At 39.9% G+C, this 72089-nt stretch overlaps 4 protein-coding genes across 8 annotated transcripts; 2 read left to right on the top strand and 2 right to left on the bottom strand.

Moving 5' to 3' along the window:
* Positions 1-6395: 6395 nt before the first annotated feature.
* Positions 6396-33256, bottom strand: SLC17A4 (solute carrier family 17, member 4). 5 transcript variants are annotated; one of them, XM_012638686.1, is made up of 13 exons: positions 33235-33255; positions 31570-31632; positions 24754-24877; positions 17386-17591; positions 16558-16791; positions 16386-16473; positions 15854-15940; positions 13771-13889; positions 13487-13648; positions 11083-11215; positions 10854-11001; positions 9865-9955; positions 6396-8933 (listed from the first exon to the last, which is right to left on the bottom strand). In XM_012638686.1, the coding sequence occupies exons 3-13, from the start codon at positions 24842-24844 to the stop codon at positions 8799-8801; spliced, it is 1494 nt and encodes a 497-aa protein (XP_012494140.1). In that variant the 5' UTR covers positions 24845-24877; positions 31570-31632; positions 33235-33255; the 3' UTR covers positions 6396-8798. The 5 variants fall into 5 exon arrangements, with proteins under 5 accessions (XP_012494140.1, XP_012494141.1, XP_012494142.1 ...); XM_012638687.1 differs by lacking the exon at positions 31570-31632 and having other exon boundaries at positions 33235-33256; XM_012638688.1 differs by lacking the exons at positions 31570-31632; positions 33235-33255 and adding an exon at positions 26884-26908.
* An 8054-nt stretch (positions 33257-41310) lies between these two features.
* On the top strand, positions 41311-41694 carry LOC105805656 (histone H2B type 1-A). Its single transcript, XM_012638580.1, has one exon. The coding sequence runs from the start codon at positions 41311-41313 to the stop codon at positions 41692-41694; it is 384 nt and encodes a 127-aa protein (XP_012494034.1).
* Positions 41695-56355: 14661 nt separating this feature from the next.
* On the bottom strand, positions 56356-56739 carry LOC105805657 (histone H2B type 1-A-like). Its single transcript, XM_012638581.1, has one exon. It carries the CDS (start codon positions 56737-56739, stop codon positions 56356-56358), a length of 384 nt encoding a protein of 127 aa, XP_012494035.1.
* Positions 56740-57132: 393 nt separating this feature from the next.
* Positions 57133-57528, top strand: LOC105805706 (histone H2A type 1-A). Its single transcript, XM_012638641.1, has one exon. The coding sequence runs from the start codon at positions 57133-57135 to the stop codon at positions 57526-57528; it is 396 nt and encodes a 131-aa protein (XP_012494095.1).
* Positions 57529-72089: the final 14561 nt, after the last annotated feature.

Below are 72089 nucleotides of genomic sequence, written 5' to 3' on the forward strand. Positions count from 1 at the left end.
ATATTATATTGCAGGGAAATATTGCTTTTCTAGACCTTCAAGATACATAAACACTTTAGTGTCAGGCCACAACAGCAGAAGTAGAACCAGAAAGTTACAGGATCTGATGAAAAGTTTGAAGGAGCCTCATCACCCCAGCCAAACAAAAAGATATGCCTTTTTAAGGGCAGAAAGAAGAAGGGTTACATTCTCAACCTGAAACGAGGGAAATTAGGCAGTTTCAGGAAGGAAAGTGGCAGAAATAAAAACTGTTTAGAGAATAGCTGTTAAGGGAATAGATATTGGAGTAAAAAATCAAAACCTCTTACAGTTTTACTAAGAGAAAATCAATATTTTGACAAAACCTTGTTATTCTAACATGGAAGACCAAAATTTTTAAGTTCTGTATCAGTGTTTTTAACAGGAAAGTTCAATCTTTAGAAAAACCCATAAACAATTTCCTTCCAATTGTAGCCAACCTAATTACACAGAAAATTCCTTTTATAAACTTTCTTTTCAGTAACTTTTCATGACTGACTTAGACTATTTATGACATGCTGAGACTTTCTGCTTTGTCCTATACTTTCTATTTCTTAAATAACCATTTTACTCTAGGACAAAAATTTACCACAAGATTCTTTCTCATAAAAAATTATTCTCTTTTCTGTTCCATCTTTGTGTTAGTCCATTTTGCAATGCTATGAAGGAAATAATCTTAATGTGGATAACTTATAAAGAAAAGAGGTTTATTTGGCTCACAGTTTTGCAGACTGTGCAAGAAGCATCATGCCAGCATCTGCTTCTGGTGAGGGCTTCAGGAGCTTCCAATCAAGGCAGAAAGGGAAGGGGAACAGATGTGTCACATGATGAGAGAAGGATCAAGAAGGGCAAGATGCCAACCTCTTTTAAACCATCAGCTAACAAAGTGAGAGCTCACACATTATGAAGAGGGCACCAAACCATTCATGAGTGATCTACCCCCCCACCAACAGTGGGGATCAAATTTCAACATGAGGTTTTGGAGGCGCCAAACATGCAAATCATATCAACATTCCTTACCAGAAGTACATCCTACCCTCCTCATACACTTACATGTGGAACTTAATTACAATGTTAACTCTTAGCAATCTTAATTTTTAGTGAAAACCTAGGAAGTAAGCAATTTTTAACCATCAATATGTACCAACAATCCATGAATGTATATTTTACAATTTCCAGAAACACGGTCTTTCTAACAGAGAAACTCTTTAATACAGAACATGACATTTTTACTGACAGATTCAGTTTTTGTTCCTCTGAAATAAAAAGCGGAAAGCATATGAGCCTAAACTCACATTTAGCAACCAGTCTCAGCATTGTATCTTATCTAGCAGTGATCTAGATAGTCAATGAACATCTATCACTTAATTTAGCTTAGCAAAATTCTAAAGGTATAGTCACTAAAAAGATGTGATAAAGCTTCCCAAATAAACATAACGATTATCAAAAGTTCATTAACAAGCTTTTATCCCAACCATATCTACCTAGTCCATTCCTTCTCAAGTTATGCCTAGAAAATTTCATGAGACATCAGATAAATCCAGCCATCATCTCAAACTAAATTTTCTATCAACCAATTTTACATTACTGCATACCAGGCAAGTATCATAAAAGTAAGAACCTTAAAGTTAAATAAATGTATATTTTGTGGATAACTCAAAAGACACAGCCATTCCCATGACACAAACAATTTTAGACTAATCCCATTTGCCAGAAGATTACTAAATCACGTGAACTTGAAAAGTATTTGGGCTTATTTGCTTAACTTATGAGTACATATTTATTTATAAGCCAATTTAGTAACAGACAATATACAGATACGTATACACATGTACGCACAAAAATACAGCAGACAAATAAAGATCTTGTAACTTTAAAACTTTAGCCATGAGTTGGAGAAAACTCACCAGTTTAAAAGGACAGTTAGATACAAACTGCCTCTCTATAAATGGAAGAGGGTGAAATTTATCTGTTCTACATGGCTGAAGCCCTTACCAAATTTTAGAGAAAACAGTGTAACAAATTTATATACCAAGCACAGAGAGAATTCAAGCTTCTCCAAGAAGTCTAGATATGTTACAGGAATATCAAAAATGGATGTTAAGGTAACAAAATCACAGGAATTCATCAGAAGACTACACAAAAAACATACAGACAAGTCGAGAGAAAACTTAGAAGCCTTTTCAAACTTACCAGGTGAAAGAGTGAAAAAGGAGAAAGTGAAGGATAAAAGAGAGGTAGTGAGAAAGATGCAGAAGACAGGCAAAGCAGCAGGAAAGGGAAGCTAGTGGAGGAAAGTTCTTCCAGGGTTGTTTTTGTTTTTTTTGCAGCTTTAGTTTCAGTTTCACAAGCACTATTCTATTTCATTAAGGCAGTCACCTAATTTGGAATTGTTTTCTCTAAGGGAGGCAATGGTAGCACCTTGATTCCGTTTAGAATTTTCAAAGTGCCAAGTGAAAAAGGCTTCCCGTTGTCTCTGGTTTGGTATTCTTTTTATTCTAACTGTGCACACAGATAAGCAAATTTGGAATTTCAAAGAATCCTCATTTTGGCCAACAAAAGTTTAAGATTATCTTGGGTAATTTTTTTCGAGACACCTAGCCGATTACAACTTCCTGGACCATAATTTCTGCTCGTAAAGCCAGCTGGAATGCCAGAAGGTGGCTGATCAGGAGGAAAACTTAAAACGTGGGCTCCCCATTGCACTGACCTGACGAAAGTGTCGCTTTGCAGTGCCCTTAGCGTGAATGTCTCCACAAAACTCTGTAGACTGGCTGAGGGTGATGGGGAGGCCCACCCTTAAACCCAGGGCTGGCTCAAAAGGAACCCTCTGGGGTCCGGTGTCCGGGGTCCGGGATCCAGATAAAGGGAGCCAGCTGACACTGACAAGCCGCAGTCCCCCCAAACCCATGTGAAAAAGAAGTTTCCCCCTGGGGTCTCTGCATGGAGGGCACCTATGGGAAAGAAAGGAAGTCTCAGAAATCTCTAGCAAAGCTTGGGAGGTCTGAATTTGACAGGACTTACCCAAGTCCCTCACGCCCATGAGAAAACAAGTAAGCTCAAGGGGCTCTTGGAGGTGCCATGGCATCAGTTCATGAAGATAATAGGGTGAGAGTTGGAGGTCCACTCCAAATATCACTTTTGACACAAAAAAATATGATCAAAAGTTCTCTGAAAAAGGAACTTGGAGAAAATAGATTTTATTCCAGTGAAGAGTTTCCAAACTGCAGAGACACTGCCTCCACCCTAAAACAAAGGGGACTTCGGGAAAACAGATAGGCTCAGGTTTTATAGCAAAAGACCCCGCCTAGGTTCCCAATCTGTTCTGGTTATGCAAATGAAGGATTGAAACTTGCTTAGTTCTGATTGGTTAATACAGTTGATCCCTAATTGGTCAATACACCTGAGCTCTGATTGGCTGAGACAGGTGAGCTCTGAAAGTCGCAGTGATAAAAACGGTGAGGGTTTTCGAGGAGGTCAGAGTAAGTGTATGACTCCTAATCACTAAATGGCTACTTGGTTCTATTCTAAATCTAGGCCCTGTTAGCGCTTCAGTATCCATTTTGAAGGATTGGTTCTTTAGGTTTACATTTGTTCACAAAAGTATCCAGGAGACAGGTAAGCATACAAGTCAGGAACACAGTAGAGATGTCCAAGTAAGATAAACATTTTGGGATTATCAGCATGTAGTTGGGATTACCTAGGGAAAAAGTATGTGCACAAAAATACAGACCCAGTTACCATGCCAACATGGATAGACCAATCAGAGAAGGTGGAAACAAAAGATTAGAAAGTGGCCAGTAAAGTAGGAATTAAAACAGACAAAAGTGCGAGCCCTCCGGAAGCCTACGGCAGAACCTGTATGGTAAGGAGCACGTTCTGGCCAGTGTGAAATTCCTGAGTTATCAAATAAGATGTCAGGAAGTTGAACATTGGCTTTGGTAGCTGGTGCCCAGTGAGGGGTAATTCTGTAATTTCTACAGATCTCTCCACTTTCTCCATAGTGTATTGCTGTCATCACCATTGTTTGGGTCACAAATACTGTGTAGTACAGAAAAATGAGAATTTGTGAACTGAGTTGTTGTCAGAGTATCTGTTGTACTAGAATAAGGCTATTCAGTAGTTTATATAATGAAGATACAAAAACTTGTTAGAATTTATGTAAATTAAAAGGTATAAATATGTGCTCTTAAATTCTTTTAAATTTTTTATGTTGCATTGACATAAATGGATTTTATTATTGGTAGATTTAGGTGAATGTGTTTGGGTCTGTAAAGAGAAACAGACTATACTGTCCTGCTCTTGTTCCCTGAAGCCAGAGACAGAGAATGAAACCAAGTGAGTGATAGAAAAGGTTCCCTCCACCTGTTGCACCCAAGAGTGGACCTGGTCACTTCACAGGCCTGTGGCCTCTCCCTGGGACACAATCTCAGCCACATGGGTTGTGGACAAAGAAGAAACTCATGACTGTGATAGCAGTTCAACCTCCTGCAGGCATTTTAAATTGGCTGTGACAATAAATTAGGGTAGTCTGTGGCTGTCATCCAAGAGGTGTGAGCTCACACAGAGCTGGAAAGGAGAGAAAGCAGAATGGATGCATATAATTGTTTCCTTCTAGATAATTCATGGTCCCTTTTTAGTGTCTTTAGTTCATCTATATACTTTTATTGCATGGCTTAAGAAGGGATTCGGGTTTGTTATCCAAGTGCTTGAGCTTTACCAACATCTTTTTTAAAAAATATTTCACTTTTGCCCCTCTGGCCTTAGCAACTTTTAGTAAAATAAAAATCTATATATTTATGTCTATTGCTGGGCTTAATATTTAGTTTAATATGTGTTATTACTGGTAATTATTATATAATATATTCATTAATCTAAATTTTTAATTTATGTAAATATCAGGCAGGTAAAAAAATTGTATCATTTTTATTTTTGAAAGTATTATTTTCTTGTATCAGCTGGTATTCTTCTAGGAAAGTTTATAATCTGTAGGCCATTTTTAAAAAGACCTATTGCAGTATTTTTTAGAATTGCATTGACTTGCACTAAATCACTTTGGGAGAAATTGATAGTTGTATTAATAATAGTACAACCTTACTTAGAAGAGCATAATAAGACTGCCAGTGCTGAACTTGGTTCAGTTTTTCCTCAGTCAAGTACCATAATTTGCTTCCTGTATTTCCTGTGCAATTCTTATAAAACTTAAAGTTATGTTATATTCTCTGAATTTGAATTTGATTTTTTATTTACTGTATTTTCTTACAAGTTTGGGCAGGAATATTGGAAAGATATTGTTTGAATATACTTAGTCTTTAACTGAAAAATTACAACTAGCAATGCAATGTTGTATATATTTACATATATATATATCTTGTTAATAAAGTTTTGAATTGATTCTTGGGTTTTCAGGTAGATGATCCTCACCATCTGCAAATAATAAAAATTTTGTTTCTTCTCTTTTAATATTTATACACTCTTTTCTTCTTTTCTTTTCTTTGCCTCATTGCCCTAAATAAAATTTCCAGAGAAAACTTAAAATAATAAGTTAATATTAGGATTCCTTTATGCTTATGGCTTTAATTGTATAGCCTTTACACTTACTCTTAAATAATAAATTGGTTGTTAATTTAAAATAAGTATTTTATTATGTTGAAAAATTGCCTTTCTATTCTTTTTGAGTTTGAAAATCAAAAACCAAGAGTGGAAATTGAGTTTGTCAAATACTGTTTGTAGCTTCTATCGAGATGACTGCATATTTTTCTCCTCTGTGATTTATTAATATATTATACATTTTAATATTGAAAGCAGACTTCCAATACTGTTTGTAGCTTCTATCGAGATGACTGTATATTTTTCTCCTCTGTGATTTATTAATATATTATACATTTTAATATTGAAAGCAGACTTCCATTCCTGACATTAAAATTTTTTAGATCGAAGACAAAGTTAATATTATAAGGAGCCTAGAAAGAGTTTGATAAGGCAGCTGAGCATTATATTTATTTCTGAATTTCTTAGTATCAAAGATAAAATAGAAAATGCAATTTTTTAACTTAGCTCTTTGTCTAATAAAAATATATCAACAACATGGCTTTGAGGGAAGCAAAGCTTTCCTGGAGCTGAATTCTTTAAGTGAATAATGTAGACAGAACATAAACAGGACTATAAGAGCTCTCCACCATCTTCCGGACCCGTGGTTTTGAGCTTTGTTAACCTATTGGGATATTAGATCTGATGTTTACCAAATACCTAGATGGACTTTTATTAAAATCATAACCAAAGAATTGAATAAACGTGACTTAAAGAATGTAATCAAAGTACAATTCTCTTTTTATGTCCTACCTCTACTATTTGTTTTATTTGAAAAAAAATTTCAAGATACAGGAAAGTTGCAAGAATAGTACAAAGAGTTTTTTTTCCTTGATCATTTGAGCATAATTTGCTAGCAAGATGCTCCTCACCACCATCTCTCCCCATTCCATAGTACTTTAGAATGTGTTTCATTTTCTTAATAAGAAATCGATTTACAAAGAATGGGAATTTGGTAGCAATACAAAAAGTGTGCCTTGTTATTGTTGTGGATAAAATGTATTCTTATTAAGGACAGCAGCAATATCAAACTACCTGAATTCCAAACCCTATTCTTATGCATAGTGTTTTTTGTTCTGTTTTGATTTTAGTATACAGCTCTTTCACTTTTCCTTCATTCGAGACTAATCATCCTCCAGCTGACCATTAAATATTGGCGTTCTTTAAGGCTTATTCCCAGGTTTTCCCTTCTTACACCATATTGTCACCCTGGGCAGTTTCATTCATGCTAAAAATTTTAATCATCGCCTACATCTAGATGATTCCTAAATTTATAAATGGAGCCCAGATCTCACAAGTGAAATCCAGACCCGTATATCCATTTTCCTTCTTATCCTGCTATCTTTGTGAGAGGCATCCCGTTAATCTAGTAGCAACCAAAACCTGGACATCTTCCATCCTCTAACTTAGTAGTAAGTCTTGTCAGATTTATCCCATAAATGGCATAAACGATTCACCTCTCACCATGTCCACTCCCTCATGCCAGGGGCCATCACTCTCTCCTGGACTATTACCATGAACTCCTACTCCAACCTATTCCTGCATGTAGATTAACCTTTGAAATTTCCCACTAAAACACTTCCCATTGATCTTAAGATAAGGATCAATGCACTTCACTGGGCCCACAGTGCCCTGTATGTTCTTGACTTTATGCTTCTACAGCCTTCTCACAGACCACGCTTCTCTCATTCCCTCTATACTCTGACCACATTTGAATGCTCCCTCCTGCCACCAAACCTTGGCCTATGCTATTCTCTTCCCAGGACATTCTCCCCCTCAGCCTCTTTCAGATCCCAGCTCAGCTGACCCTTTGTAGTGGTGGCCCTCCCTCACCCCTGGATTAGTGTGCATGACCTTATCATTCACTCCCATGGCCCCATGGACCCCTCATTATTTCATTTCCTACAGTTGTCATTACATATTCATTTATGTAATACTTTGGTTAAAGTCATCTCCCTCCTGAGATGCTGAGCTCCTTGAAACTGTGTATAGTTTTGATTTCTGCCATGCCCCCAGGAATGTGTGCATTAATATTCATTTAGTGTTGGAATTGGGTTTGCTCTCTTTCAAGGTCCTGACACTGCCCATATGGGGACTTTAATGAAAGCACCACACACACCCTACACCCTCCAGGTGTTTGGAGTGGGGTCAAGCCAGCATGGGTCTTACATACATTTTTGGAAGACATTGTAGGTTAATGAGGTGAATATTGAATGAGGCCCACTGAATGGTGGGTGGTATTCCAACAGTCAGAGGGGCAGATGAAGGATATCCAGACAACATGAAAGCATGAAGAACTGTCGGAGGGGATGGAAGAGACACTGGACAATGTCCGTTTGCTAAGATGTATGAGATCTGCACAGATCCACAAAGTAGATGTGGGGCAGAGGTCAAGATGGCCAGAAAGAAAGCAGTTGTCAAAGAGCAGACTCTGGAGAGTGCCCAGGCAGTACAGGTATTACAGAAGTGGCTCTGATTCCAAAGCTGGCGTCCACAGACTGCAAGTTGTCTGGAAGAGTTGAAGTCTACTATGCCACCCTCATTAGTTACAGACATGTTTATTCCTGTTGTCATGATGGATTCACTCCTATTGTCCTGTCCTTCTCGGCATTTTTCTCCTAGGCATCCTGCCCACACCAGGCTTCAGAATGACGCTGTATCCTTCCTCACCTGATTTGAGAGCGACTTCACCTGCTTTGGCTCCTGGCTTAGGACTTTGGATTGTGTATATGAAGCTTTCCATTGTTTCAGACTTTCTTTTGACAGCAGGTCCTAGGGTTCATCTTCTGCATGTTTGGGCACAACTCCCTTCTGACTCTCAGTACTCACTCCTGTGGTTCTGGCTTCCTGTTTTGCTTTGGTGAGAAATTGTCCCCCAGACCCTGATGCTTTTACCAGGATAATAGTGGAAAGAGAGGAGATCAACTAGAAACCCCAATACACTTGTGCTTTTAGGAGCTCACAGTTAAATGACTGTCCTTTTTATCCCCAGCTATAAAATCTCCAGGCATGGTAAAAAAAAAAAAAAAAAAACCTTTAGTATTACCTAGCCAAGGTCTCTGAGAAGACACTGGAAACAAAGTCAATTCCAATTAAATGGCTAATCAGTCAAGCAGGCATGAAAGAGGAATGTCTGTGAGGGAAAACGATGAACAACTAAGCATCAGGTTCTAACACATCTCTCCATTTGCTCAGAGGCGGGTGAACGTCTGCTCTTTAGCCCAGTCCTGCAGGTCTGCACTGCCAAAGATGAGGTAGAAGGCCAGGCCCAATATGTTAATAGCAGCTGAAAGCAAGAAGGCATTTCTCCAGCCAAACTCTGAGTCCTGGAGGCAGGAAACAACAGGTTATTAACAGTCACCCAGTTATTATCCCCCATGGTTCAGAAATGCTTCTGTTCCAGGTCCTACTGCTCCCTCCGCCACCCCCCACATCGGCTGCAGCTTGTGTGGGCTTGCTGGCTGCTTCTGGAATATACCAGACCATGTCTGCCATAAGGCCAGTGCACTGGCCATCCCCTCAGCTGGAGCGTTCTCCCCCTCTCATTCCCATTTGGCTAACTCCTTCACTTACTTCCAGTCCTTGCTTAAACGTTACTTTTTCAGTGAGTCCTTCCTTGACCACCCTGTTAAAATTGAAATTCCACCTCCTTTTGTGTGCCCTATTCTCCTCTTTTCTTAGCATTTATCACCATTCAATATGCCCATATGTTTTACTTATTTCATTAGTTTTCTTTTGGTTCTTTCCTGCAATATGTTTCACAAGGGGAGGAACTTTTGTTTATTTTATTCTTAAGTGAATAAAATGGCACATGCTGATGTTCAATACTTACTTATTGAATGAATGACTGAATTAAAGAATGACAGGACAAACAAGGTCGGCTTGAGAATTTTCATTTTAAACAATTGTTTTCTGACAATATGTTAGTCAGTGCCTGGAAGGGATTCAAGGCTTCAAAAAAGAGAAGGGACTTGATTTCATAAAGAATGCCCTTTCTTTGTTATTCTCCATCCATTTTACCATCTTACTGGTGGAAAACCACAGGAAAGTTAAAGACTGATATTTATGTGAATGTCCTATACATCTTTCTTCATGTAAAGTCTATATCAATAAGATTCTTAGGAAATGCTCAAGTCTTCAGGTGAATTTGTTTATTTTGACTACTTTAAAAGCATCTTCTAGGATGCTACACAAATGTAAAAACACCATGCCTCTATGGTTTCTCTTGTGAATATTTATCAGAACATTTGACCCCACCTGACTGATGAAAAATCCAACAGTGGCAGGAGAAATGGCTCCAGCTGTGTATGCAAAGACTTGCATTAATCCCCTGAGAAAGCTGCTGTACCTGGGAGAGAGATAAAGAGAGGAGGGGAAACATTCCCATACAAACAAACGGTTAATCTCAGCTGGTCTGTTGCAACTCTGTGCTTATCTCTGTGTATGCCTGGAATTGTGTGACCCCTTGGTTAAACTTGAATAAACTACTGACTAATGATTTGTATAATCTTGTGCTGGGGTCTGAGACTTCCAAGGAGTAACCTGTACTAATTTGTCAACATTGTCTATACAAAATATACACCTTGATGGCTTGCACCTGGTTGATACTGGTTTTTTTTTTTGGAGGGGGGGTTGTTTCTGATATTGAGTCTGATTTTTGTAGCTTTGTTTTTGGGTACAAAAGACCCTGCCTTGGGTATAAAAGACCCCTAAAAGGATGAAATGTTGGCTCCCCTAAGACCAAGGTATCTCCCACGTATCTTGGTGGTTCATTATCTGAAGATGAAGTGCTCCCTATTGAGAGGGGCAGGACCCTGTGAGCTACGTTTGGAAGTGTCAGTGAACTCTGGTATTTACCTGTATCGGAAGTAAATATTTCTTCTGCAATTCTGTGTCCTTTCCCTTTATTAAAGGCTTACATGAGCATACGCTGTAGAATCTCATGAATCCTTTCAATGATCCAACCCTGTGCAACTGCTGCATTCCTCAACAGAGAGAGATCTGTGTGTGTGTCTCCCTCAGCTGAGCTGTGAGTGTGGCCACTGACTCTTCTTGTTCACATCGGAAAAAACTAAGTTCACAAGAGCTTTGGGTTTCTTCCAGGCATGATTTGGATGTAGGGCTGTTGCTGCCATTTCCTGTGACCTGTTATTGCACATGTCACATTTTACCTGTGTATCAGAGCAGGATTACAGCTACTGGACCTGAACTGACCTTATGTGAGGATAAGGCAAAGGGGTCCCTACCGAGGAGCAATATCCAAGAAGTTGATAAGGACTCCTGCTTCACAGAGGCTGGTCATGGAAGAGCATAGTACCAAGAAGGTCATGGTAATGCTGTGGCTGGATCTGACCCAGGGCAGGAACACGAGGATCACAGATGGGAAGAGAACCCCTAGGGTAGGAAAAACACAGAGTAAATAGGAGGCTTCCCTGAGTTTCCCACATTCACCCCTGTGTCCATCTCAGCCCTTACCAATGGCAGTGAAGAGTTTCCTGATGGTGATGAGTCTGAGGACTTTTCTGGAGAGGAGAAAGTCTGCCAGTAAACCTCCAAGGATCGTGCAGATAGAGCCAACAACAAACGGCAGGGCTGACAGTATCCCACTCTAAGGACCAGAGATGAGGTGAGGTGCATATGCCCTTACCACCCCCACCATGACACAGATTGACCCTGGACAGATTGTTCGTATCTTTGGCTTTCTCTATATACACATCACTTTTAATACAAATTTCATGTTACCAGAATGAACCAATATAATTTTAGTGCCAGGAGAAAATACGCATATAGCTCAGTTTGTCATAAAAAAAAAAAAAGAACTAATGTTCTCTTTATATATAAAGATCACCTGGAAATAGATATTAAAAAGACCAAAACAAAAAGAGACACAGGATATGAAAAATTTATAGAAAAAAAGAAAAATAAGTTCCTCCTAAACACATTAAAAGGTACCCAACTTCACTCATAATGAAAGAAACGCAAAATAAAACTGCAGTGAGATACGATTTTTTATGGATCAAATTGGCAAAAACTCAAAAATTTTTGACGTGCTCTGTGCTGACACTGTGGAGAATCAGATACTCACAAATGTTATTAATGCTCTCTGGAGGGTAATTTGACAATACATATAAAAGTTTATAGTGCATTTACCCTTTAACTCAGCAATCTCACATGCAGAGATTTATGCCACAGAAACAGTTGCACAAGTGTATGACAAATAAACGAGATTTTCACTGCAGCATTACTCAAAGTTTGGAAGCAACCCAAATATTGCTCAGTAATGTTCTCATGTACTGATATGAAAAGATCCCGATGGTATATTAAGTGACAAAAACCTAGTATATAAAGCAGAGCAGCATATACAGAGTGTAATGTTTTGTGTAAAAAAAAAAAGTTGGGAAAATAAGAATATACATGCATCTGTGCTTGCATTCTCCCAAAGAAATAATGGAAAAATAGATTGGTAATTTAAAGAATTGTCTATGGGAGACAACTGTCTATGTGGGCTGGGACAACAGAGCAGCTTTAGAACAGGAATCAGAGAAAGATTTTTTTCTCTACCTTTCTATATAGTTTTTAAAATGTTGAACCTTGTTATCAATTAAAACCTCTAAATTAAAATTCATTAAAGAAAATGCAATGAAAAGGAGACCATCCTTTGTTGTATAAGCCAAACAATGAAAAGCAGTTAGCTCTTACCTGGTTCAAGAGGTTCATTTTATGGACGAGTAAGCCAAGGCCATCAAGGTTATGTCACAGTGAAAAAATCCTGAGAGCTATGGAGTCCAGGTCTCCTGACTTCTCAGCATGGGAAGCTCTGCTGTCTGGTCACAACTTATCTTTCCATTCATTGCCCCATCCCCCTCCTCCTCAGCCTTGGCCTCTGAGGATGGGGAGCTAGCCTTACACCAGAGACAGATCATTCCCAGTAGCCTGCCTCAGGATGTCTGTCACTCAGCACTGGCCTCCTGCTTGTCTGGCCCTTGCGTCCCTATCTCTGATTCCCTGGCTTGACATGCTGGTTTCACTGCCTGCTTCTGGCCCTTCTCCTCTTTAAGAAGAGCCACTTCTTCCTGGGGTTTTCTGATCTCAGTACCTCATGCCTCCAGCCTGCTTGCCGGCATGCTCACCAGATTCTTACCACTACTGAGAAAGTCAGCTCTCTGCCGGCCACTTAGCAAGTTTTCGCCAGAGGAGCCCAGTCAATATGAGAAGGCTGCTTTCTGAGTACAAAGGGTGAGAATGCAAAGGTAACTCAGTAGCCTTGTGAATGTCATGGTTATGACATCTGATACACTTTTAAGACATCCATCTAGCAGGAATTGAAAGGCTCCTGTCAGCTGATCAGAGCATCCATTCATTTTTTTGAAAATTCAGAGAGCTTTACACATATGTGCATTTTTCTCTATATATGTTAGACTTGAATACAATGTTTTTTAAAAAGGCATTATCCAAAAATTTTTATGTCAGTCTTATTTGGAACTTTAAGTCCTATAAATACTGTCTTATTTTCAGCACGTTATGTTTCTCTGTCACAATTTTCTCAAAGGCAGAATCTGTTTTGTTACTCCTTTATTGTTTTATGCTGCCAACAGAGTGTCTTGTTTGCAAATATTGATTGGATTGAGTATAAAATTTTTGCATAGGTCCCTTAAAAATATGACATTCTATTAATATGAATATCAAGCTAACGTAGAACCATACCACCCTGCTCTAATAAATAGTAAACTACATTGAAATTAATCAGAATCCAAGTTAACCAGGTTGCATTTCCTACATGGAGATCCTGGGTCCCTGATTTTGTGATCATGAGAGAGACAAAGAATCATATAATGAAACATTTAAACAGAAGAACAGAATAAGCTTTCTCTGTACTTACATCTCTGAGGTTGACTTGAAGTACAGAGCTGATGTATGTTGGTGTGTATGCCATAATGATATTAAAAAGCCAGTATTCACAGAAATAAGAGACTAAAATGGCCCAAAGTGGTAAAGATTTGATCATAGCCTTAATGGGAAGAGACCAGCCTGGCGAACAATCCTGGAAGAAAGCACATGTCAGTATCCCCTCCATCAGAAGACAAGCACTTTCTCTATTGCACTCTTCACCTCTGAGACACCTGGATGGACATAGGGAAATGGCAGCAGAGTTCCTCAATGTACCTGTTGAGCCAGTGAACACACGATGTATGTCTTCTCACCAGCACTGATAAAGGGATGATTCATGGGGTCATTGTAAATGAGAGGAAAGCAGAGAAGACAACAGGCACAGCCAATTCCACCTAGGAAAGAGGATCCAGTTAGCACTGGATTGAAGTTCTTCTTTCAGTTTAACTCTGCCCTCAGATGATTCCTGTGGTTAACAGAATGACTGGCCCCAACACTCCCACTCTTCCCTGCATCTACACCCTTGCATGGCCCTATCATAGGTGGAGGGTACTTTCCCACCACTTGACTTTGGGCATGGCATGGGGCACTTCCAAGTCTAGGCATTAAGAAGCACTGAAGATTTTTACTTGTCCTCTTGGGACTTGGCCATTGCCATGGGAAGAACAAACATGCTCCAACTAATCCATTGTCCAAGGCCAATGACAGATACGCAGAGCAGAGCCACTCAGCTGTCCCATGGAAGTATGAGAATAAGTGATTGTTGTTTTAAACTACTGAGTTTTAGAAGGTTTTGAAATGCACTGTTATTAAGGCTGTAGTACATTGTTACAAGTTCTTAATTTGTTTGCCCCAAGTGCTTGAAAATGTCCTCACTGTTCAAGTACCAGTCAGCATCCCTCCTGCTAGTCATGTTTTGCAAAGTTCCTTTCTTCATTAAACCTTTCCATATCTATCTCCTATCTTTCTGAAAGCACTTAAGAGTTAGGAGCAGTACATTATTATTTGCAATTGATTACTCGATTTCCAGACATGAAATGAAATTCATCCTCAGCAAAGAAATTTTCTCTAATATGCACATTATTACGGAGTTGGGGACTCAACATTATCAGTATTGAGCAAAAATATGGCTTATCACCAATTTCCCTTTTTAGAATCTTAAGAAATTCTTAAGAGGTCTCTTCATTTGGCTAGCTTGTCATTTACACATTCATTCACAAACATCATACGGCAGCCACCGTACACCAGGAATTTTGCAAAATTTTGAGAAAATAAGAATACAAAGACACAATTTTGCCGTCAGGACTTAATCAAGTGGTGAGGGATAGATATGAAATTAGCAATGTTGCACATTGGAGTTGGAGGATGTTAATATCAATTCAACAAATATTTGGTGAGTTTCTATTTTGCATATACTCCTTACTGTTTCTCAAAACCCATGAGCACATTAAGGCTCTCTCATTGTTTACATAATTTTTGTAACCTGCACTTTTGAAATTTTCATGACAGAACCTTTAAAGGTTGGATGTGCTATAGTAAGCACTTGTCACAATTTTGAATGTGTGTGTGTGTGTGTGTGTGTGTGTGTGTGAATATATTGACCAGTGTTACAGGAATGTAAGAGGACTGTTCTCTAATGAAAACATTAGTGGAACTTACCCTACAGAATCAGGCAATTTGCAGGTGAGATTTCAGAAAATGTTTCAAGAATCAAACAAACATAAACATTAGTTGACAGCATCTGGGCAGATCCCAACCAGGGCTCCATAAAGGTAAAATGGTGAAGTGGTAAAATATTGCCTCTGGAACACTCCGCCCTTGGAGCTTTTCTGCATCATCTCTGTGCATATTATGTCTACTCCTGAACCTCACATGGTCTTCCCTGTTCTGCAAGCTCTATTGGTTGATTCTCCACTCTAATCAGTATTTTACCTATGATTAGGTAACATTAACACAATTTTCTGGTTGTCGTAATAACAGGAAAAATTTAAAAGGATGTATTAAATAAATAAGCATAACTAAAAATATAGTCCCACCAAGATAACATTTTCAACATCTTATGAAAGAAATTGCTCTGGGGTCCTTTTGGTTCAATTTAGAAGCAGGGAGAAATGTTACAATTCTTTTAAAGTCATGAGGCTATTCTAGCTACATACTCAGGCTACTAAAACTTAAATGTTGTCTTTATAAGCCAGAAAGATTCACAACATGATTAGCTCTGAATATTACCAACTTTAGCTATGTAAGTATCCATATCTATTAGGATTTGGTTAACTATAGATAAGTTGCATCACAGAAATCATGCCCAGCATTCCCTGTCATAAAACAAAATTCTGAGATTTGAAAAACACAAACTCACCAAAGATATAGAAGACATAAGGCCATCCTATGGTCTGGCAGAGGAGACCACCAACAAGGAGAATGATGAAAGACCCAAGCACTGACCCTGAACAGAAGACACAAGGATGTTCTGGGTGAGAAAGTCAGTCTTGGAACTCTGTGCTTTCTACAAAGCTAAGTTGCACAATGATTGAAGGTATGATCTTCAGAAAAGACTACTGTGGTTCAAATCCTGCTTCTTCACTCAGTAGCTGTGTGATCTTGGACAAGGTATTAGTCTATTTGTGTCTCAAATTCTATTATGGAAATAATTACATATAGCTGACTTATAAGATTGTTCTGAGGCTAAAATGAAGTTAGTATATACAAAACATAAGAACATTTGGTGCATAGAAAGCATTCACTTATGATCAAGAAAGACAGTATAGGATAGTGATTTAGAGCAAGGACTATGAAGACCAGAGTAATCGGAATATAAAGTATTGGTTCTGTTGATAGGCCTTTGCTGAGCACTTTCAGACATATAAGGTGAGGATTAGGGTATCAATTACCTGATGCAGCAATAGTAGTGAGCTGACTCCTTTCCAGTGGGGGAGCCCATTTGACCCAAATTGAAAACTGACCTGTTAATACCATAACCTGGGGGGGAAAAATTCCATTCTTGGATATGTGAGGTCATTTTGGAACCTATATTCTGCTTATAGTTGGAAAATATCTTGGTACCTGGGCTATGCCTTGGAAAACGCGAAGGACAATGAGCAAGGCCACTCCAGCATCTGCTGCCAGTGGAATGAAGAGGGTCAGGACTGAGGAAATAAACAAACCAGCACCAACCACATATTTGGCTCCAAATATTCCAGCCATGTAGCCAATGGGGATTGGAGCCAAGAATGAACCATAGTTCAGGGAGCTGAGGATGATTCCCTGGATTTCAGGACTCCAGTCATACGCAGGAGCCTAGATGACAAAGAGATTTTCACTGTTTGGTTAGAGAGTTGACAGTTTTTATTGTGAGGACTTGAGAGGCAAAAAATAAATGGCAGTTCTCTTTCCTTTTACATCTTGAATTCCTCCAGTATACCAATTTCATAAAAAAAAAAATTCTAAATATATGCCCAACACATTCTTTCCCCTCTCCCTGACACAATTAACTGACCAATTAAAACATAAGAGAGTCTGCAAAGAAAGAAAGCCTATGAAGAAGAAAGCATCATAGGCAAAGTAATAAAAATAGATGTGGAAGGAAGGAAGAGAAAACAGACTTAAATCTGTGAAATATTTTGTGGTGATTTTCATCATTGTACGGGAAGAATTTAATGTCCACTAAATGGTAAAATCTGTTTTCCTTCATTCTAACTTAGTCCCTGGTTACCCTCATAGACATTAAGTAGGGATATAACCTCCTCAGATACATATTATATTCCTGTGCTATTCCTGGCACATGGTATATGACCAATAAATATTTACTAGGTAAATGAATTTCTCTAATTAGATAACCCTTTAAGTCAGACCATTTGAATTAAAGAAAGGGTCCAGTCTTATTAAACTTACCACTGCCTTAAATCCCTTTAGAGTTTCATTCCAGTAGTGCTGGGACTCCGTGGAGGGTGCTTCTGTGGAGGCATTGGGCTGGGAGGGTGGGGCTGTGTTGTTCACCATAGCTGGGATGGCAATGCTCAAGTTCATTTGTTGGGTGCAAATTGAAAAATTATAGAGCTGCAAGATGAGGGCCATCCCATGTCGGAATGAACAAAAGCCTAAGAGGAGAAGGGCACAAAAAATCTTATAATCAGAATGCTTTTCTCCCATCCTTCCTAAGTCTGGAAGAGGGAAAAGATTGGTGTCTGTCTGCAACACAGAAATATATAGGGAGAGCAGATATTGTTCTGTAGGTGTCTAGTGGACCCCTGTCTCCCTGGGAGGTAATGGGAGAAGTGGCTCCCCTCAGAAACATTGCTCAAGCAGAGACTTGAAGAATGTGTGGAGTTGGTCAGAGCAAGCATTAGGGAAGAGCTTTACAAGCAGGGGTCCTGGGATGAGCAGATGAAAGTGAGAATGGATAGAAGTGGATTTAGAGAAAGAATTGGCTGGAAATGACTGATTATATATGAATAGTGAGAGAGAAGAAATTATTGGAAAAGACTACCAAGTGCCCTGCTTGCGCAGCTGGGTTACCTCAAAGTGCCATTTATAACGAGAACATGGAAGATAAACTTGTTTAGGGTCTGCGGGGGAGATGAAATTTGAAAGATAAAGGCTAAGGTTAGATTATAAAAGTATTTAAACTTCATATTAGTATTGTAGTCTGTGCTTACACAAAATTTGCCAGTGTTCCATAGGCACTCTGGAACTATCCCCATGGTTGAATCCAAATACATTAGTTTGACAATAGCTTTAAGTGTTGATCAACTATACCTATAGAGAAATCTCAGAGGTAATATGTGATCACTGCTTCAAGGTATGTTAGTGCCCTGATTCCTGGCTCCCAAAAGAAAACAAAGCTCTTGGAGTGGCCAGCCTGATTTCCTGTTGTGTAGTGATGCTCTTGCTAAGTTCCAGAAACTGACAGATCCTCACCTTTGGTTTAACTCTGAGAGCATTTAGTCAAAATCCCCTCTTCCCCACCATTCAGAAAAATTCACATCGGAATTTTGATTAATGTCATGTTGATATGACAGATTAATTACAAAGGATTGTCACATTTATAGTATTGTCTTCTCCTTGCCAAGAAGGGATGCCTACCCATGTATAGGTATTCAAGTCTTTTACTCTGTCCCAAGGTGGAATTTTATAATTATCTTCAGTTAAGGCCCACACACATTTTGTAAAGTACTTTTTATTGTTTCTCTGAGTTCTTTTGCTATCATTTCTGTCAAGGTTTTCCTCCTCTTTGGTTCTGACTAAATAAATAAATAAATAAAGACATATTATGTACAAATAATGGAAAAAATAGTTGATTATACTTACATTTACAACAGTTCATTCTCTTGGGTACTTTCATTCACTGGCATTTTCAAAACAACGTTGAATAGGAATGATGAGAGTGGGCATTCCTGCTATATGTGAATTTACTGAGAATGCTTCTCACATTGCACCATTAGGTGGTACACTGCTGGTTGTTGGTCTGACATGTACTTTAATCCCATTAAACTATTCATTTCCTATTTTTAAATATTTTTAGGGAAATGCATGAGTTTTATCAAATGTGTTTCAATCCTGGAATCAGATACCTGGATTCCAATCTCAGATGCCCTACTTACAGTTGTGTGTTCTGGGATAAGGAACTGAACTCTCTGTTGCTCCCATATTTCACTTGTAAAACAGGGTTAATAATAGAGCCTACCTCAAGGTATGGTGATGACAATTGAATAAGTAAATTCATTATAATTATTATTAGTAATAGCCAACTATCCTTACATTCTTGGCATGATCTCTTCTTATTCTTAATAGGCTACTTTTAATGAAAAAACTTGATTTATTTGCTACCATTTTAGCTAGAATCTTATTTAGCATATACAATTGAGCTTAATTTGTAGTATACGTACGTGTTGTTTTTACTATACTATACTTTTAAAAAAGTTATAAGCTTTCCATCTCAATCTATGATCTGAAGTATTTTAGGTACATAGTCATTTTCCTTTTTCTTAATAAACATAATTTTTGAAGAATTTTTAGATTTATAGAAATATCGAGTTCCTGTATATTTCATACAAAGTTTCCACTATTATTACATTAGTATGATGCATTTGTCACAATTAATAAACCTACACTGCTATATTTTTATTAACTAAAGTTCATACTTCATTCAGATTTTGTAGTTTTTACCTAATATCATTTTTCTGTTCCAGAATCCCATTCAGAGTATACTTACACCTTACACTTAGCTATCATCTCTCCTTGGGTTTCTCTTACCTATGACAGTTTCTCAGACTTTCCTTGTTTCTAATGACCTTGACAGTTTTGAAGAGTACCAGTCAGGTATTTTGTGGAGTGTCCCTTAATTGGGATTTGTGTGATATTTTTCTCAAGATTAGACTGGGATTGTGTGTTTTTGAGAGGAAGACCACAGAGGCAAACTGCCGTTCTCATCACGTCATACCAAGAATGCACACTGTCAACATGTTCCTTGCTGTCAATGTTGACCTTGATCCCCTGGCTTGAGCTAGTGTTTGTCAGGTTTCTCCACTGTGAAATTACTTTTTTTTTCTCTCCTTTTCCTTTTAATTTTTTGTATGAATTGATACATACAAAATATACTCTGAAAGAATTCATATGCACCAGTCTACACTTAAGGAGTGAGGAGCTATGCTCCATCTTCTTAAGGTGGGATGTCTACATAAATTATTTGAAATTCTTCTGCACAGGGTAGATAGGCATTTTCTGCTCCTTAAAAATCTCACATAACTTTCTCATTAAACTGCCAGGACATAACTTGTTTGTTTTAAAAGGGATAGCTTTTTGACAATTTTCTCCATTTCTCACATGTTTTTTGACATGTATAATTTTTCTTATTTTTCTGTATTCAAATTTATAAATTTATACTTTGTAGAAATTATAGTTTCTAGAAAAGTATACTGTAATTAAATTATATTTAAAATATTAAATCTTTTAATAATTAAATTTTATAATTAATCATAATTATGTTATGACTATGTAATTAAATTTATATAATTATAAATTATAATTTCTAGAAAATCATTTGCTTACCTACTTTCTCCATAATTAGCACATTACACATTTTAAATGCTTCTGTCTCCTATATTTTCATGATTACTTGTTGTATTTAATCTCTCTGCTTGATTAATTTGAGCAGTGTATTGTTGGTTTTATTGCCATGAATGGCATCTTCTTTATCAAAGCACTTATATGTATTTTTCATTTTAATTACCCGCATGATTTGAGTTCACATTATTTTCTACATTTAAGTCATCTATTTTGTTTTTCTACATACTTTCATTGAGGTTGTAGACTCAGTGGGTTGGATGTTTAATTAACTAGGTTTTTTTTTATTATTATATAATCTTTGTTTACTTCCCTTCCTCACTTCCATCATCTTCTGATTCACTATCCTGCTACCCTTTTCATTTTTCATGACTTTTTCAAGCCTCAACTTCCTGTCACTTGATTTTCTGTAGTGATAATTTCTCTCCTTGCTGCTGCTAGTTCTACTTTAATTCTATAGTGACATTTTTTCCTCCTTAGTTTCTTTTCTCATCCGTGGGGGACTGCTTTCACTTTCTCTTGTTGATTTACTCTAAACTTTATTGTTATTATTATTATTATTAAGAACTTAAAATTGGAGATGAAAATATTCTTCAATTTTCCCGAAATAAAGTAAGCACAATTGTGTGATATAATGGCTAACAACAGCTCATGTGAGTCTGGCTGCTGCTTCTTTGTACCTGGATGATTTAGATGAGTTACTTAGTCCCTCTGTGCCCGAGCTCTGGCTCTTATAAAATAAGGGTGATGCTAGTAGTACCTTCCTTGGATTGCTATAAGGATTCAATGAATTAATATACACAAAGTGCTTAGAACAGTACCTGACATAGAGCATGCACTCATTATGCTACAGCTATTATAATGAACTATTATCTTTCATACGTGTTCTTGATTTCTCCTTTATCTAACACATTCCTTTCATGTTCCTTTCCTTTGTGCTAATGTATTTACATAGGTCCCTTGTGGTCCACCCCTACAGCCTTGCCCTATAAGGCCAATCGTGTTTGACTTTGTTCTCATGTGTTGAAACCCCAGCACAGGGCCACCTTTGCTGGTTTGAGGTTATCTGTCATGCAGTGGTGTATGCGGGCAGGCTGGTGGCAGTGGGTGGGAGGGAAGAAGATGTCAGGGAATTTTTTTACCAATTTAAGGGAAGCTAACTCCTCTTCCATTTTAATCTTGCAATGACACTGCAGAATTTGGGGGGAAATCCCTCCAAATTTCCAAGTTGATTTCCATAGTCACTTATATTTTCCTCTCCTCTGTTGCACTGGCCCCCTGATGCTAAGTTGCAGATCTTTGGAAAGATTGGTGAGCTGTGAGGGGAAAACTTCAGGATGTGGGCCCATGTATGCTTCACCCAGCACATCCCAGCACTGCAGACCATTAAGAGGCTCACTGTTCCTGTGGTCTGTTCAGCTTCTAGACACTGCTACTCCAAGCTGGAACATGAGCTGAAGCTCGACAGCATCTTCCTCTTTCTTCCTATGACACTGCACCATGCTGCAGTGATGGGAGTTTTGTCAGCTCCTGGCATCCTCTCTCAATTTTTTCCAAATTGTATTAAATCTAACAGCAGGCCTTGGAGTTTGTAGTGCGTGGTAGGAATGATTCCCTAGTTTCAACTGAGATGGAAGTACTTTCTCAAAGCATTGTGCTTGTTTTATTTATTTCCATGGCTTTCAGAAAGGGGTTCTATTGTAAATTGGCCTTCAGGTGCATTCTTCCCCATAGGTGGAGATATATCAACCTCCCTGTGGATTGGGAGAAAAGCAGCTTTCCTTGATACTGCTTATTAATTCTCAGTGCTATCCCCACCCTTCTGTGGTCTCCACAGTAACAGAGGGGCAAACACCTGGAAACCACAATCCTCAGATGACCATGCAAGCAGGATTCCATTCAGATTCTACTAATAAGGGCATCCTGGCACAATTTGGAAGGCTGAACTCAATGAGAAAACATTATGCTCCAAAGGAAGCTGCAGGCAGGTGAGTGAGGATCAGCTGTGGTAGACATGGGATTTTTGCCTGTGACTTTGGGGTGTCCTCCTGAAAACTGCCCACATAGCTGGGATTGTTGGCAGTGTCTCGTCCTGCACTTCTAGATTTCGTGAGGGTGGCCAACCTGACTTTTGTTTCCCCAGTGTTCCAAAAGCTGCAGAATCATCCAAGCCTCTACATTAAACTCCTTTCTTCTTGAAATACCTAAACTGGCTTCTGTTTTTCTGACAGAACCCAGACTGATATAGCAGCTCCTAGGTCTCTGGGGGATAAGAGGATCAAAGGTCAATGTGGTATCTCTCTCCACCCCAACCCCACAAATCCTTAATTGAGCCTGATAAGGACCACTGACCTTCCAGCAGAACCTCAGAACCCAGCTTTCTTCACTCAGGGTCTCTGGGGATATATGAGCATAAGTAGTTCTATTGTGCGATCAGATGACCAGATGGGACATATAATGGGGGAAGGGGCATTTCTCCACATCTCATGGAACCTGGATTTGGTTCTCTTGAGTGTCTTGGAAGCACAGCAGGGCCCAGCAAAAACATCAGTAGCCTTTGAGGGCACTAGCACCCAAAGGAAGCCCCAGGAGTCTGATACAGAGGACCTGGGCATGGACTGGAGAGAGAGTGATGAGAGGCAAGCTGATTTTGGACAACAACTGATGAAGCCATCAGCAGGGTTTATTCCTAAGCACTATGAGAAATATTAATACTTAGAGATGCAATGAAATAACAAAATAACATGGCAAGCCTGAGGAGTAGCTGGTGTTCTGCCTTACCAGGTGAAAAGAGACTTCACAAAAAAGCATGAATGTTATTAGCATGATACCATTTGTAACAACAGGCCGGGCTTATAGAGGTATTGCCCAATACAGTTGTAGCTTTGGGAACAGTCACCAAAAGATTGAGCAGTGTGGTGGAACAGATGTTTTAGAAGACTGGAAAAAAATGGAAAGACCACATATCGTCCCATTTTAGACAAACTATAAATGAACATTCCAGTGACTGCCAATAAGTGGGCTGAGGAGGGGAACCTATGTTAGCAGTAATAATAATAGCTAATGTTCATAAAGTGTTTACTATGTGCAAGGTGTTATTCTAAGTATTTATATTTTAACTAATTTAATCCTTGTGATAATCCTATGAGTTAGCTACTGTTATTATCATCCCATTTTTACAAATAAGGGGACTGAGACATAGGTAAACTTGCCTAAGGTCACACCACTCATAAGTAGTGGAATCAGGATTGAAAATTCAATCTGGCTTCTAATCTATGCTTTTACCCAGTGGGCCATGCTGCACCTTGGTAAAATTTTATGCATGTGTTCTTCATTTTACTGATTTTGAAGGAGAGAAAGAGGGTTAGTATAGGAGAATTTGGCCAATGGTAAGGTACAATAGGCTCTAAAATACTTGGAGATGGATGAGACCTTTAGCCAAGACCACTGTAATGGTATTCATGCTGCGTCACATGGTGGTTGATTGTAGGATGAGTATTAGCATGTATGTCTCCTTATTTCTTCTTTGGTAGATGAAATTAGAAGAACCCTCTTTTTCATGAAGGTATGCATACTCCCTAACAGATAAACTGTAATAGCTAAAGTGTTAGGTATCAAAAAGCATTCCATCTTGGTTAGTGTTTTGCTTTTTGAAGACATTATCTTATGAAAAGCCTATATCCTTAAGAGAATTAATGAATAACATAGTTATAAGTCATTAAGTGTTTGGGGTAAAATGAGGGGTTGCACAGTTTTCCTTAGGGCATATTATGGAAAAGCACAAAGCTGCCATGTAGATAAGAGGCAGGAGGAAAGGTGACTTTTCTGTCATGGTGGAAAGAAAAAGCCCATTCTTTTTGAGGCAGGTCTGGGTTCAACATGAGCAGAGAGATCTAACGGGACATGCCCTAGACTTAGAATTAGACAAGCCAAGGTTGGTTTCCAGGTTTCCTACTTAGAATCTGCTGTGAATTTTTTCATTCATCTTTAAATAATATCATGATACCTACCTGTCCTATATACCTTCAAGATTTCTTATAAGAGATGAAATAATTATCACTAAAAAATGTTTTGTAGCTATGTAGAATTCTTGGCAATTGCCGGTAGTGAGAAGAACGCTGTATATCCAAACAACAGAAGTTAAGGTGGCATAGATCCTAGTTTTATCCACATCCAGATTCCTGTGCGTGACTTTACCTCTCCTGGAGGAATGCTGTTGAGCGATGTTTAAATTGCCATCATTGGAAATGTCTCCCACTGTAGCTTTGGTGTCTGCTCCAGTAGACATTTTGGGTCTCTCCTCCCAGGGACTGGCATTTACCTACAGAAATAAAAGAATACAAAAGCAAATACAGGGAAAATCTTATATGACACTGCCCTGATACTTTTAAAAATTAAGAGGAAATGTTTCTTGGTGGGAAAAGTGATAGATTAGGGTTCAGAAAACCTAATTTGTCATCCTGGTTCTATCACTAACCAATTGCCTGGCCATGGAAAGATCACAGTTACCATGGGTCCTAGAATCTGCCTCTCTAAATTGAGGGATATGACCTGGAATGTCTTAATAAATGGTAAGATTCTTTCTAGTTCTGTGTTCCTATGTCTCTAAACTGATATTAGCATCAACTGAACATTAAAACATGACCATCATATTTGAAATTTCATCTGGAAGATTTCAGTGGATAAATTACCTGAAAAACTGTCTATCATAAACACCTGGATATATTAGATAAAATACAGCAAACATCCTTTTAAATACATGGCTCCAAAGATAGTAAGAGATATACTCACAGATCTAATGAAAAGTTAGATGTATGCACTAACTCTTCAGTGACCATGAGATTGGATCACAGAGGAGGCATCAATTTCAGTGATGTCGGGACTTGAGATCTACAGCTGTGGGGGTGCCAGTGCCAGAAAGGAAATTATAAAGGAGATCTTAATATGAAGCCAGAAGCCTTGAAGGAGTTGAAAATTTGGTTAAAGGGGCTCTGCCTATTACAACATTAAGACAGTGATAACTCTCTACATTGTCCTGAGCTCTGGTTTGAAAATAAGAAGTCTCCCCTGAAAATTCTGAAAATTCATAACTATGTTATAGAGTCGAAAATTGGAATTCATACTGTCTACATTGTCTGAGAATGCATCCCCACCTAAAAAACTGATTGAAACATTGGGTCCAGGTTGCTTTGCTCAACACAGTTCACACAGATTTACTACCGATGAAGCTCTACTTAATAAGAACTCAAAATCCAAAATTATAAACACTTAGAGAAGTGATCCATCCAAATCAAATTCTCAGATTCAACATATAGCAAGCTTAGACTGCAGGGAACTTCCAAAAATAGAATAAACTGATAAAGATATTATGTAAGTATGTTTAAAATAATTGAAGAAATATAACATGGAGTCTTAAACATAAGAAGATACCAAAAAGAAGAGGCAGATTTAAGAAAGAGACTATTTGAAATACAAAAGAAAATTTAGGCATTGAAATTTGAAATTAAGTGACTAGACGTAGCTAATGAAAGAATGAAATAGAAGGTAGAGCTATATAAATAATACAGAATAAAAAGTTTAGTGAGACAATAAAGGATGATAGCAAAGGGAGTGAAAAGGTCCAATGTATATTAAATAGGACTCTAGAAGGAGAAGAAAGGAGAATTGAGGAAAGGCAATACTTTAAGGAATAATAAATAGGAATTTTTCAGAAGAGACGAAACACAAGATTTTTCAGATTCAGGAATCACAATGCGACTCAAGCCAGAGAAGTAAAATTAGACATTAATTATGTCTAATTTAATTTACTTAGACATATCATAAGGAGACTATAGGACTCAAAATGCACAAAACTTATTTATAATAATAGATACATAAAAGATCACTAATAGAAGGGGAGAAAATTAATTACAGCATATCAGATAAGGAGCAGCATTTTTTAAACTTTGTCAAGATTATTTTAAAAAGACAAAAATATAGGAAATAGGCAAAAAGTAAGGAACTGTCAGAACAATATATAAATATAGATGAAGAACAAACATGGGAAAATGTGCTCTGCCTCGGGACATGGAAACCAAAAGAACAAGATCGTATTAGTGATATAGCACCTCTTATATCCTCCTGGAAAGCGCTGGAACACATTCTACTAAGCAAGGTATCTCAAGAATGGAAAAACAAGCACCACATGTACTCACCATCAAATTGGTATTAGCTGATCAACATTTAAGTGCACATATAAGAATAACATGTATTAGATGTTGGGCAGGGAGAGGGGGGAGGGGGGAGGAGGGGACGGGCATATGCACAAACAATGAGTGAGATGCGTACCTCCGGGGAAATGGACACACCTGAAGCTCGGACTTGGGGTGGAGGGAGGGTAAGGGCATCATACGTAACCTAATCATCTGTACCCCCATAACATGCTGAAATAAAAAAAAAAAAAAAAAAGATCGTATTAGTTCTTACCTATCAGCTTTCATGAATATTTTAAAAGATTGTTATCACCAAGTTTAGACAAAAGTGTGGGAAAATAAGCCGTTGTTTGTGGTGAAGGAGTGAAGAACATGCCATTTCAAAATATACCAGATTGGTATATTGATTATTTTAAGTTGGAAACATTGGAGAAATTATAGTTTCAGAAAGGGCAAGCTGATTTGTCTCTTCCTGCATGCAGCAAGTGATAAATTCCTCTGGAAGGAGTACCCTCTTCATACCAGGGCAAGAAAATAGCCCTTATCATCAGAGGCTTGGAATTGGAGACTGCAATAGACATGAATAAACATACTTTTCATTTTTTTAAGAGTTAAGGTCTCACTCTGTCACCCAGGCTGGAGTGCAGTGGCCCTATCATAGGTCACTGTAACCTTGAACTCCTAGGTTCAAGTGGTCCTCTGGCCTCAGCCTCCTGAGTAGCTGGGCCTATAGGCACATGGATCCTCCCGCCTCAGTCTCCCAAAGTGCCAAGATCACAGTCATGAGCCACTGTGCCCAGCCTGAATAGACAAACTTAACAAAGTAACCCTTATCTTCCACCTGTTTTATACCCTCTCATATATCTCCTAGCGACTCCCCTAGAATTTACTGTCCTTAGCCAGGTTTTCTTTGTCCTGTCATTTCTTCTCAAATTTATTGTTCTTTGTCTAAAAAGTTCAAGATTATCTTGCTATAACCACTTCTTCAGACTTCATTCTCTTGTGAAGTTCCCATGTACATGTAAAACTAATAAAATTTGTATGCTTTTCTCTTATTAATGTGCCTGGTGTCAATTTGGTTTCTAGATCCAGCTGAAGAGCCTGCTAAGAACTAAAGGGGGTTGGGGGTGATCTCTGGCTCCCCTACAATTGGAGTCAAACTGCATTCTTCCACTTGATATTGCTGCTTCCTGGTGCGTAACAGGGACTAACAGATGCAGCCACACAGAATAATATGCTCCAGGATACTCCTTGTAGCAATATTTGTAAAAGTGAAAAATCAGAAGCTAACTAATGATCATTAGTATTTGTATGGTTAAAGTACATATATTTTCTGGACTACTATACAGCCATCAAAAGAATTGGATCTGTATATAAAAGCATATAAAGATTTAAAAAACACATTAGATGGGAAAAGCAAATTGTAGGACAATTTTTAAATATAAGATATTAAATAAGTCAAACACATACTGATATTGCATAATGTATTTTATGTGTAGACATATGTTTATAAGTGAATAAAAATTATGAAAAGAAAAATTACAACAGTAACACCATGAAAGCTGTCATCCACATTGTCCTGAGGTCTGCTTTTAAAATCAAGATATACATTAATCTGATAATCCTGGTCATCTCTGTAGAAGGGAATGAGGAGGGCAGGAATGGCTACGCAGGAATGTAACTTTGTCTTTCGTGTTTAAATGTATTACAATAATAATGTATTTGTGAATTATTACTGGTATTAAAAAATAAATTTAAAACAACAGCAACAAAACACTGTCACAGTCAGGCATGGTGGCACACACCTGTAGTCCCAGCTACTCAGGAGGTTGAGGCAAGAGGCTCTCTTGAGCCCAGGAGTTCAAGGGTATAGTGAGCTATGGTGACACGACTCACTCCAGCCTGGGTGACAGAGTGAGACCTTGTCTCTAAAAAAAAAAAAAAAAAAAGAGGCCGGGCGCGGTGGCTCACGCCTGTAATCCTAGCTCTCTGGGAGGCCGAGGCGGGCGGATTGTTTGAGTTCAGGAGTTCGAAATCAGCCTGAGCAAGACCGAGACCCCGTCTCTACTAAAAACAGAAAGAAATTAATTGGACAACTAAAAATATATAGAAAAAATTAGCCGGGCATGGTGGCGCATGCCTGTAGTCCCAGCTACTCGGGAGGCTGAGGCAGAAGGATTGCTTGAGCCCAGGAGTTTGAGGTTGCTGTGAGCTAGGCTGACTCCATGGCACTCTAGCCCGGGCAAAAGGAGTGAGACTCTGTCTCAAAAAAAAAAAAAAAGAAAGAAAGAAAAAAAAAGAAAAAGAAAAAACCTGTCACGAAATCTGTGATCCCAATCCATGAAATGTGGAAATCTTTGGTTCTGACTGACATCCTCAAACAGTGTATATGTGTGTAGGGATTTCTGTTTGTGTGTGTGTGACTGGATGTTAAAATGGGACTCTTCTAACTCCAACTTAACTGAATACATACTATTTTGAGAAGAAAACAATAAGTTTTGCCCCTTTTCAGAATAGTGGGCAAGACTACCACGCAGGACTTAAGAAGGAGGAGGCTGTTGAGCCCACCTCAAAGGCACAGACAGCTGAGTGGAAGAAGTTGAGAGAGAATTTCTTTAGAGAAAGGTGCTGGTATTTTTCCATCTCTTATTCACCCGACTCCATGAAAAAAGGGGAGGAGGGCCCTCACTTCAAGTCAAATGATAGGAGCTGCCTACAAGGGTATCATTTAGAGAGTCTGATGTATATCCCCTAGAGGTTTGTGTATGTGCGCACAGGCATGTATACATATGAAGGGAACGAGTGAGTGACACATGCCTCAGAATCTAAAGGCATGAGGTGGTGACCATTGGTCTGAGGCTGCAGAGTGCAGGAAAAGTCCACACCACACTGGGAGGTTGTTATACCTCCCACAGCAGCAGGGGCAAAGATGTATGGACAGAGAGCCGCAGGTCTCTTATGAACCTGATATGCATGACTCAGGAGAGACCCAGTTTATAGCCTTTAAAAATCCTGCCCAAGAGAACTGTCTGGAGAGGCCACATAACCTCAAAAGAGAAGTCGGACTACATGATGCCCCATGGCTGAGGGAGGAAACATAAGGACCAAGTCAGTGAACACAAATCACCTGTGACATGGGAGGGACTGACCGATGTCCTCAGTGGGGTCCTCTAAAGGACTCAGCACCAAATATCCACCCACCCAGAAAGCACCAATGCCAGATCATAAGAGTTCCAGCCAAGGAAGACACTTGCTGCCTCTTAGCATCCCTCTGTCTCCCTAATCACTATCCCTGGAAGGACCAGAAGCCACAGCTAGCAAGAGGGGTGAGAAGAGGAGCTCACAGAGAAGGGAAGAAGAAGCCAAATCAAATGATCCCTTCCCTCTTCAGACCCAGGCTGGAGGAGGGAAGAAGCTTTACTTTTAGATACAGTTTGGAGTCTTGTCCTTTTCACTGGACTGGATGTATTAATAATTCCAAGATGAGATTATTCAAAGGCTGAAAATAACCAGTAGACTTTTTACTATGGGAAAATGATGAGAGAAGTTATGGGGCCAGCAGATGCAAAGGGATAAGGGTAGGGCAGTAGTTGCTGGTGAGATGGAATCATTTTCCACTTGCTCTCTGTGGAGTTCTTCTATTAATAGAAAAGAAAATATATCTGGTCCTTTTTTGATATTGTGTTTAACTCTAAGTGTAAATGTTACATAATGCCTGGGCAAGTCACCCCTAAAGTTGGTAAGTGAGCAACTGACAAATGAGTTGCCTCTTTTATATCCTTCAGAAACATGTGCTAGCTAGTCCACGGATCCCTCCAGTCTGCACTGGAATTCCAAAACAAACTCAAAATTGAGCTGAAATCCAAGGTAACACACATTGGCAAAATAGAGTGGTTCTGGTAACTCTGAGAAGAAACTTGGTAAAATGAAGGTACTAAATAATCTGCTGTAAAAATAATTTGCTTATTATTTCTGTCCATACCTTAAGGAAATTAGTTGAATTGAAAAAATTAGATCATTCACAAGAAGTGGAAGCTTAGTTTTCAGGGTAACATTTTTTCCCATACTCTTTTAGTGCCTGAGAGTTCACTGACCACTAGTTCATTCATTGATTCAGTAAACATCTATTGAATCAACAAATAGAATATTCTGCTTCCATAGCTCTTTCTCCTGCATGACTGAAGGACTTAGTTCTCATTAAATTGCCCCCTCCCTATACTTTTTATAATAGAAGCATTTACCAGAAGCAGTATTGCCATTACTGCCGGCAATAATGGTTTTGCTGGAGTCAATGAGAGCAGTGGAAGCAGGTAGCAGAGGGTGAAAGTACAACAAAGCTGTTGTAGGGCAAGGATGCAGCCATGGGCATATGCCCTCATGAAAGTCACATCCCAGGGGGGCACAATATGAAAAAAAATAAGTAAGAATAACATTTGCTATGAAGAAAACAAGAGAGTAGCAACTAAGTCATTAGCATCTGGAGAGAAGAGTAAACATTCTACCTAGTCTAACTACTTTACCTAGTTTGGTTATATTGAGCTGAAATGGGAATAATGAGAAGAAGGCAGCACTGGGCAAGAGCATTCCAGGCAAATGAGCCAGCATGTTTGTCATGTTTTTTGAGGTAGAAAGTAGTCCAGCATGGCAGTGCAGAGTGAATGAGAAGGTTAATGGTAGGAGATGAGATTGAAGTAGTAGGCAGAGGCCACCATGGTCCTATAGGCCTGGTAAGGGAGCTAGATTTACTTTGGCCTCTGTGTTGTGCATGGCCTGTAAGCGACAAGACCAGGAACCAAGAGCCTCAAGAAGCTGTTGTCTTCACCTGTGCAAGTTATGCTGATGGCTGGGCAAGGCTTGCCATGGTGAAAAAGGCCAGATTCAGCACCTGTTTTGGAAAAAAGCCAATAAGACTTGATAAGGAGGTGGATATGGGGATAAGAGAAAGGAGGGAATCTTCAGACACTTCTAGACTTATGGTTTGAGCAAATGAGTGAATGGTGTTGTGTTCAATGAAATAGGGAAACGAGTGGGGAGGGGAGCAGATTCCAGAGGAAAAGCAGGAGTTTTGTTTTGTTGGGGTTGAGATGCCTGTTAGACCCAGAAAGGAAGACTGCCAGGTAGGCTTTATGTCTGGGAGTCTATGGCTTAGAACAGAGGGCCTTGGTAGAAATATAACTTTGGAAGTCATCAGCCTTATCTATTTATCTTGAGACCAGGTAACTGAGGAAGAACCAGCAAACAAATCTGAGCAGTCACCCTTATATCAGTGTCCATCAGTTTTTCTTGTCAAGACTGTTTATGTCTGTTCCCTTTGGATTAATACATGTCCTGCTCCTCTGCTAGTCACCAGTTCACTGTAGAATGAGACTTTTCCTTAAGGTGTGGTGCAGAGCTATTAATAGCTCAGATGTCATCTCTGTCTGATCTTGGCACTGAACATTTCCTCCTTGTGAGAAGCAGCTCATGGCTCTATTCGCAGCTCCCAAATAAAAGTCCTCTCCCCTAAACTTTTTACTCCTTATCTACTTTCCAAAGCCATGTGGAATTTCATTTGCTTTGCTTTTCCGCCTTGTACATAAATTCAAGGAAGGGTCTGGTCTGGTTTTTTTTTTTTTTTGAGACAGAGGCTCACTGTGTTGCCCGGGGTAGAGTGCCGTGGTGTCAGCCTAGCTCACAGCAACCTCAAACTCCTGGGCTCAAGTGATCCTTCTGCCTCCACCTCTCGAGTAGCTGGGACTACAGGCATGCGCCACCATGCCTGGCTAATTTTTTTTTTCTATATATGTTTAGTTGTCCAATTAATTTCTTTCTATTTTTAGTAGAGACGGGGTCTCGCTCTTGCTCAGGCTGGTCTCAAACTCCTGAGCTCAAACAATCCACCAGCCTCGGCCTCCCAGAGTGCTGGGATTACAGGCGTGAGCCACCACGCCTGGCCTGGTCTATTTTGATTAAGCTGATCTTTTAGGCCTGATGAAACTCTTCCTCTATGAGAATTCAGCATTTGCACTTACGGTCTCACCATCGATTCAATCAGTGCTTTTAAAAAAGTTAATGTGTCCCACAAAAACAAGCTCAATATATGAATCTTATGCTGCAGATCATCTGGTTCCCATACTTGGATGATATTAACCCTTAAAGGTATAATTTAAAATTGCTGGTTCACCTCCAGATGCGTATGACTCAGTCTCTCTCCCTTTCTCTCTCTTTCTCTCTCTCATCTCTATCTTTCTCCCTCCCTCTCCAGCTATACTTTTGGAGAATTTTATTCCCTGGAGTTTATTTCCTGGAGTTCCAGGGCTCTTGTTTCTTTTAGGAAAAGTCAACATCTTCTCTCACTTTTCAGACTTATCCCAGGAGAGAGATGTTCTCTTCCCCACCCTCACAATCTCTACTCCAAAACAGCAAATTAAGCTGCTCTATAAGGGAAAAAGACCCATTCCCATCATCTCAAAAGTAGAATATTAAGGGCAAAAGTTTGAAAGCTAACCTGAGGGAGGTAGAGTGCAGGATCCTCATTCCTTTCCAATAAATTTCTCTCTCCTTTCTGCAGTTGTCTAATCCCTAGGAGGTAAATGATTACCCAAAACCTTTAGCCCTTACGTTACCAACTGGGAGGATTTTATTGGCTCAGTGATTTAATTTTTAACTTTGCTTATTTAATTGATAAGCAGATCAAACTCATTAAATCCTCCTCAAGCTTCAAGCCCAGCTGAGGTCACTTACATCTTCCCTCATCCTCCAATCAGAGCCAATCAATGCCCCTTCTTGTAAGGATCCTGACAGCCTGAACACTGTCTACACAGCACTGTCACCTTCTGAGGTCTCTCAGAATTAATATAATGTTCATGGGGATGGGATTACATCTTATCTCTTTTGAGTTGCTTTTCCACCACCCCCCTGTTTAATAGAATTGAGCCTTCCGCAGAAGAGAGACTTAAAACATTTTGGTTGATTTGAGTGATTTTTGTGGGTTTCTGATTATAACTATTTGCACAAAGGCCATTGAGTTTTCTGTGAAAATTAACACTCTGCCATTCTGTTCTCTTTTGTAGCAAAACATTTCAGAAGACTCATACATACAATACTTGCATTCTGTTTCCTCACCTCCAATTTTCTCACGAACCCACTACCAACAAGACAGCTCTTGACAATGTCGTCACCAGCCTCTGTGCTGGCAAATCTAGCGGTCACTTCCCAGGCCTTATCTGTCAATGACAGATGTTATCAGTCGCTCCTTCTTGATGCCTTGTTTCATTTGGTTCATTCAGGCCTGATTTTTCTTATGCCTTATTGGATGCTCCTGCTGAATGCTTTTTGCCGAATCCTCATCTTTTCTCTGATTTCTAATGTTGGTGTACATAGGACTCTGTCCTGGAACTTCTTACCTATCTAAACTCACTCCCAAATAGATCCCAGCCAGTCTCTCCTTTATCTGACCTTTTCTCTGAGCTTCAGACTTCAGCTGCCTTCATCTCTCCTTGAGTACCCATTAGCCATCTCAGTCTTCACATGGCCACAGGCAGAACTCCTGAATCCCCCTTCATCCCACCCCTGCCCCAGGCTCCCTCATCTTGGTTGATGGCATCACCATTTTCCCAGTTGTTTTGCCAAAAGCAGTCAGTCTGGATTCCATACTTTCCCTCAAAATTCATACCACCAGCATGGTCTGTCAGTTCTACCTTCAGACTTTTCCCACAATTATTTTTCGTTTCCTCTGGTCCTATCACAATCATCTGTCACAAGGGTAGGTACAATCATATTTACCTGGCCCCACCATTTTTCCTCTTTCAGTCCATCTCCACATAGCAGGCAGAATGTTTGAAATGTAAATATGATCATATTACTTGCTACTTTAAAAGTCTTCCAAGGCCTTCCCAGTAAACTTAGGACAAAATGGAGTGAATTCTTTTTCCATAAGGTGCTCCAAGACCTTATATCACTTAGACCACACCAACCTCACTGACCTCTGCCCCACTACTCTCTCTCACTCACTAAATTCTGGCCAGTTCTGCTTTCTCTAAGAAGCTTATTTGCCATTCATGTATTCTTGGTGGTGAAATGTCTTTTCATGAATTTTGTTCATTTTTTAATGGGATAGTTTGGTGTTTTACAGTTGAAGTTTGAGAATTCTTTATATATTATAGATCAAGTCTTTTGTCATATGTGGTTTGCAAATATATTTTTTAAAGTCTGTATCATGTACTTTTTATCTTCTTCACAGGAATTTTCACAGAACAACAATTTTTATTTTGATGACGCTTACCTTTTTTTTTTTTTTTTTGGATTGTTTTGGTTTCACGTCTAAGAACTTTTTGCCTCCATCTAGATCCAAAATATTTTTCTCCTATATTTTTCTTCTAAAAGGTTTATAGTTTTACATTTTACATTTAAATCTTTGATCTGTTTGGAGTCAATTTTTGTGTAAGGCATAAAGCTTAGGTTGAGGTAGATGGTTTTGCCTACTGTTCTAACATCATTTATTAAAAAGACTATCCTTCCTCCATTAAATTTCTTTTAATCTTTGTCAAAAATGGGTTGATTGTACTTGTGTAGGACTATTCGTGTGTTCTCTATTCTTTTCCATTAATCTATTTCTATATCCTACCATTACCACACAGTAGTGATCACTTTATATAAGTCTTGAAATTGGTTAAAGTGATTCCTCCCACTTTTTCTGTTCAAAATTATTTTAGATATTGTAGTTCCTTTGCCTGTCCTTTTTTTTTTTTAAAGGTTCTTTATGATTTTCACATAGACAATCAAGTCATCTGTGAATACAGGAAGTTTTATTTTCTCCTAAATCCATATGCTTATGCTTATGGATAATTTCTTTTTTTTTCAAAAAATAACTTTCCTAAAAAAAAAACTTTCCTAGAATTTGTTTCTTTTTCTTACTTTATCGTACTAGCAAGGACCCATAGTATGCAGTTAAATTTAATTGTGAGAGTGAATATCCTTGCCTTGTTTCTGATCTTAAATCAGAATCCAAGTAGAAACTGAATGGCTGGAATTAAGAGGAATCAGAGTAAATTTGTTAGGAATGAAACACGTTATATAATATAGGACTTATATTTCTCTGTGGTAACAAGGGGAGAAGATGTAGCTCATTCCAGGAATCCCTAATTTTGCTATAATATTTTTAAAGGGGGAAAATGTCAGTGATCGAGTAACATCGTTATATTTCATTGGAAGTCAGTAAGTTTAGCTCTTATTTCCTCCATCATGTTATTTGGGTGCCATATAATGGTCATATATTACTGGCTGATTAACATTGGTGAGTTTAGTTGGACCATGTAAGATGTATGATTCAAGATAGAAAGATAATAGGGTGTTAATTTTATTACTACTCTGTAGAAAGAACTTCAAGGCAAACTTAGTTAAATATAGCCCAGTTCTGATAAATTCCAGAATTTCAGAAGAATCATGGGATAACAGAAGAAACCAAAGGGACAGACTTGCCAATCCCACTTCTCTCACATGGGTTCTTAGCAGCAGAGGGAAGGATTGGGGTTGATGACCACATGGAAGGGAAGCAAAATGTTCTGATGATCCACAAATCTTCTCAAAGGGCCACCCATACCCCTTGTTTGGCTCTAAATTTGTCTTTTTATTGCTTTATAGTATTAGAAGAAAGAGGAAAATTATATCCTTTAGCTTATTTTCATGTTTTTTTCTTATTTTCCACTCATCCCTTGTGGCACACTCTGATCAAGAATAAGGCCATTTAATTTCACCAAAAAGAGTATTTCAATGAGGGGCCAGGATTAAAGACCAAAGATTTAATTGATTATGGTATTGGGGGGGTTGTCATTGTGCCAAATTGAAAGCTGTCATTTGAATTTGTCAGACAGGTATTCTTAAAATGAAAGAAGTAGATTAAGGAAAAAAGAGGGGAGGCCATTAAAGGTTCTCTTCTGAGATAACCCTTAGAACAGAAAGAAAACTGCTAGGACTGAGAGTCCTCAGAGTGGAATCTGAGATACACAGATATCTCCCCTTCTCTTTCAGCAGCCACAAAATTTCTTATTTCTGATGTCACCTTTATTTCTTAATAGTCTCTTGCTGCAAGAGACTCAGCCCCTGGCAGCTCTGGATTAATTTTCTAAAGTCTTCAAATTGCCCTATATCCCTATAAATGTGTCCCTGCATTCCCCAGATCTGAAAATCTCAGGAAAGATTCTTACTAGCTCAGCTTGGGCAGCACTCCCAGTCTTTGAACCAATCATTTGGCCCAGCAAGTACAGTTCCTTTATTGACTAAACCTGTGTGCAGAGTGTGGACTGCCGTGATTGACTGTTCCCATCATCCCAATCTTGTTGCAAACAGCAAGCCATGAACCATTTGTGAAATAGGATACACAAGAAAACAATAGACAAGGCAGGGCTCGGTGGCTCATGCCTGTAATCCTAGCACTCTGGGAGGCCGAGGCAGGAGAGGCAGGAGGATCGCTTGAGCTCAGGAGTTCCAAACCAGTCTAAACCCTGAGCAAGAGTGAGGCCCTGGGGCAACACTGTCTCCAAAAAAAAAACAAAATGGAATAATTTAGAATAATAATCTCAGAATCCTTCCACAATAGTATATTGTTTTTGAAAACTTTTGTTTTAGCTGTGGTTATTTGGGTATATTTCTGGGTATGATTTTGGTCATGCAATAAAAGGTATTTTCTTTGTTTTTCGAGAGAGTCTCTCTCTGTTGCCTGGGCTAGAGTGCCGTGGTGTCAGCCTAGCTCACAGCAACCTCAAACTCCTGGGCTCAAGCAATCCTTTTGCCTCAGCCTCCCGTGTAGCTGGGACTACAGCCACGCACCACCATGCCCGGCTAATTTTTTTTTTCTGTATATTTTTAGTTGCCCGGCTAATTTCTTTCTCGAACTCCTGACCTCACGCTATCCTCCCACCTCGGCCTCCTCCCAGAGTGCTAGGATTACAGGTGTGAGACACTGCACCCAGCAAAAGGTATTTTTTTAATGTTTGTTGCAATAAAAAATATTTGAAAAACTTTGAGCTGTGCTGCACAGTTTGTGTATTTGAATTCTATCAATGCTGATGTTCCCAGCTTAGATGTTTGATCTTTTGCATAACAGACCACGTTAGAGCATGATTGCTCACTTAATCTCTCTGCTGTTCATTCACCTACTTTAGAGAGTAATCACAGGTACTTATTTCCCTTCTGGGCTTTAAGATCAAGCCTATGTGTCCTTGCTTATTCCCAGTTTCATCTGTCTTTAATCCCCTTCCATGCTCCGCTTTTCCACAGTCTAATTACAATGGAATATTGCCATTTCTTTTAATAAGTGTTTACTTTGACTTTCTGAATTCATAAATGAAAAACAGCCAATGCTCACTAAAACAGTCCTATTTTATTTTACTTATTAAAATGCCTTCCCATGTAATATAATTTGCATGAATTGAAGATGATAAATTAACACCAGCATTTTGAAGCAGGTGTAATTATTACATTTAATATAAGTGAGTTACTGAGATGGTATTTGTTGAAACTTGACCACAGCTCCTCCTCTGAAAGTGTGGATGGCTCTGAGGAAAACTGTTGATTTCCAATGCAATTATTTGCCAGTTAATTGTGGGGCATTACCCTACAGATGTTGCTTACACTTGATTTTATTTTCCTTCTACTAGTGCAGCAGAAATGTTTTAATATCACTTTTAGATATTTGTCTAATATTCTAGAATAATATTAAATAATAGTAATAAAAAGTCCTCTAACAAGACTAATGTTCCACTAAGAAACAAAAAATTATCCACCTAATAATATTAGCAAAGGCCTTTTAAGCATCTACTGAGTTTAACGTAAGATTTATTCTTTCTTTAATTTTATATAGTGAATTAAGTTTGCCTTTTACTAAACATTCAAGCATCCTTACATTCTTAGATGCATTCTTGTCATTGTTAATTTTTTAATGGGCTTCCAGAGTTGGTTGTTTATATTTAATGGAAGATTTGTGGATACTTATTTATAACTGAGAATGTGCTGTATTTAGTAGCATCCTTTCTTCATTAGATTTTGTCATATTTCTTAAAAACTACAAATGGAAGTTTTTCATAATCTGGAATCATTTTATTAGCTGTAGATCTATGTTCTCCTTAAAAGTCTAAGAGGAAACCTGATATATGAGAATGTTAGCTCATTGATAATGTCAATTTTTTTCATTCTTCTTAGTCCTGCTTTCTAGGTTCGATTTCAGCAATTTATATTTTTTCAGGAACTCTTACATTTCATCAGTATTTTCAAATATGTTAACATAGATTATTAAAAACTGTGTCCTTGTAACTTTAAACAATTCCTAATTTTTTTTCTTTTTTCTAAGTGAAGTTCCCAAAAGGTTTAATAATTGTTTTCAAGAAACAACTCTCATATTTATTCAGTTCTGTAGGTTTGGGCATAATTTTACAGATACAATCATTATTAAGAAAATAATTTTTAACATGAATTTTAAAAGAAGTTTTGAGTTTGTTATAAATGTGCAGATTTTTGTTTTGCATTGTGTTTAGAAAATTCTGGCAGTTTCATTTTTGTCCAGTAATTTTTGTAATTTGGCTGCTTTACTGTTTTTCAGTTGTTTCCATGGTGTTTACCAATACACAGCGTTAAAGGCTCAACAAAGTATTTTTCCTCATTTTCAGTGGTTAGAATTCAGTGCCTAATATTCCTGAATAATTGATGATAAAAAAAGCGGCCTTGTCACATTAATGATTGTATTTCACCATCAAAAAGGCATTACACTTTGGTTTGAGATATAACCTACACACTAAAATATAAACAAACCTATTATTCATTTGTACTAGGGCTTTCACATAAGGTATCGAATATTTGTACATGCCTTTTATCTTTTGGTTTATTAACATGGCTGGGTTACAGATTTCAGTATGTATAACCATGGTAGAACTCTTGGAAGAAAATTCTTTGCTAGAAGGTACTTGAGAAAACGTGCAGCCTAGATCTGGTGTCCCCCCCGCCAATCCACCTTCAGCAGATGAATATGGGTTTGCGTCCTCTTAGGGACTGGGCCACAAAGCTCCACTGGCACCCCCACTCCTGCCCCACCCACCCCCTCACTCCCTGTTCATGGAAAAATTATCTTCCAGGAAACTTAGGAACCCAGCTGCACAGCAGGAGGTGAGCCATTGTCGAGGAAGCTAAGCTTCCTCTGCATTTACAGCTGCTCCCCATCGCTGGTGTCACCACCTTAGCTCCACCTCCCCTCAACCCATCTCCGACAGTGGAAAAATTGTCTTCCATGAAACTGGTTCCTGGTGCCAAAAAGGTTGAGGACGGCAGGCCTAGATGTATGTTTAGATATGCTTGCTTCTCCTTGACTGATGTTCTGTAGGCATCGCTCTTCTGAGCTGTGCTGCAAGTTTACAAACCTTCGTTTGCTTCTAATCCAGTCATTATTTAGTCTAACTCTACCCTCAGTAAAATACATGCCCCAAAATGGGATTCTACATATTCACATTCTTTTTCTCAGGAATTATGTAGGTTGTCACAACAATGTCTCAGTCTAAATTGGCTCCTTTTCCCAAGGATGGCATTTCCCCTATCAGGAGCCTGCTAAGGTGGTTGCCCTACCTACCCTACCTAAGTAGGTGCTGAAACGGTTCCGAGATCATGAGTTCACCTGTCAATATTATTGGACATCAATGTGAACTACTTCAGATATTCCAATCACAAGAACTAGATACTTCTGAGAGTCCTGTTTATTCAAATTGTGGTCAATTAAATCTGTTGTTGCTGAATCATTAGTTATTGTTCTTTGTAAACCTTAGCTTTCTCAGAAATTTTTAGTGGCTTTGAAGAGCCCTTGGTTTCAACGCTTTTTTTTCAGACGTTAAAGTCACTCTTGGAGTTTTATAATTTGTGAGGTTGTTCGTACTGGACTTTGTGACAGTGACTTTCAACCTTTTGGGTGGCAGCATGGCTTGGATAGATGTTGGGCATGACACCACCCTAAGGAATAATAATGCCACACGACAGCTTATTGAGCTCTTAATTGATGCGGACAGCTATTAGTGATGCGAGTTGATGCACATCTTCTTGTGGCGGGCTGTGTTACCCACTAGCTCCAAGATCTCAGCGATCAGGTACTCCAGCACTGTTGCGGAGTACACTGGCGTGCCAGCCCAAATGTGCTAGGCATAGCTGCCCTTAAAGAGCAGACGGTGCACAGCCCACGGGAATCTGCATGCCAGCTCCGGATGAACCAGACTTAGCCTTAGCTCCTGCCTTTCCCCACTGCTTCCAGTGCCCAGACATAACTCAAGAAAAAGAAGCCGTTATAACAGAAAAAGAAACAGTTAGGACAGGTGCTCGGGTTATTTATAGTCCGACAGCAGATTGTCGTTTACTATCTGATTGGCTGATAGCTGTCTATCCAATCAAAGAACCTTACCGTTTTCACCTCATTTACATACACTCCACCACCCATTATCCAATCAGATGTTGGATGCCAAAGACGTCATTTGAGAGTCTTGCCTATAAATACCACACTTCTCTCTCCACTAAATGCCATTTATTTGTTGGCTTCGGATTGAGCTGTATATCAATTATGCCGGAGCTTCCTTCAAAAGGTGCTACTATTTCTAAAAAGGGCTTCAAGAAAGCTGCTACCAAAACTCAGAAGAAGGAGGGGAAAAAGCGCAAGAGATGTCGCAAAGAGAGCTATTCTATTTACATCTATAAGGTGCTGAAGCAGGTTCATCCAGACACTGGTATTTCTTCCAAGGCCATGAGCATCATGAATTCTTTTGTCAGCGATATCTTTGAGCGCATCGCCAGCGAGTCCTCTCGCCTGGCACATTACAACAAGCACTCGACCATCACTTCCCGGGAGATCCAGACGGCGGTCCGCCTGCTGTTGCCTGGAGAGCTGGCCAAGCACGCTGTGTCTGAGGGTACCAAGGCTGTCACCAAGTACACCAGCTCCAAGTAAAATGATCCAGCCACTAACTAGATGAGCTTCGTGAAACAAAGGCTCTTTTAAGAGCCACTTACACTTACTAACAGAGCTGTAAGCTGCTTATGTGGGTGTTTTGTTTTATGTGAGTGGGCCTCACTGCTAAAGTAACTGATTCAGCTAGCAAGTATATTCGCAGTGTTTGGTAAGTTCACTTTTTTCTCACTATGATAGGAAAATAAACAGAATAGATAACTTGACTATCTTTTAGTTCTAAACTTCACACTAACTGAACTTAGAAATAATTTATGCAAGTCAAAAAAGGGAACCCTATGAAAGAAGCAGGAATAACCCCTGGGTCATGTTGTTACAGCAAGTGGTCCCGAGGACAAACGAGCAGCACACGGAGAGTCGGAGAATCAAATGTTATTTGTCGGCGGGCTCAGAGGGGCCTCGCCTCCAAACTCTGAGCCACGCCACCGTGGATAAATAAACTTTGACTCTCCGACTCTCCGTATGCGGCTCGGTTTATCTTCGGGACCACTTGCTATAATATTTTGGTTCCCTGACTGGGAAAACTGAACATGCTGGCCCCTTGAAGCCACAGGTTCGGAGACTGACACAGCGACCGGCGGGACCTCGGCAACAGAAGCGAACGGGCGCCAACCGCCATTTTGCGGAATATCTTCGCTCCTCGGGAGCTCCCGCCGGCCATGGGGTCCCGCCTGGACACACTCGAGGGAAGGACAAGTCAAATCAGGTCTGGAGACATCGGACCAGATAAGGTCCCAGGACCCGCCTGAGTCAGGCCCGTCAGATGACGGAAGAGGAGCTTGATCACCTCCTGAGTGCAGGAAATTCCCAGGGTGGGACTATGTAACCTCTGCCTGTCTGAATGCGTGAGTGAAGAGTGACTGTGGTACCATGGCTACAGCTAGGGAACATGAGTGGGTCCTCACCTGCGGTTCTGCGGCCGCGTCATCCGGCATAACAGTGATTCACTTCCCTAAAGGGGGCGACCAGGCCCAGGGTTTATACAGGCACACCTTCGCTGAGACGCGCCTAAGTTCCCGTGAAGGGCACAGCCAGGTGGACACCTGAGAGAAATCCCCCCTTTGTCTGTTAAGCTGCGACAGCATTCAAGGGTCTAAAATGGGTGACATAAAATCTAAGCCTACAGTTCTTAAATACATGTTAAAAAAATTTAAAAAGAGTTTCACAGAAAATTATGGTGTCATGCTGAGTCCCAGTAGACTAGGGCCCTCTGTAAACACAAATGGCCCACATTCAGGGTCAACTGGCCCACAACAAGAACCTTAGACCTCCCCACCGTGCAAGCAATTTGAAAAATTGTGACTGGGACTCCCAGCCACCCCTACCAATTCCCTTACATAAATTCATGTCTAGAGATTGCTCAGCCCATGTCCCCTTGGGTCCAATTCTGTGCTAATAAAGCACAGAGCAGGATTTTTGTGGCCCAAAAGACCAGAGACTCCAAACTGTCCAAACCCATCTATCAGGAAGCTCCTGAAAAAGATCCACCATTACCACTCTACAACCCTACCGTGACACCTCCTGAAATACCCTCAAATCCACTAGACACCCTGCCCCCGTCAGTCTCCCCGCCACCAGTTCCGGACCAACCTGGTGCCGAGACTCCTATCACCTGCCTGCTACAGTCAACTCAGGCCCCAACTTCAGCCCTCCAGATGCCCCTATGTGAGGTGCGAGGTCCTATACAGGTTACGGACAATGGGTCCGTTCAGCCAGGTCAGCCAGTCCTGTACTATAAGCCCTTCTCCACCACTGACCTTCTGAACTGGAAGCACCACACTCCACCATACTCTAAAAAATCTCAGGCCCTCATTGACCTCCTGAAATCCATCTTTCAGACCCACCATCCCACTTGGGAAGACTGCCGCCAGCTCCTTCTGATCCTTTTTAACACGAAAAAACAATGCCAGATTATAGCTGGGACCCGGAGGTAGCTCCAGGACCAGGCTCCAGCAGGGACTTTGGACATGAAGCAGTGGACACAGAGAACAACACCCAAGACCAGCCTGGATTGGGATTTCAACTCCCCAAGCGGACGAGAGACACTTAAAAGATATCAAAAAACTCTCCTCCACGGGGTCCGGGAGGGAGCCAGAAAACCAACCAACATTAACAAAGTCACTCTGATCACCCAGGAGCCGGAGGAATTACCAAACAAATTCTATGAGTGCCTTTGTGTGGCCTACTGAGTCTACACAATCCTTCGACCCAGAGGCAGCCAAAAATCAGCAGATAATAAATGCCACATTTGTTGGGCAGTCCCACACTGACATCAGACGGAAACTCCAAAAACTTGACGGGTTTACAGAAATAAACATCACACAGCTGATAAAAGTGACCCAGAAGATCTATGTTAATCGAGACCGGACCTCCCAGAGGGAAAATGACAAAAAAAATAAAACAAAAAAACACACTCCTGGCCGCTGCCCTCAAAAGACCTGACCCAGCCAAGAAACCTGGCCCACCACGGGAAGGAGGACCCAGGAGATGAGGGACCCTGAAGCCTGACCAGTGCACCTATTGTAAAGAGTTTAGTCACTGGAAACATAAATGCCCCAACAAAAGAAAGCACCCACCGCCAAACAGGAAACTGCCCAGGGGCTTCCAGCAGGAGCTAGAGACCCAGGACCTCATCGGTCTCACTGGGGTCGACTTGAAATAGGACGGACCGGATTCCCTGACTCTTGGTCTCCGGGAGCCCATGGTCATAATAAAAGTGGGGGGCCAACCAATAACGTTCATGGTAGACACTGAGACAAAACACTCAGTGGTAACAACCCTGGTGGCTCCACTTACAAAACAAAAAACCACTATTACGGGAGCCACTGAAACTCAAATAGTTCAATCCTTCTGCCAATCCCAAATATGCCAGATGAGGGGCCACCAGATAAGACATAAATTCCTATACATACCGGACTGCCCCATTCCCCTCCTAGGTCGAGATCTGAGCAAACTAGAAGCCCAGATCATCTTCCACCCAAAATTGACCATGAGCCTCATGCTCGGTGCCCCAGAGACTCTCATAATGACAGTCACCCTGCCCCGAGAATCGGAATGAAAACTATACAACAAGACCAAAGAAAAAACCCACCTGAATTCCAGCAGGATTTTCAGTTGGTCTGGGCAGAAGACAACCCCCCACCACCATGGTCTTACACACCAGCATACACTCCTGGTGATCAAAATGAAACCAAGAGCTCAACTGACCAGGAGATGACAGTACCCCATCCCCAAGGAGGCTCTAGAAAAAATTCAGAAACACATCAACAGACTTAAGCGGGAGGAGATTTTGGTGAAGTGCCAATCCCCATGAAACACACCCCTCCTGCCAGTCAAAAAGCCCAACGGAAGTGGATACGAACCGGTCCAAGATCTGCGACTAATTAATGAGACTACAGTGACTCTCCACCCAGTGGTACCAAATCCATACATCCTCCTAGGCCTCATTCCTCCTGATGTTACCTGGTTCTCCTTCCTAGACTTAAAGGATGCCTTCTTCTACATGCGGCTCACTCGGAAGAGCCAGCCCCTCTTCGCCTTCAAGTGGGAAGATCCTCAGACTAGAAGAAAAACCCAGCTGACCTGGACGCTACTACCACAGGAATTTAAAAATTCACCAACTCTATTCAGGGAGGCTCTGGCCACTGACCTTGTCTCCTTTCCACGAGAAGAAACCCACTGCACACTTCTACAGTATGTCGATGACCTCCTTCTAGCAAGTCCCACCAGAGGAGGCTGCCGCGGGGGAACCCGGTGCCTGCTCCAATTGCTCACAAGAGATACAAAACTGAAAAAAAACACAGATCTACAGACAACAGATAAAGTACCTCAGTTTCCACATCACTCAGAGATGCCGGACACTGGGACATGAGCAAAAACACACCATCTATACAATTCCCAGGCCGACCAGTTGGAGACAACTCAGAAAATTCCTTGGCACAGCCAGATTCTGCTGCATCTAAATCCCAAGTTTCTCCCTAAAGGCTAAGCCTTTGTACGAGGCCCTACGCGGGCCTGAAAACAAAAAATTAAAATGGGCCGAGAGTCAGGAAAAAACTTTCCAGAAAATAAAAGACTTACTAAAAGGTGCCCCCACACTAAGACTACCGGACCTCATCAAAAACTTTAACCTGTTTATACATAAAAAAAAAAGTGACTCTGGGGATTTTGACTCAAACTGTGGGCCCATAGCAGAGACCAGTGGCTTACTTGTCAAAGCAATTAAATCTGGTACCAGCAGGGTGGCTGCCTTGCCTCCACGCACACTGGCGGCCACCATCCTACTAGTCAAAAAAACAAACAAACTAGGTGTCCAGATTTCTGGCCAGCCCTGGCATATTTTCCTCCAGTATTCCATGAAATAAGTTTTCCAGCCCTTGAGTATCTTCTTCTTCTCTCTCTGGAAGACCGATGATCTTAAGGTTCTGTTTCTTTACATAATCCCACATTTCTTGAAAGTTTTGGTCTTGTCTCTTGCTTCTGAGTTCTTTTTCTTCATCTGATTTGTTCAGCACATAGACATTATCTTCAAGCTCTGAGATTCTTTCCCGAGAGCTAAAAATAGAAATACCATTCGATCCAGCAATAGCACTATTAGGCATCTACCCAAAAGAGCACAAAACATTTTACGATAAAGACATCTGCACCCGAATGTTTATGGCAGCACAATTCACTATTGCAAGAATGTGGAAACAACCCAAGTGCCCGTCAATCCATGAGTGGATTATCAAAATTTGGTATATGTTTACAATGGAATATTACTCAATCATAAGAAACGACAGTGATCTAGCACTTCTTATACTTTCCTGGATTAAATTTAAGCCCATTATCCAAAGTGAGGCACCACAAGAGCAAAAGAACGGGATCCACTTGTACTCGCCATCAAATTGGTACTAACTGATCAACACTAGGTTGATCACGTGGCAGAAATACTCTCTAGGGATTAGGGGGATGGGGGGGCAAATCTACAACTAAAGGACACGGGGAGCACTAAAGGGAGGGAAGGACATGCCTTTAACCCGCACTTGGGTGAGGCAAAGACATAAAGTGTAACTATAATGTTTGTACCCTCACAATACCCTGGAATAATAATAAAAAAAAAAAACTCACACTGGGACAAAACCTCCATGTGCGAGTCCCTCATACAGTAATATCTCTAATAAACACCTCAGGACACCGGTGGCTTTCAAACAACCGGTTAGCGCAATAATGAAGTAGAAAACTCCACTGACAAATCTCCCTGCTGTCTCCCCAAACAGCTGTCACTCTTACCTCTGTGAACTGTTTGCAGGTGCCAAGGTGGATCAAGACCCTGCCCCCGCTAAAAATAACTTCATTATCACTGTGCCCCACTTCCTCTCTCATTGTAACTATGCCCACCTCCTAATCTCATTGTAACTGTGCCCCACTCCCCCTTTAACCAAAATGTATAAAAGACTGCTACATTCTTTGTTCAGGGCTCAGAATTTGGTAAAAAAATCATCCTCTGAGTCCATCGACATATATAAACCTATTTTGGTATATACTTCTTTTGCCTCCCGGTCTGTTCCCAGTCAATTGTGCTGTAACAATACCAAGGACTGCTATGCAAAAATCCACGGGTCACCCTGAAGACTGTGCAAACCTTAAATCCTGCCACCTCCTATCCACCAAGCCAGGGCCCCTAGACCATGATTACACCGAGGCAGTAGAGGAGGTCTATGCCAGCCGGCCAGATCTAAAAAATAGTCCTCCACCAACACCGGACTTAGAACTCTACACCGATGGCAGTAGTTTTATCCAGAATGGGAAACGACTGGCAGGCTTCACAGTCACCACAGTCAATGAGGTCATCACGTCAGTTCCTTTGCCCCAAGGGTGGTTGGCACAAAGGGCGGAGCTATGGGCCCTCATCCAAGCCCTCAGGCATGCGAGGGATAAAAAGGCAAAGATATACAGACTCTAAATATGCCTTTGCCACAATATATGTGCACCGGGCAGTCTACAGGGAGAGGGGACTGCTGACTGCAGGTGAAAAAAATCAAAAATAGAGATAAAATCCTCCAACTGCTGGAGGCAGTTTGGGAGCCAAAAAAAATTACGGTCATCCACTGTCAAAAACACCAAAAAGACACAAATTCAATTGCCACCAATAATCACCTGGTAGACCAAACAACCAAAATTGCAGCCACCCGAAAATGTTCAGAGGACAACACTCCAACCCAATGCCAAATCTTATTGGCACCTGAGTGGCCCAAAAAACCAAAATATACCCCCCAAAAAAAACCAGTGGGCACAGCAGGAGAAGGCCAAAAAGGACTCAGACGGTTGGTGACACCTACAAAACCATAACATCTTTATCCCCAATAAATTAACATACTCTATTGTTTCCCAACATCACAACTTGACTCACTTAAAAAAAAAACAGCCCTCACGCAGCTACTTGCCCTATACTACTACATCACCAAACTTCCGTCCATCGCTGCAGCAGTCAGTGCTCCCTGTCAGACCTGTGCTAAAGACAATACAGTGGTGAGGCCTAGACTCGCCCCAGGAATTCAGTACACTGGAACCTCCCCGTTTGAAGATATATAAAAGTTAATTTCACAGAAATAAAACCATGTCGGGGTATAAATACCTGCTGGTAATAACATACACTTTCTCAGGCTGGGTCGAGGCAGTCCCTACCCAGACCAAAAAGACTAGAGAAGTGACAAAACTTCTACTGAAAAAAATCATCCCCAGATATGGTCTGCCACTCTCCTTTGACAATGACAATGGACCAAACTTCACTGCGGAGGTCATGCAAACCCTCACCAAGGCACTAAAAATCAAATAAAAACTACATACAGCCTATAAGCCACAGAGCTCAGGGAAAGTAAAACACATAAACCAGATCCTTAAGACCACTTTAGCAAAACTATGTCAGAAAACACAATTACCCTGAGTAGACACGATAAGGAAAACCCCCATCTGTTATTTGGCGCATCAGCCACCTGAGACCCCCACCCCTCACGGAAGACCCTCATCAGCATAATACTAACCTATTACCTGGCCCATCAACTAATCTATTACCTGGCATATCGGCATAACACTAAATCTATTATCTGACACATCAACTAACCTATTACCTGATGGGCATTAACCACCTGACACTCTACCCCCCAGACCACCACAACTTAATAAAAGTGGGAAAAATCGGGTAGATAGGGCTCAGAATTTGGTGGTGAGACCACTCTGAGCCCGTCGGCGAATAAACTTTGATTCTCCGACTCTCTGTGTGCCGCTCGGTTTGTCCTCGGGACCACTTGCTGTAACAGACATACTAAGCCAAGCCCTGTTCAGAGTCAGGTACACACCAGGGCCCACGAAATATTCACCCTTTAAAATCCTGTTCAATAAACCTCCCCCATTCATCAAACAATTAAGGGGAGACATTAGACATCTAGGAAAATTAAATATAAACACACACCTCCAAGCCTTAACCAAAACTATAAGCCACATCCACCACACCATCCTAAAAAAAAACCCCTATTACCCTGGATCTCCCTGTCCACCTCCACCAACCTGGGGATCTAGTCTGGGTAAAAGACTGAAAAAAAACACCCCTAGAGCTGCCCACCTGGAAGGGTCCCCATACTGTGGTATTAGTTACTCCCGCTGCTGTTAAAACTGCAGATATTACTTCGTGGATCCATCACTCCCGAGTTAAAAAAACTAAACCAGACAACAAAACTGATCTCTGGACTACACATCAAGACCAATAAAACCCACTAAAGATCCAGCTTAAACCGTCTCCCAACAAGGACAGCCATACCCAGGACTAAACAGGAGTAAATGGGACCACTGGCCCTGGCCCTCATTGGAATTGTAATGACTTTACTGAAAATTAGACTCTTCACGGTAACTCCAGAAAATTAAACTGAACTGAAGAGGACATCTCTAACTGTAATATTTTGACTCATTATAAAATGTCTACTCCTACCTCAGTTCCTACTCTCCTCCTGGTTGGGGCACTCGCCCTAACAACTATGGCAGAGAAACCCTGCCCTGAAACTTGTTATACTAGGACTTGGATTCCTTCCACCAATGAAATTACTCGAGACTTCTAGACCACGGGATATTTCACAGTCCACACCTACATGCCAAAGACATGTTATAGTCAGGCTGAGGTGTGCCACAACAGAAAAAAAAAAATACTAAACTGACACCATTATAAATAATATTCAAACCTGTATAGCCCAAAGGGGCAAGCCAGCTTGTTAGACTTACTACACCCACTGAAAAATAATGCCCTATAATAGACATATAAGGACATCAAAGGGAAAAATAATAAAAAAAAAAAAATCTATTACTTGAGACATCAGCCACCTGAGACCCCCACCCCTCACGGAAGACCCTCATCAGCATAATACTAACCTATTACCTGGCCCATCAACTAATCTATTACCTGGCACATCAGCATAATACTAACCTATTACCTGGCCCATCAACTAATCTATTACCTGGCACATCAGCATAACACTAAATCTATTATCTGACACATGAACTAACCTATTACCTGGTGGGTATTAACCACCTGACACCCTACCCCCCAGACCACCACAACTTAATAACAGTGAAAAAAATCAGGTAGACGGTACTCAAAATTTGGTGACAAGGCCCTTCTGAGCCCGCCAGCAAATAAACCTTAATTCTCCAACTCTTCGTGTGCCACTTGGTTTGTCCTAGGGACCATTTAACACTTGCTGTAACAATATGGATGTCCTTTCTGTGAACAAGTCATGTGAGAAACAAGACTCACCTTTTTCTAGGACATCCCTTACTACTTAAAACTTTATCAGATGACAGCAAACAATCTGGAGCTGTGTGGACTCAGGGAAGACCTTAGGGAAGTCCAGCACTCTACATTAAGTCTGTTTTGCTTCCTCATTACTTTGACCATGGTGTGTGAAAAATTTCTTCCTACTGACCAGGCTAGCTGCCCCCATGGTGCTGATGTTTGAGGCCCAAAGCCCAGGGTTTGGTTTCTTGGTCTGATGATGTCCTCTACACTTCGCTGGAGTCTCTAATGTTGGAAACAGGTTGATATTGGAGGGTGGAGATCTTGCCATATCAAGTAATTCATATTGGAACCCAACAACCTGGCTAACCACAATTGACTGAGAGGAGTAATTTTAACTGAATCTCCTCTATTTTTGCATTACTTCTCTAAGTCATGGTAGGATCATGTCTTTTCTGTGCTATGACAGGATATTAAAAATGGTGTTTGTGTCCTGTTATTACTGGACCTTAATACTCAAATATTTCAAATTTGACCATAGGGTATACATCAAAATTGTATGCTGAGAGGATTTTGACTGCAAAATCCATTCTGTCATGACCATCTGCACTCTTCTCCAAGAGCAGATAAGCATTAAAAATATATTATCAGTGATAACAGACATTGAAATAGATGACCTTAAAAAGAAGAGATCAAATTATTATGACTACTTCCTAGAAACCTATGGAATTGAGGCTGGAATTCTCAATTTAATTAATTTATATATATATATTTTAAATTCTTGCCTCATTTAAGATTTGGAGTGTACATTTATGCTTTCCTTACATTAAAAAGAAACTTTAGTACCATTTGATAAAAAATGTACAGTAAAAACCCACAGGAAAAAAAAATGTCCTCCAGTTCTATGCACAGTGAGACAGCCTCTGCAAAACTCCACAATGCCTTAGCTAGAAGTCCTCCACGGAGCTGACAGATGAGGCATCTGTGCCCACATTGTATGGGAGAGAGTCTCAGCTGCCATGATAAAACCCTGGGAGACAGCAGATATCTGCACAGCCCCCAAATCCCTGTCAACTCTAGAGTTGAAAAGTATGTAGTAGTTTTTCAGGCTAGTTCTTTCACTTGACAGCATATATTTAAGATTCACCCCATTTTGTTATATAGATCAATTGCTCATTCCTTTTTATCACTGAATAGTATTCTATTGTATGAATATACCACATTTTGTGTACCCATTCAGCTATTGCAGTGATCTTGGTTGCTTCCACTTTTTAGCCATTGTAAGTAAAGTTGTTATAAATACTCATGTGCCAGGTTTTGTGTGGACATAAGTTTTCAAGTCAGTTGGGTAAATACTAACATGATTGCTGGGTTATATGATAAAGGTATATTTAGCTTTAGAAAAACTGCCAAACTGTCTCCCAAAGTGGCTGCACCTTTCTGCATTCCCACAGCAACAAATGAAGGTTCCTATTGTTTCACAGGCTTGCCAGCATTTGTTAATGTCATGTTTTGGGTCTTAGTCATCCTGATAGGTGTGTAGTAGGATCTCATTGTTTTTATTTACATTTACCTAAAAACAAATGAGGTTGAGCATCTTTTTATGTTTATTTTTCATTTGCATATCTTTTTGTTGAGATGTCTTTCTGGATCTTTTGCCCATTCTTTACTTGAATTGTTTGTTTTCTCACTGTCAAATTTCAAGAATTTTTTAAAAATATGTTCTGGATACAAGTTCTTTATCAGATACATGATTGGCAAATATTTTCTCCCAGTCTGTGATCAGTCTTTTTAGTCTCTTAACAGTGTCTTTTACAGAACAAAAGTTTTTAATGTCAAAAATGTCCACTAGAAATAAAATGTAAGCTAGAAATACTGGCCACTTATATAACGTTAAACCTTCCAGTAGCCACACTTAAAGTAGGAAAAAGAAACAAGTGAAGTTCATTTTAATCAAATAATTTGTTTAATTCATATATCCAAATGTTATAATTTCAACATACAATCAAGATAAAAATTATAATTTACCTTTTTTAAAAAATTAAGACTTCAAAATTCAGAGTACATTTTACACTGAAGTCATATCTCAGTTCAGACCTGCAACATTTCAAATGACTAGTAGTCACATATGGCTAGTGACTACCATATTGGACAGTGTAGCTCTAAACTCTCTCTCTCTAGACAATCTGAACCACATCCTTTCCTCTAAATACCTGTGGCAAATGACTCAAATTTATATCTGCAGTCCAGGGCTCTCCATAAACTTCATACCAATAAATTCAACTGCTTACTAAACATCACAGTTCCCATGTTTCTCAGCCTTCTCAAAATTCTCTCCACAGGGATTTGCAATCTATCCTGACAGAACTGTTCCTGAACTCATGTTCCCTATATCCATGGGAACCACCCCATTCACATGGCTGTCCAAGTCAGAAATGTGGTCATTTTTCTTTGATAGTCCCTCTGGTCAACCTCCACTTTAATCTGTCAGATACAGTGATTGTATCTCCTCCTACATATTTCTGTGGTCTGACTGCTTTTTACCATCTCCACTGCCACTGTTTTTGTCCAAGTACCCATCATCTCTCACCTGGATTACAGTCCCTAATTAGTCTCACTGCTCCTAATCTTGCCTCCCTCTCTCCACCCAGCTGACAAAATAATTTTAGATGATAAAAATATTTTTATTTTCACTAATGTAATCTGAGAGACTAAAATAGCTGTCCCTTTAATCAACTAAGATGGACCTTAAGATTAAGGAAACAAAAGTTACCTACCGCCAAGGGTTCAGGGCTTAGCTGGCATGTCATCTTCCTAATGTCTTATGGCTACAAGAAAAACCACACCCTTGCTAAACTCCCTAACAATAGGCGCTATCAGTCAAATTATCAGATCCTTCTTGACTCTGAATTACAACCCAGACCACTACAAATCCGGTTGGACAGAAGACCAGCTTTACAAATACCCTTTTCTGATAAGCAACTGTACACCTCAACCAGTTTCAGCCAGTTTATTGAGACTGTGCACAAATTGTCTTTGCATCCTATAGTTCACCTTTTGACATAAAGAGCCAAATTCCACCTCATTTTAATGCTAAATCCTTGCCTCCAAGTTAACATGGTATGTATATTATATATGTTTACCTACTGCACATGTGCTCGATCTCCTTCATAAATATCTATAGTTTTTCTCCAAAACCTGTTGAATATATGACTCCGTTGTGTAATATAGACCCTGTGAGGCATAAAACCCAACCTGTCCTTTTCCTCTTCCAAGAGGACACTCTAGAAACTGTTCCCAGTTTGCTCTCCTTTGTACTATTTAGCCACCCTGGTGGTCCTTTGGACAAAACCATTAAGTGAAATTTTATGTTTTTTTCAACTATGAATATAGGCAATACACCAGTCATATTAGCTATACCTGTAATTTTGTTGCCAATGAAAATCACAGCTATATTTCTAGCACTTAACCATAATTACAGATATCTCAAAATATTTGTTCCTCAAAATTTCAAAATATTATTTTATTTTTTTATTGACAAAAATTGTATATACTCTGTATAACATGTTTTGAAACACGTATACCTTGTGGAATGGCTAAATTGATCTAGTTAGCACATGCATTACCTCACATACTTCTCATTTTTGTGGTGAGAACACTTAAAATCTACTCTCTTAGCAATCCTCAAGAATATAATACATTGTTACTAAGTATAGTCACCATGTTGTACAACAGAGCTCTTGAACTTATTCCTAACTGAAATTTTGTATCCTTTCACCAACATCTCCCCAAACCTCCCCTACAGCAGCCCCTGGTAACCTACTCTCTACTTCTGTGAATTCAAATTTTTTAGATTCCACTTTGCCTCTCTGTGCCCGGCTTATTTCACTTAACATAATGTCCTCCAGGTTCATCCATGTTGTTATAAATGACAGGATTTCCTTTTTTAAAATTGAATAGTATTCTATTGTGTATATATAGCACATTTTCTTTATCCATTTATCTGTTGATGGACTCTTAAGTCGTTCGTGAATAATGTGACAATGAACATGAGAGTACAGTTATCTTTGATATACTGATTTCATTTCTTTTTGGATATACACTCAGTAGTGATGTTGCTGAATCATACAATAGTTTTAATTTTTTGAGGAACATTTATACTGTTTTTCATAATGTATGTACTAAAATAGTATTTTAGATCTTATTATTAAAAGCACAAATAAAGAAGGACAATTATTACTATATCAAACACTTTAAAAAATATTTTTGAAAACTATTTCAATCTGGTATCGTTTCATTACAAAAATTCCTATCTTATTGTATGCATTTATATTAAAAAGATGTGTATAGGCTCAACTAGACTTCCAAAGAAATCCATAATACAATAAAATTTCAGATTTTGAAGATTTTCGGTTTAGGGATGCTCAACTTGTATTGCAAATACGGAAAACCCAACAGAATCTACCAGAAAACTAATATGAAAATAAATCAATGAGATAGTAGTAGGATATAAAAAAAATGCACAGAAAGCAATCTTTCATATAAAACAAATGTTACAGCATATGAATAGAGAATACCTCACAATAACAAAAATACCTAGAACTACATTTAATTTTTTAAAATGCTAAAATATATTTTATATGAAGGCTGTTGATTGGTCCACATCCGTCATGTGGTCTCAGTTCTGGAAAATGGACCTGAGGAGGAAGGAGTCCTCTAGGAAGTGTTTCCTTGATCTCAAGACCCAGGGGAATAGATGGTCTCTTCCTGACTTTACTTTGTCCTATCTGCATAAACACTTGGAACTGTGATCAGTGTGAGAGTAAAGTCAGGGTGTGGAGACAGAGACAAAACTGCAGGGCAGTGGAGCCAGGGCTCTGGTTGTCCTCATGGAACATGTGTTTTTGGGTGTCCTTTTTAGTGGTATTACTTATCTCAAGCAGTTCAGCTGGCACTCCCTGTTATTTGTAGACAAAATATATCTGATACAAAAGCTATTAATACAGCAGGTTTGGTCTCAAAAGAGATGTTCTTTCCTAGCATTCCTAGTTGCCCTTTCCCCAAATAATCATGAGTCCTTGGATAAACAGAGGAGCCTAATGAGTGGTCAAAAAGTTGACAGTATTTGGGAGCTGTGTGATACCTGGTTTCCCAGGGTCTCAGGGCAGTTGGGAGCCTTGATTAGAGAAGACACCCCCAAAACAATGTGGACACAGATGTCCAGTCACCTTGGAGGACTACCAGCTAAGACATAGACAAGCTCTGCAGGAGCTGTCTCATTGCACACAGAAATTTAAGATAACTATTTTTACTGGGTACTTTATCTTACCAAATCGTAAAGTTCCTTAATACATGCAAAATCATGACAAAAATACACAATAAATGGAAGACCGCAGCTAACCACGTTGCCAGAAATAATTTGATCCCTCAAAGTGGTTTAATATTCTTTGATGATTGTCTTCTCCAGTAACACACAATATAACCACTTCCAATAACTTTATAAAAAAAAAAAAAAGCAATCCTACTAAAATTTGTAAGGAAACAAAAATAGGGCTTGCCACTTCATTGTGGTTGGCGAGATTGCAGGTTTCCACATGACCCTACCACAGTTCTGTCAGTATGCTGTAAATACAAACCTAAAGACCTGGTGGTTAAGCTGTAGGTGGATCTAAGGCCAGAAAAGCCAGTTTGAAGCTCCAAATCCCACCAACCTGCCGAATATACTAGTGCACAGTTTAATACACCTTTAGACATAACTTGCCGACAGCCCCAACGTTTCAATCTTTACTAGGCACAGATTTCTCATTAGTGAGTCACAGTTCTTTCCAGTTTGTGTGGGTGGCTCTGAAAAGAGCCTTTGGATCGTAGCTTACTTGACAAGTTTACTTGGAGCTCGTGTACTTTGTAACGGCCTTAGTACCCTCAGACACAGCGTGCTTGGCCAACTCCCCAGGCAGCAACAGGCGCATGGCTGTCTGGATCTCCCTGGAAGTGATGGTCGAGCGCTTGTTGTAATGGGCCAAGCGCGACGACTCCCCTGCGATTCGTTCGAAGATGTCAGTTACAAAGGAATTCATGATGCTCATGGCCTTTGAAGAAATACCAGTATCTGGATGAACCTGCTTCAACACCTTATAGATATAAATGGAATAGCTCTCTTTGCGACACTTTTTGCGCTTTTTCTCCTCCTTCTTGTGAGTTTTGCTAACCGCTTTTTTGAATCCCTTTTTGGAAATAGCGATGCCCTTTGATGACAATTCCGGCATGATTAACACACAGCTCTGTAAGATACACAGCTCTGTAAGATTAACAGCTCTATACGGTTATCAGCTCTCTAGCGTTAACAGCTCTGAACGGTTAACAGCTCTTTTACGGTTACAGCTCTACTGCTCCAACTTACGCCAAGCAAACGATAGCTTCTGAGGGTGGCAACTGCGGTATTTATAGGCAGGCCCTTCTGTGCCGTATTGAAAATCCAGTATCTGATTGGATAATGGGTGGCGGTGTGTATGCAAATTAGGTGATTTCAGTCAGGCTTTTTGATTGGATAGACTGCCATCAGCCAATCAGATAACAAAGTCCAACTGCTGCCAGGCTATAAATAGGCCCTGTCGCCAACCCTAATGGCTCCATTTCCTTGTTTTTAGTAGTTTTCAGTTATGTCTGGACGCGGGAAGCAGGGGGGTAAGGCACGCGCCAAAGCTAAATCTCGGTCATCTAGAGCAGGCCTACAGTTCCCTGTAGGTCGAATCCATCGCCTGCTTCGTAAAGGCAACTATGCTGAGCGGATTGGGGGTGGCGCGCCGGTGTACCTGGCAGCGGTGCTGGAATACCTGACTGCTGAGATATTAGAGCTGGCAGGTAACGCTTCTCGCGACAATAAGAAGACCCGCATTATCCCGCGCCATCTGCAGCTGGCCATCCGTAACGACGAGGAGCTCAACAAGTTGTTGGGCGGCGTCACCATCGCGCAGGGCGGCGTCTTGCCCAACATCCAGGCGGTGCTACTGCCCAAGAAGACTGAGAGTCACCACCACAAGGTCCAGAGCAAGTAATTTTTCCAGGTAGCGTGTATTAGTGGCTTAAACGTCTGGAGGGAAATCCAACAAAAAAGGCTCTTTTCAGAGCCACCCACCACTTCGAAGAAGAGCTGTAGTTACATAATTCTCCAGGAGTAGCCTGCCGAAAAAATAATTCTCGAAAGGATCTTTTGTTCTAATAAAGAGTAAATCAACGCTGTTAGCTTAAGGCTGTGGAGCAATTGAGAAGGCCAAAAAGCCCATGCACTTAGGCCTGCCAGGAGTGACCTGCTCTCATACCTAATTTATGTAGGAAACCGGCCTTAAGCTCCTGGCAGCAGCAATCCCATTTTTAGTCAACACGTTTCTGGAGAACATCAGGGGTGAGTGTCCATTACTCCAATGTACCCCAATGTGACAACCTTGTAGTTTCTGAAGTATTGTGATGAGGGTAATGTATTTTAGAGATTGTTTAAATGGGTTAAGAATTAGATTCGTAAGTGATTAGATTACAACAAGCAAGAAAAGGTATTATCTTACAGCTTCCAGTTTAACCTGGGGCAATCCTACAGTACAAAGCCAGTCTAAGAAGACTGTATGAGGTATTTTCTAGAAAAGAATTTCCTTCCAAATATAGTAGTATCTTGAAATCTTTAGATATGGCATATAAGTAAAAAGTTAGCAAGTTCATCTTAAAGTGTAGTAAAGGAGCATATATGAATATTTGATACTTATGGTTTCACATTTTATTGAATAAACTGTTTCTTAAAATATAGAACAAGGTATTTCAAGAAGCAGCCTTTTACCATGTGTGGTGGTAAGACACTAATGTCAGTCTCAGGGGCAGGAATGTGACAAGAAGACTTCAATTTGAAATTCAGGAAATTTGGACAATAAAATGTTGATCTGTTTGTACCGTAAACACCGAGAGAAATTGAAAAGCAAATTACCAGTTAGGTTGTCAAAAATGAAATTGAAAATTACTGTACAATATTCAACAGTTTACCTTACCTCTAGAAAAAAAGATAATTACTAGAGGCAAGATCTACATGTAATAAAATATGAAGCAGATAAGAAAAAGCATAAAGTCTTATAAACTACATCATATGTTGAATAAGAACAATTGAGTTATAGAAGGATCAGTTATCCCTTGAATTAATCTACATAAATACTGAATGAGACATGCAATTAGGGCAAAAAAGCAAGGAAGATTTTTGAAAATTAACAAGAAAATTGCGAAGATACATCAAACAAAACTGGATAATATTTAGAACATAGAAAATGTGAAATTTTAAAATTGGGAAGGAATTACTGAATAAGTGAGGGATACAAGACAAATCTAAACAGATGACTTCCAAGTGATTTATGTAAATAATCTTCCATCAAGGAAGAGGAGCTTAACTCCCAGACTTGCCAGAGCATGTGTGAGAAGGCTGGAAAGGAGTTCCCTGACTACAAGATAGAACCTGTGTGTTCTTTTCTTCCAAATGCACTACATAATGCTTTACTTTTCAGCTCTAATGCAATCCTATTCAATTAAAGGCTTATACAGAATAAAATAAGATTTATAAAAAATGGAATGCATATGTAAGGATACATGTTTCCTGATTTTTTGAAATTTATTCTATGACTCTTGTAGAAGTTTATGATTTTCCTTATGGAGCTTTTATGCATGTTTCATGGAATTTATCTCCAGGTGTTCTTTTTTATTTTATTTTGGGGAAATATTAGAAGGGTTTCTTTTATTACATTTTCTTACTGATCATTTTTTACAGACAGAAAAGTTAATGACTTTTGTATTTACCTTTTTGAATTCTGTCATTTCTATTTCTAGCTTTTTTTCTCTATAGTTTTCCAGATAGGCAGAAAAATTATAAAATTTTGTCTTACTGTTTTTTATATTTAACCTTGTCTAAATACATTGTCTAATAACCAGGAATGATAATAAATAAAAATAATATTGACTTTCTTAACTTTTTGTTGATTATAATCAGAATAATATGATCCTCTCAAGCATGATATAAGATTTTCATTTGACTTTTGTTATTCCAAGATCGATGAGTTGTTAATTTAAAATAAATACTGTCTATTTAACCATTACACTTTTAGCAGTGACTATGACAAATATATGCTTTTTTTTTTTAACTATTATGATAAATCATATTGAAGGAGTTCAGAATGCAGCATTCAAATATGCCACTCTAGCATATTGACTATTTTGAGTTAAAGGCACTTGAAAAATAGCAGGTACAAGAACACTCTGACCTTCCTTCTGTTTCTTAAAAGCAGGAAATGAAAGATGCCCTCCCTATACCAGAAAGAATCATTCTTCTCATCGAAGACAGAGAATAAGAGATCCAGAGAAATCTGTACAAACAAACCTTGTTAAACTAATTCTTACCTTCCTAAGTTACTTCTCCACCCAATTAACTCCCTTAACCCAAACCCCTTTGCCTTGTCACATTGTCACAATTTACTGCTCTTTATCCAATTTAGTATATTAGTGTTCCATTCTGACTGAGTCTTTGAGCCTTCTTTATGAAAGCTCCTGTGCCACATAAAACTTGTATTCAATAAATGTATATGCTTTTCTCCTGTTGATCTGTCTTAGGTCAATTTATTTATATATATATTTTTTTTGAGACAGACTCTCACTGTGTTGCCCGGGCTAGAGTGCCGTGCCATGGCGTCATCCTAGCTCACAGCAACCTCAAACTCCTGGGCTCAAGCGATCCTTCTGCCTCAGCCTCCCAAGCAGCTGGGACTACAGGCATGCGCCACCATGCCCGGCTAATTTTTTCTATATATTTTTAGTTGTCCGATTAATTTCTTTCTATTTTTAGTAGAGACGGGGTCTCGCTCTTGCTCAGGCTGGTTTCGAACTCCTGAGCTCAAGCAATCCGCCTGCCTCGGCCTCCCAGAGTGCTAGGATTACAGGCGTGAGCCAACGCGCCCGGCCTTAGGTCAATTTATTATAATTCTCAAGCCTCACCAAAAAATCCAAAGAGGGAAGAAGTAAAATTTTGCCTACCCTGCAACATTATAGATAAGGCAGAAATAACGGTATTTAAATTCCCTCACTCAGATTTTTGTGTGTGTAAAAGTGAATTAAACAATTTATGGCCAAAGACTAAGAAGTTTTGTCACTCAACGAATGCATCCCAAAAGACTTGCTATTAAAAAATAGAAATGGGCCGAGTGTGGTGGCTCACGCCTGTAATCCTAGCTCTCTGGGAGGCCGAGGCGGGTGGTTTGTTTGAGCTCAGGAGTTTGAAACCAGCCTGAGCAAGAGCGAGACCCCGTCTCTACTAAAAATAGAAAGAAATTAATCGGACAACTAAAAACACATAGAAAAAATTAGCCGGGCATGGTGGTGCATGCCTGTAGTCCCAGCTACTCGGGAGGCTGAGGCAGAAGGATCGCTTGAGCCCAGGAGTTTGAGGTTGCTGTGAGCTAGGATGACGCCACGGCACGGCACTCTAGCCCGGGCAACGCAGTGAGACTCTGTCTCAAAAAAAAAAATAGAAATGAACTCAGAAGAAAAAGTAGGGATGCAAGAAGCAATAATATTGCAAAAGAAAGAGGTAAAAGTATAAGTCAATCTAAATATATGTACTAGTTGTAAAAAAAATACAATAATACTGACTAGAGTATTAAAAAAACAGTGAACCAAAAACACTGGATGATAATTATAGAAAATGAAATGGACTAAACCAAAATAAAGAATTTTGATGTCCTTGTATTGCTTATAAGGAGAGTTAGGCATACCAATTAAGTTCTGTTTGCTTAAGTTGGGTGTATATTTTATGATATCAAAAGTAATCATTAAAGTAATAAAATGAATGTAGAGAAAAGGGTAATAATGAAAAAAATCAGTGAGTCCAATGGAAAGCTAAAAAACATGAAAGAAAGGAAGGACAGGCATAACAAATTAAAATGTAAAATAAGATATTAGGAATGAGTTCAAATAAATCTAATATCAAAATGTAACAGAGTAGCGGCCCCTCCTCCCATAGATATGGAAGTGTGAAATTGAGAGTGGAGAATATCTAACAGGGCATGGCCCAGAAAAAAAAAAAAGGCAAAATTTCTGGCTCTCACTAAAACCGGCTTCCCTGCCCAAGGCCAGTGGCTGGGAGGGCCATGGGACTGTTTTCTTTGTTCTTTGCATTGCAGGAGATAAAGAGGAGATCCTGGACAGCTCCACCTGGCTCCAGACCGGTGGGGGCGGGGTGGTCCCAACAGATTCTGGAGATGAAGGGGTCAGAACCATCAACATTAGTAGAAAACAACACCCTGAACCTGAGAACCCTCCCCTTTAAAATCTCTGTATTTTCACTTACAGCGGAGGAAAAAATTGGATTTGGGGACAATAGTCTGCCTTTTTCCTCCCTTTGACAACAAAAAAATAAATCTCTTTCCTTCTCTTAAACTACTTGTCCTCATTCTTCTGATTCAGCCTCGTGGACAAGTGCCAAGCTTTCAGTAACAAAAACAAAGATAAACGGATTAAATTTGCCACTTAAAAGAAGTACTGGACAAGAAATGAAATACGGCTATATCTTGTTTATAAAATGCACACTCAGAACCTCTTGGCACAGAACATTTAGAAGAAAAGGAATAGAGAAAAATACATTCCAGACAAAACTACCATCCCACACCTTGTTTTTGCAATATTAATAACAGAGTGATTTTTTTTTTTTTTTTTGAGACAGTCTCACTCTGTCACCTGGGCCAGGGTGCTGTGGTGTCAGCCTAGCTCACAGAAACCTCCAACTCCTGGACTCAAGCAATCCTCCTGCCTCAGCATCCTGAGTAGCTGAGACTACAAGCACGCACCACCACACCCAGCTAATTTTTCTATTTTTTGGAGAGACAGTGTCTTGCTCTTGCTCAGGCTGCTCTTAAACTCCTGACCTCAAGCAATGCTCCTGCCTTGGCCTCCCTGAGTGCTAGGATTACAGGAGTGAGCCACCACGCACAGCCCAGAGTGATATTATTTAATGAAAAAATAATTTAGTGAAGTTATTATTTGAAAAAAAAAAAATTCCCTAGGAAGATATACTAGTCTTCATTGTGTTAACACCTAAAAATATAGCTTTGTCTATAAAAAGCATACATTAGCAGAAATATATGAGAAACAGGCTAAAGCAACTCCATCTTGGATGCTAAACTGCCATATTAACTTGTGATTAACCCTAGTTGCAGGAATTCCTCTAAGATTCCCAGTTTACCTACTGTCAAGTACTTACCATAAATTTTGCCCTTAGGTCAAAACAGCCTTAATGTTATCCTAACAGCACTTACCATAAATCCTACCCTTAGGCAAATTCTTGCCTTTCCCCAAGGGGTTGTAGACTTCAATTGTTCTACACAGAAGCCCTGGCAGGGCAGTGTAACAGTGCTGGGATCCACCATCACCTCTGATAGCTGTTGAGACATGGCTTCTGTTCTTAAGTCTCTATTAAATGTTTCTTTCTGGAAAACTAGATTTGTCAGCCTCTTTTTTCTGCCTCTCAGCTACCTCAGGCTTTAAGGGTAAGTTTGCATAGACCTGCTCACTGAAGAACAGGGATACATTCACAATTATAGTGAATTAAGATTTGCCTAATTGGTAGGGTAAAGCACTACCACGTTATTATTTTAATTTCTTCCCATCAGAGTGAGACTGAACATATCCACATATATATATATATATATATATATATATATATATGGAAATCATACGTCTCTTAACTACAGAGATACATTCTGAGAAATGGGTCATTATGCCCTTTCATTGTGCAGACATCATAGAATATACTTACACAAACCTAGATGGTATAGCCCACTAGACATCTAGGCTATATGGTATAGCTTATTGCTCTTGTTACAGCAAGTGTTACAGCAAGTGGTTCCGAGGACAAACCGAGTGGCACATGGAGAGTCGGAGAATCAAAATTTATTCGCCGACGGGCTCAGAGGGGCCTCACCACCAAATTCTGAGCCCCGTCTACCTGATTTTTCCCACTTTTTTTAAGTTGTGGTGGTCTGGGGGGTAGGGTGTCAGGTGGTTAATGCCCACCAGGTAATATGTTAGTTGATGTGTCAGATAATAGATTTAGTGTTATGTTGATGTACCAGGTAATAGATTTAGTGTTATGCTGATGTGCCAGGTAATAGATTAGTTAATGGGCAAGGTAATAGGTTAGTATTACACTGATGCGTGTCTTCCGTAAGGGGTGGGGGTCTCAGGTGGCTGATGCGCCGAGTAACAGATGGGGGTTTTCCTTGTCAGACTTAGGCTCCAAACCTGTACAACATGTTATTGTACTGAATACTGGAGGCAATTGTAACACAGTGGTAAGTATCTGAGCATCTAAATATATTTAAACAAAGAAAAGGTACAACAATACAGTATTATAATCCTATGGGACCACCATTGCATATGCAGTCCAGCATTGACTGAAACATATACAGCACATGATATGTTTATTTTGGCCAATTACTCCTATCTGGTGAAATTTCTCTTTGAGTCCATTAAAAAATAATTTAAACAACTAACTCACATTAGTTGTTTTTTAACATTATAAAACTTATGTTACGCCCTTAATAGAATATTTGCAAAATATGAATAAGACAATTTTATGGCACAATGACAGCCACTTCAATTTTTTAAGCTATCTCTTGACAAAGAATAAATTTCTCATTAACATGAAATGTGGTCATCCATGAGCTCTTTTAAAGTCAAATATAATCATAGCCAACACTAGAGGGAGCCCAACAGGCATTCCATGTGAAAAGATACCAAACTTTTAATGCATTTCTGAAATGACACTGGATAAAATGTACAGTAAAATTATGAATACTGCATTTAATAGTTCTAGGGAAAAAGAATAGAAATCAGTGCTTAAAATAGACATTCAGACTTCAACCTTTCAGTGAACTTGGAAAGACATAAAAAAAGAATGATGATTAAACGGACAACAGTTGTAGAACACCCACCAATACCTGTACAGATCTTGTTTCAGTTGTTATTTCTGCCTCCTGTCAAGATGAGAATCAGAAAGGCCTGCTTCGAAACCTAGCCCTGCTACCTCTAAGCTGAGTGCTCTTGAACGAGTTACCTAATCTCTCCATGCCTTAGTCTCCCCACCTGTACATGGTAATACCTATCTCACAGGGTTATTGTGAAGATCAAATTGAGATCACATCAATAACGTATCTGACACACACCACAAACTCTAATATGTTAGTTTTTCTTCATCTAGAGCAATGGCTCTCAATCAGGGGCGTCTTTGCTCCCCAATGAACATTTAAGCAATGTCCAGAGGAATTTTTGGTGGACACAACTGCGTGGTGGTACTGGCATCTCATGGGTAGAGACCAGGGATGCTACTAAATATATCATCTAATAATACACGGGACAGCCCACCACAACATAGAATTATCTGCCTCAAAATGCTAAATTAAGCACTAATGTGGAGAAACCCTGATCTAGAGAAATCTAATACATCAATGTTCCTTGCTGAGAATCTATGTTGTATTTCTGAGTTTCTGGAAATAAAATGAAATAGAAAGGTGCTGCCATTCAGGGGACTGCAGTCTAATAATGAAACTCTGGCCTATAACTGTCTGTGAGTGTAGGGGGGGGAAAGAGTGAGGGAAGTGCAGAGAACACCCCCTCTTTTCACTTGGGAGTGAGCACCTTCAGCAACCCACTCCATGGAGCGGAAGATGCAGAGTGCACCAGATGCCTTTGGCAGTCTGCACTCTAGCGGAGCAGTCCAGAGACACTTGCCAGGGCTTGCCATCCTTGATTTAGTGTTGCCTGAGAATGATGTGCTGGATCCTTCCTCAGCAGTTCTGTGGAAGTGCTGGCCTGTGCTATGACCAGTGCTGGGGGCACAGGGGCTCGGCCCTTTTCTGCACATTGGGCCTACATGAGGACAGCTCTCACCTCCTGACCCTAGCACATTCCTTCTCTCAGTTCTGGGGAGTTTCCTGTGGTTCTAGTTAGCTATGGGAGACAGAACAGCCACTTCTACCCAACACACATAGCTGATGGTGCGTGGGAGAAAAGGCCTGAGTCAGAAGTCCTGGCTCTGAGTCCTCTCTCTGCTCCTTTCTCCCTGCAGGTACTGGGAAAGTCTCTTGACATTTCCAGCCTCCATTTCCTCTTTTGTAGCATGGAAGGATGAATCCCTTATGAGGTTTATGTGGACTTCAACTGTTTGGTACTTTGCAAATAATACATCACAATTCCCCTCTCCTTTGCTTGTTGAGTCCTACCTGCCCAGAAGTTCTGTGGCCAAGCTTGGAAATTACCACTGAATTATCATTGTGTGGCCTCAAATTGACAGCTGGAGGCAGGTGGACTCACATTTATGAGCACCTCCTGTGTGTCCATTCTGAATTCATTATTTATGCCCATTGTTTGAGACACAGCATGGACAGCACCCTAAGCAGGGCCACAAGGCTGGTTGGTTCAGCAGCCCCGTGATCATCGAGGAATCAAGTTCTTTTCCTCTCTCTCTTTAATATTCTTCATATTGTAGTCTCATCTTCAGACTCATGCAAGATTGCAGCAGCAGATCTAGGTGTCCTCTTCAGACATGACTTTATCTAAGAAAGAGAATTTCTGTGGCTGTCTCTTAGGACAGAGAAAAATTCCTCAAAAGGGCCCAGCAGATTTCCACCATTGTTTGTTTGATCAGCCTTAGGTACCGTACCCATTCATAAACTGATCACTGAAGGGGAACTAAATTGCTATGATTTTTTGCCAAATGCTAAAAATCTGAGGTGGAATGAATGCTAAAAACCAGCCACCATGTCCATGGTAGTGGGTGAGATCACCAGGAAAGCCAACGGGCAAAGAATGGACCCTACAAAACACTGAGCTTTAAGGGGCTAGCAAGGAATACTCAGAGACAGAGACAACCAAAAGAGCTTGATATCTTCAACATCAAAGGGAGAGAGAGTTTTAAGAAAGAGGGAGTGAACAACACAGTGGAATGCAGCAGAGGGCCCAGTGGGATGATGTATGCTTGTTGGGTATATCAATTAGGTAGTCACTGTTGACCTCAGAGAGTCCTTTACAGAAAGTAGTGGACATATTAATAGAAGGCAGCTTACAACAGGCTGAGGGGTCCGTGGGAGGTGACAAAGTGAAGAAAACAATTCAGAATATTCTTTTCAGGTGTAAGGATTAGAAGGAAAAGAAAGAGATGGAGTGTAGTTAGGAGAAGAAAGCATTTAAGTTGGGAACCACCTAGTAGTGGAATCTAGGTGTTCTTGAAAACTTCTCACCCATATCGGGCTTTGATTTTCCCTTAATTATAGTTATTCTGATTCTTTGGACCTGACAACCATTTTTCTTGGCAAAAAAAGGTAAAGATATGCAAAGAGGTAAAAAGTATCCACTCTATGCCATTGCTAACATAACATTATCTACTCATTGCCCCCTAGCTCCCTCTTCTTTGGTCTGAACTTCACTTCTTTCTTTCAAACTGAACTCAAAAAAGACCTTGAATGTGATTTTCCAGCCTCATCTCACTTGAGGCTTTAGTTTTGTTTTTAAACGCTTCTGTGTCTTCACAAAACTATTTTTCCTCCTGCCTTTTATCAGATCCTTTTGATGAATTTGTCAGAGCTTCCTGTGCCATCACATTTTTTTCTTTAGAAACAATTCTTTCCCTTTCTTCTTCTTGAGGATCATTTGTTCTTTTAATGTAACTACATATTTTTGTGCCAAGCTCTACCAGGGCTCTTGGAAGGTCTTTGGAGGCACTAAGCACTGAAAAGTTTATGGTAGACCCTTCATCCCCCAAACTTTATGTATGTAATTCAGAGCAAAAAAAAAAGTTTTAGTAATACAAAATATACATGTGTGCTGAGATTAAAAAAATAACTTTTCTTCTTCTTGCACTTATTTATTTATTTTGATTACAAAACAAAATTTTGAGGAAGAATTTACCAAAGCTTATCTCTACTCATTTGGGGGAAGGTCTACTCTACCTACCTGCCAAGCAAGGGCTTTGTCTGCCGGCAGAGTCATCGGCATCGGCATTCCTCCACAAGACTGTAAGCTCTTTGCTTATATCCTTGCCTAGCTTGGTGCTTGGCTGATGGAAGCTGTTTTAGTGCCTTCATTTTCCCCAGTGAGGAACCATTAGTTATGTTTGTGTCTTACCTCCCCTCCTCTCTGCTTCCACTCATATACAGGTGTAAGAAGTATGATAAGACCACAGAAAGCAGAAATGACAACAGATGGAGTGCAACATATGCATCTGCTGGGCCATAATGCTGGGTAGTCACATACACTAATCCTTCCAAAGATTCTGTGAGAGGTTATTCGTATCCTATCCCCATTTTACAGGTCAGAAAACTGAGAGGGATTTTCCCAAGGGCCTTGTTATAGACTGAATTGTGTCCTCTCCGAATTCATTTTCATAAAAGCAAGCTCTTTCTTTGGCTTGCTGGCAGAGGCAGGATGGGGGGTGGAGAGGAAGATATTCAGTGAAATATATCGAATGGCCCAGTCCTGTAAGCAGGCACCCCTCTCCTGAGTAGATGACCTGAATCCTTAGATATTAGGAGTGATCCTCTGTGTTTGGAAGATGACTCTGTATACCCAGTTAAGGTAAAAATATTAGGCAAAACATTTGGAAATGAAGTTTTCTTGTCCAAAAAAAGGAAGCAAAATATCCAGAAAATGTTCAAGGGCCTGGCAAAAGTCAGTGATTTAGGTTGAATGGACCCCTGGGATATCCAAGCACAAGATTACACATGGGACTGGCTGGTCTGAGATGTCAACAATGACTTTCGTAAGCCCAGAAAATGCTTATTCAAGCAGAGATGGAAATATGAAGCAGCCAGATACAAAGCTTTGTTCATTTATCTGCTCTGGACTTAATAGTTTGTATATTGAGAATCTACATCTGTTAAAGGTCATCCCCAACTCTTGAGCATGTGAACCAGGCCTGACAGCCCCCTAGTGACAAGCACGCTTGATCTAATTGCTGGCTGCCCTCTTTGTCAGCTCTTTTTGACTGAACAAGTGCTGGCTTTTTCACCACTGGCTTGATTTAGAGTTACACAAATGCTGTAATCCTGATGCAACAGCTGAAAATGGCTCTCAGATAATCACTCTGCAAAGCAATATCATTAGCAATATTAACGCTTGCCTGTGAATTACTATAATTGTGTATGTAGTAATCAATGCTGAGTCAGAAGGGCACAGATTTATTTTTAAAAAAAAAGAAAGAAAAAGACATACTGTGTACCAAGAAAAGGTTTCCACACAAACTATTCTTCCCTCCCCCTCCTTCCACATGTGTACCACATTCTCTCACTCAATTTTTCCACCATCTGCACTCAAATAACTAAGCGAGTAAAGGGAGGGAGTAAAATTTTGCTTCAATGTCTAGGATAAAATGAACACTCTATTTTGATATACAAAGGAGGGCTGTTTGGATCTGCTGGTTCTCAGATTCTTTGTTATGCTCGGGTCACAGGGAACCTTGATGTGACACATGGAAGTCTCCTCTCCAAGATCTTGCTGTTTCTCTGGGTTCTGCCATGAAGCTGGGTCCAATTCCAGTGGCTCTGGTACCCAAAGAACTTTCTTATTCTAGCCAAAGGAATTTTTTTTTTTTTTTGTCTATTTGGGAGTGGGGAGCCCAGCTTGCATTCCCGCTTCTCCAAGATCCTCTGCTTTTCCCCCAAAATCTTCTTTCTCTTCCATATCTGCTCCATGGACTAACTTTTTGGGATTTAGGAAGAGAAAAACCAGGGAGACTTGCAGTCCAGAGCCATGAACTTCCCTGCCGGTGGTGAAGAGTATAAAGTTGTTCATCTGCTGATTAAGAAGGGAACTGTAAAATGCAAAGATGTGAACAAATGTGAACTTAAAAGAGCCAATCCTTCGGAATATACCAGAATTAGCTAACTAGGCCTAAATTTAAAATAGAACCAAGTGACCACTTCCTAACTAGATGTCTCACATTCACTCTGAGGTCCCACACCTCTGTTCAACTTTATGACTTTCGGAGCTCACCTGAACCAACCAATCAAGCCTCAGCTGTATTGACCAATCACAGGTCATCTATATTGACCAATGAAGTCTCAGCTGTATAGACCAATCAGATCTCATCTCTATCAGCCAATCAGAACTCAGCTTTGGTAACCAATCAGAACTAAGCAAGTTTGAATTCTTCATTTGCATAAACCGGCCTGATTCAGAACCTGGGCAGGAACTTTTGCTGTAAAACCCAAACCCTGCGTTTGTTCCCTACCACACCTTCCTTTTCACGCTAAAGGTTGTCTCCCAGGTTTGCAAATTATTACAGTCTCTTTCCTCCAAATTCCTTTTCAGAGAACTTTCATTCACAATGCTTCCAAATATTGAAATTTCCACATAGCTGGCACAGAGGCCAAGTCATTGAAGCCGGAGACAAAAGTCAATACTGATCCTGTTTTTATTTAAAATGTTGATTTTTTTCACCATGGGTTTTTGTGCATTGTGATTTTTTAAAAATATTGTATTAAATACTGAATTTTTCTATGGTCCCTTTAAATTTTGCTCCCAGGGTGAGTGCCTCATGTACTCAACTGTAATCCCTGGCCTGGCTGGCATTTATTAAGTGATCAACAAATGCCTGCTATAATTATCACTTGGATGAAAGGAAAGAAAGATTGAAACTTTATGTCAGAGCTCCTTTGAGCCCTGAGTAAAGGCCAAGAGGAGAGAGAGAGGAAGCCCCATGTTTGCAACTAAAAAATGCAAATACACTCTATGAGGTAAACATTATCTGTCATTTGTATCCTGCTCTGTCACTAGCTGGGAGACCTTTGACAATTTAATTCCTTTCTCTGAGCCCAGATTTTCTAATACGTAAAATAGAAATAATAATGGTACCTTCCATCACAGCTTTCTCCTTTGTTTAAAAATCAGTTCCTACTTCAAGATGGTCAGCTGTACTCTGCTTCTTGGATCCAACGGGTAAGGCCCAGCAATTCCTAGGTTCCTTAGACTAAATACAGGCCTAATGGGAAAACTGGAAAGATTTACTATTTCAAGTTTAGTAACAGGGACCAAACTTAAAAGAGAAATAAATTAAATGTAAGCAAAATGAGTCCTGAGATTACCACAAGGGTACAAAGTCAGGACTGACCATTGGCATGAATATTTGTGGTATAGACCCATGAGGGACTATTGGATAACTGCAAGGGAGCATATTTAAGGAGTTTCAGGAGGAGTGATGGAACAAGGGAACAACAGACTATTTTAGGCTTTGTAACTTAAGATGATGATGAATGAAAACCACCCCTCTCCCTCCCACGATTACTATCTCACTGACCTACCGTTTGTGAAGCATTGTAGTTTATAAAATGTTTTCACACTCATTAGTTCATTCAGTCATACAATCTCTTCACCAACCATGTGATGTACTATTATTGTTATTAAATTTAAAAGATGAAGACTCTAAGGTTCAAACATGTTGTACATGAGTATACATAGATGTGCATGAGTATGCATAGCATATAGCTTGTGAGTGGTAGGCTCAAGAATTTAACCAGGTCTCCTAAGTTCAGATACTTTCCTTCTCATTTGTATAGGGGTTTTTTTCTAGTATGTGTTCTTTCCGACCTAAAATACCCTAGAGCAGTAGTCCCCAACCTTTTGGGCACTAGGGACCAGTTTCACGAAAGACATTGAAGGGAAGGAGGAGAGGTGGAGCTCCGACAGAGATGCTCAAGAAGGGGAATGGCTGTAAGTACAGATGAAGCTTCACTTGCCTGCCGCTCACTTCTTGCTGTGTACCCTCCCTACAAGGTTCACAGAAGACAATTTTTCCACAGGGGTAAGGGTGGTGGTGGTGGCAGAGCTCTGGAGCCCAGTCCCTAACAGGCCACAGACCAGTACCAGTCCACTGCCAGGGGGCTGGGGACCGCAGCCCTAGAGCTTTTCTAACATTGGATGTATTTGTTTGGTCCGGATGGTTTGCATTTGCCCCATTACTGAATACAGTCATCCAGACCTGTCCCATGAAGCATTTTAGTGCATAAAAACAACTTTCAGCTTTGAATTGTCTTTGGGTCAATAGTTATTAACAAGTAATTTTTAACAATAATATATGTAATTAAAGTACAAAATGAAAACATTTGCCTATTCTTCCATCATAGTAGATATTTCCATGATGTTAATGCTGGAAGCTCTGCTCACTTACAAGCTATTTTCATTAGTGACATTTTATTATTCTACAATCAACCATAAGCATGCATGCAATCTCACACACACACGTGAGAGAGAGGAAGAAAGAGAGATCAAAACAATCTGGCTGTTTGTTTTCATATTCTCAAGTACTTTTTTCCATCCTTAAAAAAAATTTTTGGGGGGCAAGTGAAGAGAGCTATAAAATCATTTTCTAATTTTGTCTTAGCAGGAGTCAAAACAATAAAGGATTTCTCCAGACATACCCTGACTTCTTCATGTTCTTGAGGACAATTTGATTAAATGAGGATATTTACTCAACTCTTTTCCTTTAGAACATTGGAATATTAGAAGCACTTCTTGAGATTGTCTCAGGATACAGGTCAGCCTATATCGGCCAACA

This window comes from Propithecus coquereli, unplaced genomic scaffold, assembly GCF_000956105.1.
Source record: "Propithecus coquereli isolate 6110/MARCELLA unplaced genomic scaffold, Pcoq_1.0 Scaffold131, whole genome shotgun sequence".
In the NCBI taxonomy this organism is placed as follows: domain Eukaryota; kingdom Metazoa; phylum Chordata; class Mammalia; order Primates; family Indriidae; genus Propithecus; species Propithecus coquereli.

What these genes read in the sequence shown, in the direction of transcription:
- LOC105805706 (XM_012638641.1), top strand. Translation starts at nt 57,133, where the DNA reads ATGTCTGGACGCGGGAAGCAGGGGGGTAAGGCACGCGCCAAAGCTAAA.
- LOC105805657 (XM_012638581.1), bottom strand. Translation starts at nt 56,739, where the DNA reads ATGCCGGAATTGTCATCAAAGGGCATCGCTATTTCCAAAAAGGGATTC.
- SLC17A4 (XM_012638687.1), bottom strand. Translation starts at nt 24,844, where the DNA reads ATGTCTACTGGAGCAGACACCAAAGCTACAGTGGGAGACATTTCCAAT. An exon ending in TAAAGGGATTTAAGGCAGTG is followed by an intron (nt 16,792 to 17,385) that starts GTAAGTTTAATA and finishes TTTGTCATCTAG; the next exon opens with GCTCCTGCGTATGACTGGAG. An exon ending in TTCAAGTCAACCTCAGAGAT is followed by an intron (nt 11,216 to 13,486) that starts GTAAGTACAGAG and finishes TCTGGTCCTTAG; the next exon opens with AGTGGGATACTGTCAGCCCT.
- LOC105805656 (XM_012638580.1), top strand. Translation starts at nt 41,311, where the DNA reads ATGCCGGAGCTTCCTTCAAAAGGTGCTACTATTTCTAAAAAGGGCTTC.